This window comes from Caretta caretta, chromosome 14, assembly GCF_965140235.1.
Source record: "Caretta caretta isolate rCarCar2 chromosome 14, rCarCar1.hap1, whole genome shotgun sequence".
Taxonomy (NCBI): domain Eukaryota; kingdom Metazoa; phylum Chordata; order Testudines; family Cheloniidae; genus Caretta; species Caretta caretta.
The window spans coordinates 35351434-35420094 of record NC_134219.1 but is presented as its reverse complement, the minus strand read 5'-3'; the positions used below and the strand labels follow the sequence as shown (position 1 = coordinate 35420094).

The 68661-nt window shown below is 54.7% G+C and overlaps 2 protein-coding genes, 3 long non-coding RNA genes and 2 other non-coding genes across 13 annotated transcripts in view; 3 read left to right on the top strand and 4 right to left on the bottom strand.

The window, feature by feature from the left end:
* LOC142068927 (uncharacterized) overlaps window positions 1–7885 on the top strand; it is a 13519-nt gene extending 5634 nt beyond the window's left edge. Inside the window, exons 2-3 of the long non-coding RNA XR_012664802.1 lie at window positions 7508–7576; window positions 7774–7885. This is a non-coding gene — a long non-coding RNA (uncharacterized LOC142068927). The remainder of the gene's footprint in view (window positions 1–7507; window positions 7577–7773) is intronic.
* On the top strand, window positions 1421–1494 carry TRNAN-GUU (transfer RNA asparagine (anticodon GUU)). The gene has a single exon. It is a non-coding gene; the product is annotated as a tRNA-Asn (tRNA).
* Window positions 7886–17838: 9953 nt separating the features above from the next.
* On the top strand, window positions 17839–19617 carry LOC142068926 (maestro heat-like repeat-containing protein family member 7). The gene is made up of 3 exons (XM_075119042.1): window positions 17839–17919; window positions 18675–18779; window positions 19169–19617. The coding sequence occupies exons 1-3, from the start codon at window positions 17860–17862 to the stop codon at window positions 19364–19366; spliced, it is 363 nt and encodes a 120-aa protein (XP_074975143.1). The 5' UTR covers window positions 17839–17859; the 3' UTR covers window positions 19367–19617.
* A 13574-nt stretch (window positions 19618–33191) lies between these two features.
* Window positions 33192–45115, bottom strand: LOC142069089 (uncharacterized). 3 transcript variants are annotated; one of them, XR_012664954.1, is made up of 7 exons: window positions 43644–43702; window positions 42371–42627; window positions 41179–41280; window positions 39871–40060; window positions 39026–39129; window positions 37124–37396; window positions 33192–33365 (listed from the first exon to the last, which is right to left on the bottom strand). It is a non-coding gene; the product is annotated as an uncharacterized LOC142069089 (long non-coding RNA). The 3 variants fall into 3 exon arrangements; XR_012664953.1 differs by lacking the exons at window positions 33192–33365; window positions 43644–43702 and adding an exon at window positions 45037–45115 and having other exon boundaries at window positions 36895–37396; XR_012664952.1 differs by lacking the exon at window positions 33192–33365 and having other exon boundaries at window positions 36895–37396.
* Window positions 45116–46191: 1076 nt separating this feature from the next.
* LOC125629183 (uncharacterized) lies at window positions 46192–56828 on the bottom strand. 2 transcript variants are annotated; one of them, XR_012664951.1, is made up of 5 exons: window positions 56212–56828; window positions 52064–52298; window positions 50935–51003; window positions 50624–50744; window positions 46192–47693 (listed from the first exon to the last, which is right to left on the bottom strand). It is a non-coding gene; the product is annotated as an uncharacterized LOC125629183 (long non-coding RNA). The 2 variants fall into 2 exon arrangements; XR_007354358.2 differs by lacking the exon at window positions 56212–56828 and having other exon boundaries at window positions 52064–52698.
* A 298-nt stretch (window positions 56829–57126) lies between these two features.
* On the bottom strand, window positions 57127–57200 carry TRNAN-GUU (transfer RNA asparagine (anticodon GUU)). Its single transcript has one exon. It is a non-coding gene; the product is annotated as a tRNA-Asn (tRNA).
* A 3865-nt stretch (window positions 57201–61065) lies between these two features.
* LOC142069088 (C-type lectin domain family 2 member D-like) overlaps window positions 61066–68661 on the bottom strand; it is a 13366-nt gene continuing 5770 nt past the window's right edge. For 3 of the 4 annotated variants that reach the window (XM_075119430.1, XM_075119431.1, XM_075119432.1), the window contains exons 2-6: window positions 67862–68112; window positions 67186–67284; window positions 65318–65505; window positions 64487–64590; window positions 61066–62880 (exon numbers count right to left, since the gene is read on the bottom strand). In XM_075119430.1, the coding sequence (XP_074975531.1) occupies window positions 62727–62880; window positions 64487–64590; window positions 65318–65505; window positions 67186–67284; window positions 67862–67958 (642 nt within the window). In that variant the 5' untranslated portion in view covers window positions 67959–68112 and the 3' untranslated portion in view covers window positions 61066–62726. Of the gene's footprint in view, window positions 63228–64486; window positions 64591–65317; window positions 65506–67185; window positions 67285–67861; window positions 68113–68661 lie in introns of all 4 variants that reach the window. The other variant, XM_075119433.1, reaches the window with a different exon arrangement.

Below are 68661 nucleotides of genomic sequence, written 5' to 3'. Positions count from 1 at the left end.
CAAGGAGGGGGGTGCACCAGACGTCTCTCTTTTCCTTGCTCGCCTGGACCCAACCCCAGTGATGATAGGGGGGATTTCTGGTTGGCTGTACCGGGCCTGCTACCCAGCAGTGTCTTGAGCCCACTCCCGGTGAAAATTCTCACCCTTCGTCTCACAAATAGGGTGCAGGCCGTATCAGGCCATACTGCGGTTGGCATTAGCACTGCTCACCCCAGGGCCCTGGGCAGCAGACGGTTCAGATTCTCAGTTGGTTTTAAGAGCCATGGCAGGAGAGGGGAGGTAGGAGCCCCTTAAAACTATATTGGGCACAGACAGGCTCTTGAGAAGTTTGATTTGTCCCATGGCCCCGTCCCCACTCTGCCCCTTCCCCCAAGGCCTCACCCTCGTGCCCCCTCTTCCTGCGCCCAGGGAGTCAGCGCCCACAGCAGGTGTGTAAGACTAAGTGACGCGCGTGTGTGTGACAGAGAGAGAGAGAGAGAGGGGTTAGATAATTTCTGTATTGATAAACGCAAGAGTTCAAAATGAGTCAGGCCTCAAAACCATGAGACCCACTTAAAAATCATGAAACTTAAAATACTAAATGCAGAGTTTTTTATCTGCTGGTTTGTGAGCCTTTGGCGGTCATGGTGTGGAACCAGGAAGAGGAGTGTCGTCCCCAGGGGGAGCCAGCGGGGCCGGGGCAGAGAAGGGTGTACAGTTCTGGGGGGGGGGGGGGGGAGGGCGGGGCATGGCAGGGGGGCCCAGGCCCAGGTCCAGGCCCAGGCCCAGGCGAGTTCAGTTTCAACAGCTGGAGGTGGTGGTGCAGGGTTCGGGGAGACTGAGGCACATGTGCCGGGCTGGGCTACCTACACTCAGAGCCCTGGGTATAAACAGAGAGACTCAGCCTAAGCAATTGCTTGGGGCCCCCAGCAGTTCAAGGGGGGGGGCCCTAGTCCCTTTTTTTATTATAAGAACTTGTCTGTTTTAGTATTGGGGGAGGGGCCAAAAGGCAACTTGCGGGGAGGGAGAGGACGGGATGGGGCGGGTCAGAGCCTGTCTGCAAGCTGGGGAGAGAGAGAGAGACACACACACACCCCCAGCGCCTGTCTTCCCACTTCCACATTGTAAGGTGGGGGGGAAGGACCGAGGGGGCGGGGCCTCAGGGGAAAGGGTGGTGCAGGGGGCAGTGCCCCAGTTCGGGCGCCAGTGGTCCCGTCCCCCCCAGCACACACACTGCCCCGGAAAGCCGAGTGTGGGGGGACTGGGCTGTCGCCCCTCCGCAGCCAGCTGCTGCACACAGGGCCTGCCAGGGAGGGGCTGCGGCTCGCCGGGAAGCTGAGCCCGGGCAGGGATCGGGCTGCTGCTGCCGCCCCTCCCCAGCCAGGCTCTGCCCAGCAGCTGGCTATGGCCACTTGCTCCCTGCCTGGGGCCTGGCTGCCCAGTCTCTGTGGCGCAATCAGTTAGCGCATTTGGCTGTTAACCGAAAGGTTGGTGGTTCGAGCCCACCCAGGGATGCGGACCTGCTTTGGGGGGGTAGGGATAGCTCAGTGATTTGAGCATTGGCCTGCTAAACCCAAGGTTGTGAGTTCAATCCTGGAGGGGGCCATTTGGGATTTGGGGCAAAAAGTGGGGATTGGTCTTGCTTTGAGTAGGGGGTTGGACAAGATGACCGGCTGAGGTCCCTTCCAACCCTGATAGTCTATGAACAGGGGGAGGGGCGGAGCAGCAGGAGGACACAGCCCCGCCCCTCCCACCCACATGTCTGGAAGACGTGCCTAATAAGGTATCACACGTCACTTTGGGCCGGTTTCCCCGACAGTCTATAGCGGGGGTGGTCAAACTACGGCCCGCTGGCCAGGGGACCCTCCTGCCCGGCCCCTAAGCTGCTGGTCCGGGCGACTCGCCCACTTCCCCGCAGCCTCAGGCCAGGTGCTCTCCCCAGCAGCTGGCTACGCTGCACTGAGCCGCATCGGGGGGGTGGGGGTGGCTCTATCCCGCTCCCCGATGCGCCTCATATGGATAATTCCGTGTCGGTGTCCCCGGATCTCGCGGCGCGGCGTATTTAAGGAGGACGCCCCGCCCAGCCCGAGCCATAAGCCCGGGAGGCAGCCACACAAGAGCGGGGAGCGCTGCGGGATCCTGACCGGCTGGAGCCTCTGCTCTTCGCCCGCTCCCCGGGGACAGACAGCTGGGTGCGTTTCCCTTCGGTGTTGCTGACCTGCCCAGCTGAGCGGGGCTGCAGCCACGGGACCCTCTCCCCGAGCCTGGCGGCTCCCGGCGGGGCAGCTGTCCCCTCGCTGCTCCCTCTGCCTGCCAGCCGGGTTCACTCTGAGCCCGCTCCAGGGGACACGAGCCTGGGCGAGCTGCGAGCCAGGATCCAGGCGCCGGCTGCCCAGGGAGCGATCAGGGGGTGGGGGTCTCCACCAGCAGGTGAGGAGGGGCTGGTGTTGTGCACGGATCGGGGAGGGGGCGAGCAGGGAGGTGCCGGGTGGGGGGGGGAGGAGAAGACCTGGGTGGGTGCATCGATCACACTGGGGAACCCTGGGTCTATTGGGGAGGGGGTTGTGTGCTGACCAGATGGGGGCAGGGGCAGGCGGGGTCTATTGGGGAGGGGGCTGTGCGCTGACCAGATGGAAGGAGGGTTAAGGGGGCAAAATAGGCGGGTAACCTGCAGGAGCTGAAGTTGCCTCCCGAGACAAGAACTCCGCTGCTGGGCAGCAAATCACGAGCGCGGATCGTTTTGGGGTGGAAGGGGAAATGATTTTTCTCTGCAGTGAGAGACGATGTCTCCGTTGGTCCCCAGGGCAGACTTTGTTTCTTTGTCTTTTAACTGATGGGCCAAAGTGTCCTAACACCCCCTCTGAACTGCCGTCCCGGCAGCGTCGCGTGTCTCAGCCCGCCATGTGGGGGGGTCCGGGGCTGACCCTCACTTGGGGTCCCAAGCGAGCCCTGGGGACGAGGCGCTGAAGGACGGGATCTTAGTGGAGGGCAGCTAAAGAGATTTTATTCTAGCAAAGTGCCAGCTCTCTGCCTAAAGCACCGATCTCCTGCCTGCTCTGAAATCCACCCGCTGACTTGGAGCCTTGACAGTTTGTGTGCCTCGGGGGGGGGGCCCACAGGGCCATTTGGACAAGGGATTTCTGAGATCCCCTCCTCCCCCAAACAAAGCCCCCAACCAGCTAAAGTTGACCTGCTTTCCTTACAGCCAGGGCTGAGATCACTGCACCAGGGTTTTAAATGCATCCGATGCAGTGAGCTGTAGCTCCTGAAAGCTTATGCTCAGATAAATGTGTTCGTCTCTAAGGTGCCACAAGTCCTCCTGTTCTGTTTTTAGGCGGCTGAGAGTTCTCCCAGCAGAGTGCAGGGCGTCCCCCGCCCTTTCGGGGAGATCAATGACCACGTTATGAGCCACTTTGATTATAGGTTGGCCGGCTGCTGAGCCGGTGTGAGACTCACACGCCAAGCAGATCACGCTGTGCCCGTGCAGGGAGAGAGGGGAAGGAGCTTGAAAGCTAGTTATGACCCCAGGGGGAATGGTCCAGCCATTGAACCGCAGCGGACACCATGAATTCATGCAGAACAGGTCCATCCATGGCTATGAGCCAAGATGGGCAGGGATGGTGTCCCTAGCCTCTGCCAGACACTGGGAATGGGCAAGAGGGGATGGATCACTTCATGATTCCCTGTTCTATTCATTCCCTCTGGGGCACCTGGCCCTGGCCACTGTCGGAAGACAGGACACTGGGCTGGATGGACCTTTGGGCTGACCCAGTGTGGGAGGTCTTATGCTCTTAGGAGTTCAAATCCAAGCCTTGGTAGGAAATCTGTATCTTAAAAAAAGGAGGCATCTTGCTGTAATCTGCCTCTCTCCAACGGTTTTTGTTATTATTATTATTTATTTTGTGGCTGGGAATAGCGGCAGAGAGGGGTTGAGGTTGGGGGCTAGGTGGGGTGGGGCACTGAGAAGGGAGAAGTGGGGGAGAGGGATGGGGACTGGGGGAGAATAGGAGCGGGGGTGTGTGGGCCATGATCTGGCACCTCCCAGCCCATATATGGCTGACACCCCCATGGGATCTGGGAGCTGGAAGGCCTTGGCCTGTCCTTGAGGCGTCTGAGCCTGTTTCCCTAAAACTTCCCATGTGTGCCTGTCCCTTGTGCGAGTGGCAGGATCTGGGGGAGGGGGGAGGGCCCTGGCCAACTCTGTAGTTCTGACCCCACCCTCTGTGCCCTCCATCCTCATGTGAGCATGGTTCTGGGGGGCCATTGCTTTTGAGGGAGGGTCCTGTGCCCCCTCCCTCCCAATGATCCTTGACCCCCTCATGTGAGCTGGGCTCTGTGGGTCCCTGCCCCTCTGGGGGTGTCTGAGCACCTCTTCCTGCACCCCCTGTGAGCCAGTAAGTGGGGAAGCCCTACCACTGTGGGTGTGGAGCGGAGAACAGGCATACTGGGAGCATGCACCAAGAACACACCGCTGACACCAGGGTGAGGAGCTGAGTCCGGGCACGCTTGGTGCATATCCCAGGCTCTCCAGCAGTGGGGATGAGAATATCCACGGCCATGAATGGAGCAGTTCCAGAATATCGAGTTCAGCAAATCTCAGCCACCTAAAAGCCAGGAAATACAGGTACGTGCCCAGGTAGCCGTAACTCCGCCCTCTGAGTGATGTCCCAACAGGTCCATCATATGCTCACACTCGGCCTTTTCACTGTCATGGGCAGGAGCTGCCTCCGCTTGCCCAGTGCTCAAACACTAAGCACAATCCCTGCACAATACTGCACATGTGAAATGTACCAACCACTTCCCACTCACTCACTGGATACCATCTAACCGTAGACTTTCCCTTACCCACCATTCAACCCACAGCCTGCTCTGGCATCCCACCTCACTGCTGCCAATCCCCGTGGCAAGACCCCCCAGTGCCTTGCTACTGAGACAACATACACAAGTTTGCAACAAAATGAGGCAGACTGGATCCTCAAGGTACAAGGCTTCCTGCGCTTTGATGGGGTGGGGGCAACCCCTGGTTTCCTCGTAGCCCAGTCACAGCTCGGACACTCCTCAAACTAGCGCCTATCACCTCTCTCGACCTGCCCCACCCTTCAGTACAGCTACAGGTCCCACAGAGAGTGCAGCCGCTGTACATGCCGATAATCCCAGTGCCTATTGCCTGCTCCAGGGAGCAGAGTTGAGGTTGCCTGGGCATGGACCGTAACTCTGTAATTCCCAGGTTTCTGATGCTTGAGTTTTGCTGATGCCCACGTCCTGGAAGGGAAGGAGCTGTCCCTGCCTGGCAAGCCGGACCTCTGCCTGCATGAAGTCTCTGCTGTTTCACTGATTTCAGATTCCTGCCCCTGGTTGGAGCTGAATTCACACTGCTGCTGGGTGGCGGGGCGGAGGGGGGGGGACAGTCTCTCGGAGCCCCACAAGTCTTGTCCATCCCAGCGGCCTTTCAACCCTCTGACTCTCTGTCTGTGCATGCGCAGTGTAGCCCAGGGGTTCTCAAACTGGGGGTCGTGAGGTTATTATGTGGGGGTCATGAGCTGTCAGCCTCCACCCCCAAACCCTGTTTCATCCCCAGCCATTATAACGGTGTTAAATATATTAAAGTGGTTTTTAATGTATAACGGGGGGGGGGGGTCGCACTCAGAGGCTTGCTGCGGGGAAGGGGTCACCAGGACAAAAGTTGGAGAACCACTGGATAATCCATTTGGTTCTTGGGCTGGAGGCACAACCCTAAAAGGAGACGCACGCGCTTTTGCCTCTCGTGTTCTCCGTTTTGCTCCGGCTGGTGGGGCTGCAGGGGTAGCTGCTGCCCCTGTCCCAGGCTGGGTAGGGGGAAGGGAGGGACAGGGACCCTGGGCTGGAAGCACTGGGAATGAATTCTCAGCCAATCAGATTGTGGGGCGTGACACCAGGAGCATGGGCGAGGACATGAAGCCAGAGAACTGGGTGGGGAATGGAGGGGCAACAGCTCCGGAGCCCATTGGGGTGGCATTGGGACAGGGGTGCTTGGGAGAGACACCACTGGTCAGAATCCTATAAGTGGGGAGTGGATGAACACGAGTGAATGTCACCACGTGCCTGAGGGATCCCAGCAGGCCAGGGCCAAGGACTGAAGTGAGATCCCTCCATCTGGTCCCTCCAGGGCGTGGTGAGGGGATATAAGGGGGGAATCCTGATACGGGGACCCCACAACCGGTTCTAAACAATGGAGGCAATGTTGTGACTGACAGTTCTGGGAGGAACTGTCCGAGCTCCCCTTAGAGAGAAGCTTGCCACGTTCAGACAATCTGCATGGGGCCAGGAGGTGACCAGCCCTGCAAACCAGCTGCCCAGCCACCCCAGAGGGGCCTGATCCCAACCCAGAGCTCGCCTGGAGCCCAGATGGATCCAGCAGCTTCTCCCTCTGCCAGGGCACCGCAGCCCACCGGGCATCTTCATGGCAGGATGGGCCTGGCATAGCCCCAGGTACCGCGCTTCTCTGCCCAGGACGGGGACGGGGAGAGGCTAAACACGGACCCTGCAGGGCTGAGCGGCAGCAGGTGCAGCTGGCTGGTCCCTGTGTGGATCCCCCCATTGAGATCTGCTGCAGCTGCTCTTTGGGGGGCAGGGAAGGGGCCCTATGGCCAGGCAGGGGGCGCAGCTGTGTGTGCAATGGGTGCAGGGGCTGGAGTTGGGGGGAGGTTGTGGGAACTGGGGTGGGTGGAATGAGGGATTTCACAACAGCTGTAACGAGTGGACTGAAATGGTTCCATTGACTTTTTTTTTAGGAAAAATTGGGTGTTTGATTCAAGGCAAGTTTTTGTGGAAAGTGTCGGCTTTAATAGAAAACATTCACTGTCTTCCTGGAAAATTCAAAAACCAAAAATTATTCTGTTTTCAATCATTCTGGACTAATTTTTTCTGATTCTGGTAGAAGATTTTGGCGGGGTTGGCCATTTTTGTCGGAAGTTTTTCTTGTTCTAGCCCTCCTGGCTGGGGAGAAAAGCTTAAAAAGGTGACCCCTAAAGGCTGCACTACCAGGAGATCAAGAACAGAACCCAAAGTTGTTTTCAAAATCTCATCTTGTTTCAGCCAATCTGATGGTTTTGGGGGGCTCTGACTTGTGATTTTTGGTCACTGGGGGTTGGCCACATGGGCTAGAACCAGTTTGGCCAGGATCCAGATGTTAACACCAGTGTAGAGGGCCCTGGCAGTGGCCCATACCCAGCAAATGTGGGGGCAGGAGAGAGATTTGATGTGTTCCCTGAAGTTCAAATTAGCAAGAGAACCGGCCGGGGAGACGCATTATAAACTGGGGGATCAGTGACATTCAGGATGAGGCAACATTGAAAATACTCAGCGGTTTTACAGTCGCTTTGCTCTGACGCTCTCAGCCTTGGTGGAGCAGAGCCCCTGGCCCTTCCCTGAACACACCCACAGATACCCCTGCAATGGGGGTCCAGAGCTAGGAGCGGGAGCAGGGGGACCCCTGGGCACCAACTCCTCACCGCACTCTCCTCTCCCTGTTCTCTCTCTCTCTTTCCAGATCCAGCCAGCCGGAGCGGGGTGGAAGCTCCTCCCGCCCCACAGGGACCCCTTGCTGCAGCTGTCATGAGTAAGTGTTGGGGAGCGAACCCCTGTGCCAGGCCGGGATCTCGGTGTCTGGGGTGGGGGGTGGGGGGATTTCCTGGGGGGTGTCTCTCTTCTGCGCGCTCACAGCCCCGCTTTCCTCTCTCTGTTAAATCTCCTGAGGTGGGATCCACCTTCCACCCCTCCGCTGACCTGCCTGTGCCCCTCTCCTCTCTCTGCCAGGCCCCTGCCTTCGCTTGGAGCTCTCGCCGGGGAGGGGCTGCTGCTGCTGACTCTGCTCTGAGCTCTGCCTGAGGCTGGGGGAGATGCACTCGGCTCCTGGAGGGGTCAGGAACCGAAGGTAGAGAGCATCTTGCAGGGGTTCCTGTTTCAAACGGATCGCTGCACCCAGGGCCTGCTGCACTGGGAGAGCCATCGAGGGCCTGATTCTGGGAGCTGCCTCCTCTGAGAATCGGCCCAGAGACGCCTGGGAACTAGTTCATGGTCTGAGATTGTCTAGCTCGGCATTAGTCCAACTGGGAGTCCTGACCCAAAAGGGGGTTGCAAGGCTTTGGGGGGGGGTGGGGGGGTCAAGAGATCACAAAAATATTCTCAGGGGAGGGGGGCAGGAGGGGAAGAGGGCTACAACAGCTGCCCCTCTCCAGCTACCCAGCTCTGAGGGCAGTGCCCCGCTCGTAGCAGCCCAGAAGTGAGGGTGGCAATACCATGCGTATGTTTCTATGAGTCCGTACAGTAACTTGCTATGACTGTTTGGGGGTCGGGGGTTGTCATAGCCTGAAATACTTTCAAAGTGGGGCCAGCAAAACCAAAAGTTCGAGAAGCCCGGGTCTAGCTTATTCTGATACCTGTTGCTCCCAGCCTTCCCCCAGCTGGTTTTATAGAGCTGGTGAGGCTCTTCCTCCCCATCTAGTGTCCGATGCTAGTAAAGCAAGAGGGAAAAAAGTGATCCAGGCAACTACAGACCCATTCATCTAAGCAAAAAGAAAAGGAGGACTTGTGGCACCTTAGAGACTAACCAATTTAGTTGAGCATAAGCTTTCGTGAGCTACAGCTCACTTCATCGGATGCATTCAGTGGAAAATACAGTGAGGAGATTTATATACATACAGAACGTGAAAAAATGGGTGTTATCATACACACTCACTTCAGATGAGCTATTACCAGCAGGAGAGTGGAGGAGGGGAAAGAAAACCTTTTGTAGTGATAATCAAGGTGGGCCATTTCACTCTCACAAATCTTGGGAGACAGGCCAGTCCTTGACTACAGACAGCCCCCCAACCTGAAGGAAATACTCACCAGCAACCACACACCACACAACAGAACCACTAACCCAGGAACCTATCCTTGCAACAAAGCCCGTTGCCAACTGTGTCCACATATCTATTCAGGGGACACCATCATAGGGCCTAATCACATCAGCCACACTATCAGAGGCTCGTTCACCTGCACATCTACCAATGTGATATATGCCATCATGTGCCAGCAATGCCCCCTGCCATGTACATTGGCCAAACCGGACAGTCTCTACGTAAAAGAATAAATGGACACAAATCAGATGTCAAGAATTATAACATTCAAAAACCAGTCGGAGAACACTTCAATCTCTCTGGTCACTCAATCTCTGACCTAAAAGTTGCTATATTACAACAAAATGACTTCAAAAACAGACTCCAACGAGAGACTGATGAATTGGAGCTAATTTGCAAACTGCATACAATTATTTTAGGCTTGAATAAAGACTGGGAATGGATGAGTCATTACACAAAGTAAAACTATTTCCCCATGTTTATTCCCCCATCCCCACCCCCCACTGTTCCTCAAACGTTCTTGTTAACGGCTGGAAATAGCCCACCTTGATTATCACTACAAAAGGTTTTCTTCCCCCCCCCCCCCCCCCCGCCCTCCTGCTGGTAATAGCTCATCTGAAGTGAGTGTGTATGAGAACACCTATTGTTTCACGTTCTGTGCTTATATAAATCTCCTCACTGTATTTTCCACTGAATGCATCCAATGAAGTGAAGTGAAGTGCATCCAACTATACTCTTAGCCCAGCAGAAGAATCTGTCCTATCTCGGGGCCTCTCCTTCTGCCCCTGCACTTATTCCCTTCACCTGGGGATAGGTTCAGTTAAGCTACTACCCCTTTCATGGCCATCTCACCCTGGGACAGCCTGAAACTGGAAACCTGTGCTCGAACAGGAACTGTTTGCTAGGACAGGTGCTGAAGACACAATGGAAGAGGAAATCCTTTGGACTGGATTGAAATTATTCCAAAGGAAAGTGAATGAGAGAAAATGTCCAGCGTTACCCTCCTAGCGAAAGAAAAGAATTAAGGTCAGAAAGGACCATTCTGTCCATCTTCTGTGCAACACAGGCCCTAGAACATCACCGAGTGCTTCCTCCAGAAAACCTACGACATGGGACTGAGCCAGAGCACGTCTTCTGGAAAGACATCTCCATGCATTCGAGCCAGCTGGTCAGAAACAATCTTTCTTCTGCAGTGACGTGAAGTTAAAGGACATGGAGAAGAAGAAAACCTTGACTCGGGTTGTTGCTGGAGCTGAAGCAGAGAGGCCAGGACAAACACGGCTAGGGCCCAGGCCTGACTATCAGCAGATCTGCCGTTTTCTATTCCTGGCTTTTTGACCATGAGCGAATTTCTTTGCTTCTCTGTGCCTCAGTTTCCATCACTATAAAATAAAGCTAATCAAGGTTCTGTTTTTTTCTCTCCTCTTTTTCAAGGTGGGACACTTAGAAACATTTGGGGCCTGTCTACGCTACCGGTCCAGAGTGTATTTGTAAGCTGATGACCCCCACATGTTGTTCAGAAGCTATGGATGACACAAGCTCCTAAGGTTATTCTGTACTTAGCCCCTATGGCACAGCTGGGCCGGGCGGCCTTTTCTTACTGTGCTGTGTGGAGCAGGTTCTGGGCACTAGGGATATGAAGAGGCTCTCGGGGACTAATTCTTGAAAATAAATATCAATGAACTGCAACCCAAATAAAAAATCACTGCTGCTAACATTGGTGCGTGATGAAATAGTAGCAGCGTGGTAATTAATGATGAGGACAGGGCAGTGTCACAGAGCAATTGGATCCCTTGAGAAGCTGGACCCATTCAAAGAAAACAAGTTTGAAAATAACCAAAGGAAGGGTCCTATAGCGAGCAACAAAGCATGCAGGCCACACCTACAGAGTGGGGAAGTGTATCCAGGAAAGCACTGACTGTGAAGAGGTTTTCGGGGCCATGTTGGGCAAGCCATTCAACATGAGCACCCAGGGTGATGCTGTGGTGAACAGGGCTAAAGCCATCATTAGATGTATGAAAAGAGCAGTGAGGCGCAGAGCTAGGTGACACACCGTGAGGAAGACTGATCATGGAATACTGCATCCAGTTTTGGCTTCCACCTTTGAAAAAAGATTTTGAAATCTTGGAGATGGGGCAGCAAAAAGCAATGAAACATTTCGAGGGCTGGAGAAAAATGCCTGCTCGTGAGCCATTGAAAGAGCTCAGCCTGTTTAGATGATAAAAAAGATCGGGAGGTGACGTCATTGAAGTCTTGAAGTGACTTCATGGAGAGAAAATATCAGGTATTAAAGGACTCATTAATCTAGCAGAGTAAAGCATAACAAGACCCAGTGGCTGGAAACTCAAAAGAGACCAATTCGTATTCGAAAGAGGGTACACATATTCAACCGTGAGGATGAATCACCAAAGAAACAAACTAGAAAGGGAAGTGGTGGGAATTCCCCACCTCTTGATGTCTTCCAATGAAGACTAGATGCCTTTCTGGAACGTGTGTAGTCAAAAACCAGCTCTTTGCGCTACAGAAAGCATGTGATATGCAGGGGGTCAGATGACATGCTCTAATTGTCTCTTCTGTCCACAAAGTCTGCTAATTTATGAAAAACTGAGCGTAGCATGGGGAGAAGCCTCTGATGTTTTACTGTGTGGTTGGTGTCATCCCCACAAGGAAGAGTCATTGAGTGGGGTAATCCAGGGGAAGCAGCTGAAACATCCGGTGTGGCTGGACAGGGGCAGGACATCAGCACTGCAGGGGAGGGATGGGTGTGGCAGTGACATCACAAGGGCCTTTGGCAGGACCTCAGCCTATTGGACAAAGGTGGTGGGGAGGCGATGACCTCACAGAGAGATCTTGACATCAGCCAGGCAGGACAGGGGTGCAGGACAGGGGCAACCTCGGAGATCCCTGTGGCTTTGCTTCAGCACGTCTCCTTCTCGAGGTCTCTCCTGGAGGACTGAGAGAGCATTCACTTGCACGTACGTGAGCGCAAGGAGGACCCTCTTCGGAGTTTTCTCCTATTCTTTTAGTGGTTTTGCTCGAAAACAGACGTCCCTGTATAGAAGGTAAGAGCCTCGGAGAAGTTTGGAACCTGCTCAGTCTGATCCATCAGGTGCCGGCTGATTTTTAGGAAAGGAAAACACTAGTTTGTGGGGGCAGCATTTTATTTCCAACCTAGGACTTTGTCCCTTAGAATTACTGGGGACATTGGGGTTTCTCCTTTTTGTTTTCCCTTTTCCTCTGTCCCACCTTTCTCTTCTTGCTTCCTTTGTCCTTTTCCTCTGCTCTCCTGCCACCACCAGGAGCTCTGTGGGTGGGTCGGGGGCCGGGGGGGGGGTGGGGGGGGTTGTGGGAGGCCCTCACAGAGAGGTGAGACTGGACTAGTGCTCCGAGAGTGATCCCCTCGGTGGTGACCAGGGCCATTCTTTGGGCTATTTGATGTGAACTCTTAGCCTCCCACCCCTCAAAGTCCCAACCTTGATTGGCTGAGGAGGGGGGTATTAACAGGGAGGAAACTGTGGTCTTTGTTGTTCTCTTTTATGACCAAGCAAATAAGTCACAACCAGTTAGATGTTTGACCAATGTGGACGCTGCTCTCCATTCATTGTCTCGGAGCAGTTCGTGATCCTCTCCAACATTCCAATTCTTCTGAAATAATTGCTGAATAATTACTATGAACAATTGTTGGTCTGTAGCTTATTTGAGAGCAACTCTGCTACTGACTGGCTGCATCAGCTAAGACAAGTCACTGTTCCTTTCTCAGCCTTCGTTTCTCCTTCTGTCAAGGACGAATAACAATCCTCTCCCACCTACCTCGCCATGGGTGGATGCTGGGGATCCACTGAAGAGTGTCACTCGGAGCAGTGCAGACTAGGGGGTGTCCTATCACACTGAGTCATAGCAGATTATGACCTAATATTCGATTGGATTTGTATTTTATTGTTTTGAAATTGTGAAGAGCAGCAACTACTTAGCTCAGACTGAAGCATCTCATCTAATTTTCTAGAGCACAGTGTCTCCCCTTTGTGTACGACAAGACAGTTTAATGCACCATGATAAACAGGAGATGCTCTTGTTTTGCAAACAAATATTTTTGCAAAGAATTTTCCTCCTACTTGTTATGATTTCAGGAAACAAAGTGGTTTCGTCTTAATGGATTTTCTGACAGAAAACGGTTTCCATGAAAATGTTCACACCTTATTTCCTGGGCTTTATCCCTGCCTCCGGGGGGTTGTTGTCCGTTAGTTAGAACAGGAGTTAGGACTGTTGTCTTCTCTTTCTGGCTCCGTCCCCGTTTGCTGTGTGACACCTTGGGTAGGTCCAACAGGAACAGGGTCAATTCTCTAACTCCAGGCAGCAGGGAGCCTGGGTGAGATAAGGGATGTTAAGGCCGTCTGCAAAGGAGAAAGGGATGTTTCCAGGTGTTGAATGTCAAGAATTCTAAACTTTGCTAAAATGGCTAGTCAAGAGAAACAAGAACAAGTTGGGGCCAAACTTTAACCATTGTCTTTTTTAAAGCCCATTCAGGGATGTGAGTCCCAGAGAGCCATAGAGAGGGGGAGCAACTTGCCCAAAGTCCCACAGATCAAGAGGCATCAGTGGAAGCAGGAGTGACCCTCCCTCTCAAAGGCAGGGGGACCAGCCATTAGGGCCTGGTTGCAATTGCCAGCTGTGGGAGGGAGTGTGCGGCAGTGGTTAGTGAAGGGGTCCATCCATGGCTCTGACACTTGATTTGACCCTGAGCCGGTAGCTGAGGCCTGTTTGCTATCAGTAGGGTTGGGTTCCCATTGCTCCAGCCCAGCGGGGTTGGGAGGCTCCAGGAAGGTGTGTAAAGTGCTGGGATGTCAGGATCCCGGAGGCACTGTCACCTCCGCCCTAGGGCAGTGTTCTGCACCCCCCTGCTGCTGGCTGAGTTTCTCCGTCCCTTGGCAATCAGACAGACTCTTCTTTTCACAGCCAGTCGATCGCCCTCGTGTCATCACCCTGCCTGCTGGCTGGGCAGGGTAACTCCTGAGGTCACCACCCTCTCCAGCCTGCCTTGGGCTTGGAGAGTGAGGAGGAGGGTGAGGGACGTCTGCTGACCCTGAACATCCGCCATCCATCATCCCATCACTGAGAGCAAGTGAGTGGCATTCGGGTTCCTCGGTGGCTTCCCCTGTCTGTCTTGGGAGAGGCAGAAACAGGGGAAGAGAATATCTCCAAAGGGGGATTTCATTTGCAAACAGCCCCCAAGAGCCCGTCACTCTTAGACCGGGCAGGGGCTTCTCCAGAGCCGTCTCCAGTGTGTTTGGAAAGGTTCCAGCAATGGGGCTCCCAGCCCTTCCCTTGTGGGACACTGTTCCCCAGGCTGACAGTCTCTGAGCTGGGCCAGACCCTGTGAGCTGCTGAGCCTGGAAATCAATGGGGAACGAGGAGGGCCCTGGTCTTCCTGTGCCAAGGGTCTCTGTGACTTTGACATGGGGAATGGTTTCGCAGGAGAAGTCCGGGCTCCTGGGTTCTGTTCCTTCTCTAGCCTGGGCGGGAGAGTGGCCTGGGACGACAGGAGGGGGCTGCTTGTCCAGAGTAACCGATGGTCTTTGGGATTGACCCCCTTGCTGGAAAAGGATGAGACTTCCTGGATATTGCAGCAGCAGGGATTACGAGGGGGAACGTTGGGAGCAGATCATGCAATGAACTCCTGCCCGTGTGTGTAGATGGCACTCCCTGCACTCCTGTGGGGGCAGAGGGGGAGGCTGTGGTTGGAGCAGGCGGGAGGAGGGACAGAAAAGGCCCATGAGTGAAAGGCTGCCTTGAGCCCAGACTCACCCCTGCTCCCCGCTCGGTTCCAGGATGGCCAGGCTCCTGCGGATGTTGTGGAGGAAGGCTCTGCAGGTGGCCCCAGAGCCTGAGGGAAGCAGCTGCCGTCTTCCCAAGGGGCAGAGCAAGCCCTGCGTCCCCGCTGGCGGGGAAGCAGCTCCCGTCCAGGCCAGACGGCGGAAGTGCCCGGCCTTCTGGAAAAGGACCCCGGCTCCCGGCGCAGGCGCCGAGCTGGGAGAGGCCCCGACCAGGCCCCAGTGGAGCTGGCCCAGGCTGCGGTTTGGCAGACAGGACCCAGCCCAGGAGGGGCGCCGGGCAGGGTGGCTCTGGGGCTTGTTGTGTGGGCAGCAGCGGCCCCAGGAGCCCAGTCCTCGTTCCCAACAGGAGGCCTCGCCCTGCCCGCTCTCTGAGGACCTTCCAGCCCCCGCCGGCCAGGAGGGGGAAGGTCCCTGTCCCAGCACCGGCAGCTCAGCCTGGGACAGCGGCAGCACCTGGGCCTCTGGCAGCAGCCAGGCCGATGGAGGCCACTGCTTTGTTCCAGGTGAGGAGCCAGGCTGGGCTCCAGGAGGGCTGAGGACGGGATGTGAACACCCTGGGCCCAGACGCTCTCCCAGGGATACGGGGGGGGGGTCCCCAGCCCAGGTGTCTGGCCTGAGCCCCACGAACCCACGGACAGCAGCAGCCGTCACACAGCTGCCCCTTCCGCACGGGGACCTGGGGGTGGGGGTGTGAAGAGCTGCTGCCACGTTGGTCCTTGCTGCTCCGGGCGGGGGGAACAGGCACCTCCCCTGGAGTCCTGGGCAGTGGAGGGGGGCTCTGCTCTGGGCTTCTGAAGCTGTTGGGGGCTGAAGGCATCCCTGAGAGGGAGGTTTGGGGCCCGATCTGCCCTGGGGGCCTGAGGTGGGAAGGGGGGTCTTGAATCCTGCTCTGCCCACCACGCCCCTGTCCTTCCCTCCCTGGTGCAGGGACCCCCCTGGATTCGGAGCAGGAGGAAGGGGTGGACGTGGCCAAAGATGAAGCTGCTCTCAAGCTCATCCGAGAGCAGCTCCAGTGCAGAGATAAGGTACAAATGTTCCCCACCTGGGCTGGAACCAAGATTGCCCTGTCCCTTCCCAGCATCTCCACCCCCTGCCAAGGGTCTTGTCCTTCCTGATCCACCACCCCTAATGGGGCCCTTTTACATCCATGATGTGGGACCCCCAGATGGGGGTCTTTGTCCCACAACAGCCGAGGTCGTCTCCCCCCACAGGCACTGTCCCAGTTCCTGATCCTGCTTGCGTAGGAGTGGTGGGAGATTTGGACAATCGGCGGGTCCCCACAATCTCCCATTGAGGCCTGAGCCCTGGAGCTGGTTTGGGTGGGGCAGGAAGGTCCCTCGCTAACAGGTTCTCTCTCGCTATACCCCACGTCTGGTGGGTCCAGGATGAGGGGCAGCAGCTCCTGTTCCTTCAGGCCATCTACCCCGCATGTCTGGCTGCACGGGAGAGAGGGGAGGACACGCTGGAGCCGCGCTGCTGCAAGGCGGCTGTGGTGAAGAGGATCGTGGTGAGTGAGACACGCCATTCGGCAGCTGGCGAGAGGAGAGAGACATGGGATTGGCAGGGGTATGGCCCTGCTAATGGGTGGGGGCTGGGTACTATTGGAGGAGGCAGCAGAGGACAGGGATTGCTGTCTCTGAAGACTTGGGAGAAGAGAAGGGAGAAATTCTGAGATTGGTCAGTAGTGGGCAGGGAGGGAATTGTGGGGCTGGAGGGCAGCTGAGAGTGGGGGACAAGGAATTACATGGTCCCAGATTGGTCATCGGGATGGGGCTGAATGGGGGCAGTTTTGACAGGGAGGAGGAGAGAAGGGGATTGGGGGTGAGCTGGGCAGGAATCCGGGAAGTGGGACAAGTCGGATGGGCAGGAAGGAATCGGGGGAGCGGGTGGTGGTGGGGGATCCTGCTGGCCATGTGGGGCACTGGCTGTGTCATCTCCTCACTGGGAGGTGTCAGTCGGGCCTGAATCTTACACGCTCCTTTGTCTCCTTTGCGTTTCACAGGAGCTCATCGAGGAGCTTCCCGATGACTCGTCACCTAGCGCCGTCCTCGCCCACTCCCTGGCTGCAGTGGGCAACCTCTGGTACCAAGACAGCCCCACCCCCCCACCCCGCCGGCTCCCCTCACCCCAGTGCTGCTCAGGCCCAAGGCTGGGAGTCACCGTTACTCTCCCTCCCAGGTCACCTCCCAAGAGTGGTGCCTCTGGCAGAGATGGTGGGGTAGGAAGGGTCACTCTCTCCTGGCAGGGCTCTTCTTTTCACTCCCATAACATGACAGGGGCCTTGGGGAGGGGCTCACTCCCGTCCTCAGATACAGGAGGGGCAGCAGGCTCCAGGGAACAGGAGCTATTCCTGTCCTGCCACTGTCTGTCTGGGACGCCTTGGCCTTGTCATTCCCTAGCTAAGTGCCTCAGTTTCCATTCTCACCAGCCTGTGCCTCTATCCCTGTGGCTTGTTGTCCGTGTTGGCGACAGTCCCACTCCCGTACTGCACAGTCTAATACCAGCTCCTCTCTCTTGCCAGCACCATGAAACCTGCCCTGGAGCCAGCCCTAGAGACCCACCTCTTGCGAGCTGCCCTTCACTCCGTCTTCACCCTGGGCACGGAGAAGGACACCACTGACATCCAGGTACCTCCTCCTCCTGCATCTTCTTACTTTTCCACAGTGGTCTTTGGTCCCTGCTCCCTTGATTCGCTGGAGCTCCATATTTAGGGGTGGGGTAGCGGAGTTGGAACAAGCTGCAGGGTTGGATCCTTCCCTCCACCAGGGAAGAGATTACCCCTCCCTGGGGGATATCTTTCTTTCTTTCTTTCTTTCTTTCTTTCTTTCTTTCTTTCTTTCTTTCTTTCTTTCTTTCTTTCTTAAGCTGTGTTTTACGCAGAAGCCCAGCTTCCATCCATAGCAACTTGGCTGTTTCATACTCTTCTGCCTACAAGGCCCTCTGCAGAGACCTGCTAAGCTCATGGATCAAAGGTCCAGGGGTCATCAATTCTTGCGAATTGCCTGCCGTGGGATATGAAAGAGAGAGGCCAGGAGATGTGTTTGGGAGTCTCCCCAGTGCTTACCAGAGACCCCTCTTCCCATCCTGTGGCAGGTGTAGGCCCAGGTTCCCTAACTCTGACCCATGCTTTGCAGGCTCTGCGCAAAGTCATCCCAGAGGTCCTGGATGCCATGCTGGGGAATCTGCTGGCAGAGTCCCCAGACACAGACAGGCTCCACTTCATCTTGGAGGTGAGCCCCATTTCACCTGAACTCTTTGGGGGACTGGTAAGGAGAGACTGGAAGATCCATTTTCTACTGTGTCCTCCTAGCTGGGTCCCCAGTGGGCCGTCCTTGGTTGGGGAGGTCAGTGCAATGCAGTGTCAGGTCCTTCCTTCTTGAGGGACAGAGGAAAGAGCTGGGATTTCAAGCCAGAGCTCTGCCTGGTTCTGCTGAGCACTAACCACAGGGCTCCTGGCTGTCTTGGGGAGTGAGAGTCTGAAAACCCACCCTTCCCCCACCCCTCCAACACACACACCCCATGAGATTCAGGAGATGGTTCTCAGAGAAGAGGCACACGCTCCTTCCTAGAGAAACAGGAGGATCCCAGGGAATCAGCCCTTCCCTCTGATCTGCTCTGAAATTCCTGGGGGAATTGTGTTCTCAGTCACTCCCTACATCCCCCCAAGGATTTTCATAGCAGGGAAGGGCCGAGGGTTCAGTCTCCTTTCTTGTGAACTGTTCAGGAATCAGGAGTTCTGGGAGGATGGGACCAGCCCCGACCCCGAACATTGTCCCAATCTAGAGAGACGCTGACAAGTTGTGACCTGCAGGGTACAAGCTGCGTCCTGGGGGAAAGAATCCCCTTCTAAAGCTCTGCCATCAAGGCCTCAGCTATTCCCCCCTGCGCAGAATGTCTCAGGCCCCTGGGGCTGGGGGCGTGGGGGGCTCATTTGCAAAGCAGGTGCACCTGGCCACTGAGTCTGACCTGCCTCCTTTCCCCACAGAATATCAACTTGTGGGTCGTGTCCAGGGTGTCGCAGGAGCGAGCCAGGGCCATCAGGAGCAGCACAGCCCTGCTGAGATACACAGTCTCCCTCCCTGAGTTTGAAGTAAGTGACCTCCGACCCCAGCTTGCTGGCTCCAGGCGGAGGCGGGCTGGCTCCAGCGGGCTGCAGGATCTGCTGCTGCCGGGGCTGTGGCTTAGGAGGGTTCTTCATAGGGAGGCAGAGTCAGAGCAGGGACTGAGCTCGGCTTGAGTCAAGTTCTTCTTGTCCTGGTTCAGTGTTGTCCCTGGGCCTTTAAGGAGCCCATGCTCCACCCCTGCTTGGCATCCCAAAGCAGCTCCGTGCTCCCTTGGCAGCAGAGCAAATGAAGGGTCGATCTCAAGCTCCTCTCCCCCAGCATCTCCTGCAGAGGAGCTAAGGGGAAGGAGCCCTCTGGCCCAGGGGAGCTGACAGGAAAATGCTGATGGAGTCCCCTCTCCTCTCCCTTCCATTAGATCTCAGCCGAGTTCCCTAGGATGGGTCACCATGTGGCCCAGCTGGCTCTATTTGTCAGCGATCCAGACAAGGACATCAGCCGGCAGGCCAGGGAGGGGACTTACCGGCTCTACCAACTGCTGCTCCAACAGAGGGGTAAGGAACCCAGCTGGGACACGGAACCCAATAGGGGACTAAGAGTGACCACAGGTGGATAATGGGACCCCAGACCATTGCTCTCCGACTGACCCCAGCTGGAGGACAAGTCTCTCTCTGCCTCTGTTCTTCTCCACTCCACTGTGCAGCCACCAATGGGATTGGAAGGACACAGAAACTGCAACGAGAAGGAGAAAAGTCTCTCTCTCTCTCTCTCTCTCTTCCAGGCCTGACCATACATGACGCGGAAGATCTCTGGTGCTATGACTGGCACCAGGACAGAAGGCTCTTGGGCTACAAGAACACAGCCAGAGTGGGGGAGGTAAGGGCACTGTGCCAGGGCATGACACAGCTCAGGGAGTGTGGCTGGCTGGGTTCCCTGCAGTGGATGCCTCCTGGAGACAGGAAAAGAGCCCACTCCTTATTTCCAGCTCAGAGTTCCTCATCAGCAACCAGTGGGACAGGCTGGTGCTAAAGGTCTCCCATTGGAACCTCGCTAGTTGCCGTGATTTGAGTGTCTTACATGGCTGCATTGCTCCGTGGCATAAGGAGGATCCCCGGGTGGGTGAGTTAATATAGGATTATGGCTCTGGGTGTCTCTCTGCTCCTCGTCCCCCTGGCTGATCCCCAAGTGTCTGAGAGGAGAGCCCTGAGTCAGTCAGTCACGATTGCTTGATCAGACCCTTGTTTAATTCCCTGCACCCTGTAGAAGCAGAGAAAGGAGGTGGGTTTTGCCCAATTCCATTGCCGGTCAGGAAGCAGAATGCCCCAACCTGGGAACTGGGTAGGGGAAATAGTGAGCTCCAGAGCCAATATGGACCACATGCGCCCCCCTCATGTCTCCAGACCCGGCCAGGGAATGGCAGAGTATCTGGACCTCAGCCACTATTCCAAAGAAGCACATTGTCACTGCCCCAAGTTGCGGCTACTTGCTGCACAAGTAGAAAGTCAAAGACACCCCCCCGCCCCCGTCTCACAACTGTGGTGAGAATATCCAAACCTTCGAACACACCGTAACACAGTGCCCCCAGCCTGGAGTCAAAGGTGAAATGGGTGATTGCCACAACATCACAGAGGAGGCCCTGGAGCGGCTCCTGGATCGACAAGGGCATCGACAGAACGCTGCTCCACAGACGCCCCGTGAGAGAGACTGTGTGAGCTTGTCCTGCCTCACACAAGCTGAATTGCTGCAGTGGAAGAAAAGTCTCCGAGGACCGTCTGGGATGGGGACTGGGCCATGAGTCTCCTTGTCCTTGTGAGGCTGCAGGTTGGATTCCCCTTGAAGAAACCAAGGAGATGCAGAGGCCATTCCCAGCAATGAGAGAAATCACTAAGCTGGGGTGAAGAGACCTTTGGTCTGTCAGCTCCAACCCCCTCGCCCCACACAACACACACACACTCCTCTAGCCGCTGAGGTGCAGGAGATCTCTCTGCTGGAAGCAACACAGGGTCCCCTGTCATCTCGGTGCCCTGCACAGCAGAGTGGGCCTGCTCACACACATTAGAGATCCATTTCCAGCCCATCCTGGCCCCTGCCAGAAATTGCCTTCCCGAAAGAGCCACTGGAGGCTTTGGTCCCTCAGCATGTGTGACCTTTTAATAAAGGGGCTTCCCTGAGCCCTGGGACCCTGAAAAGCCCCTGAAAGCCTCCTGAGGAATGAAGTGCCTTGGCCACAGCAGCTCTCTTCCCCGCCCTTTGGGGCACTAGAGGCCATTGTACCGCCAGGACTTGGAGGCTGGCTGTGGGCAATCTGCTCGAGCCTCGTGTCCTCTTGGTTTTAGGTCTTTGGAAAATTCTTCTCCATCGGTCAGAAAAGATCCTTCCTTCAGACAGCAGTGCTGGCCATCCACGACCCCGTGCTGCGTGTCAGCCAGGCTGGGCTGCTGCTCGTCTACTCCCTCCTGGGGGAAGCCCAGCAACTGATGGGGGTCACGGTAAGCAGCTGCAATCGACTCAGGAGCTTGGGGTGGGGGCCAGGGCCTCATTCCCATCCTCTCGCCATTCGCTGGCCTGGTGGCAAGGAGCCTAGTGGGGACTTCATGGACTTCTCTTCTTAGGATGTTGTGCTCTGCTATCACTCCTGGGAAAAGCAGGAGAGTCCCCTAAGAGCCCTCTGGGAACCTTTCCTGCCCCACAGAGCTGCCCCCATTTCCCCATATCCTAGTGTCCATGTCACCTGAGCCACCATCGAGAGTTGCTCCCTTCACCAGCAGCCTGGGAGGCCAAGGACTGACTGGTGATGGCGACTGACCAGGAAGGGCTGAGGCACGTGGGCGTGGGAAGCTGGGTCTTGCTGCTGGTAGGGCTGGACCCGCTCTAGAGCGATTGGGAGGATTCAGTCAGCAGGGGCTGCTGACCTGCCTCATTCACCAGGGCTGCCATCCTGTGGCTTCAGCTTTTGTCACTGGGGTGACTTGGGGAAAGGTCTCAACCTCTCCCCATCCCACTTCACTGCTGCCAGAATCCCTCCAGTACCCTGTCACCCTTCTAGAGCCCCCTCCCTGCCCTACCTGGGTGGGGATGGAGGTAGGGGTGGAGGAGAGGGTTCTACGAACTTGAGCGGTGTCCCCAGGTGGGTTGGAGGTGGAACAGCTGTCAGGGGCACTGATGGGGAGGTGGCAGGAGCTCACAGTACAAGGAGGGGGGTTGGCACTGGAGGTCACTAGAGAGGACAGCAAGCCTCCATCCTGGGGGTCGGGAGGGTGAATCCACCACTCAGACATGAGCAGCTGCTGGGTGGAAATGATGATGCTGGTTCCAGGTGCCGTTAATCCTCCCTGATTCCTGGGGAGTGTCTCTGTCTCTGACATGTTCTCGTTCCCCTGCAGCACGAGGATGTCACAGCCAAGGTCATGTGCCAGCTTCACATCATCAGGCACTTGCACCAGATGCCCGAGGCGCTGCAAGGGCTGTGGCTCGTCTGATGCCCTTAAAGGTTCCCCTCCCTGTTCAGCAAGTCCCGCTCCCTGCTGCAGGTACTGCTGTGTCTCACTGTAAATGCGGGGCTAGTGGAAGCGGAAATGGAGGCCCCTGGCACTCACAGAAATTCTCTGCCCTCTCTGTGGAGCCGGGTCCTTCCCTTGGCCCCCCAAATTCCTTCATCTGCGGCAGGAGCTCTTTCCCTCCCACCCATACCCCTCCCCTCTTTCCTTGATCTCACCCCCATCCCATTCCCCGTGCTCCCAGGCAGAGATCTTCCTGCCCCATATGGCGCAGAAGGACCTTTGTGTCAGGGCGACAGACTGTCTGCCCAACTGAAGCTCAGGAAGCTCCACATTTGAGGAGGTGAGGATGGGACAGAGGCTCAGGGCTAGCTTCATCTCCTGCCCTTAATTCTTCTTTGGGCTCTCAGAGTCTGACATGAAGAGGAGCCTCCTCCCCCCGTGTCTTCTAGGCCCTGGGGTGTGTGACAGCCTCCCAGATGGGTGCAGTCAGAAGCTGAACCACCTCAGGGAGCAGTGGGGACAGGTCCCTTGTCCGAGGAAACCAAGCAGTGGTATTTCTCAAAGATGCTGAGAAGGAAGACCCCGTTCCCTCATGGAGGTAAGAGCCATTGACTTCTTTGGGCCTTTGGGTTTCTTGGGGGAGAAATGGGATCCCTGCTGCATAGCCTGGCTAGGAGCTTCCCCCATCCCTGGGACAGAGACATCTCCATCAATGTGCCACCCTTGTTTTTTTCCTAGCAAGAGACTCCCCAGAGAACTCCTCGAATCTGTTCTACTGGGAGAGTTTCTGGGAGGAGGCTCCCATCCCTCAGTCTCCAACTCCATCATGCAGTCTCTTTCACCTTACTTCTCCGCTCTCCAGCTCCACTTCCCGCAGCAGAACAAACGGACCTTCAGCTCCTAGAGAACAGACTCTGACCTCCTTCTGATCAGCAATGGGGTTTCACCATCCCCTCAGCAAACCTGTCAGCCGGGCTGGACCGGATTTGAAGGAGGAGGGTATCTAACAGGGTGGCTTGGCCTATGGCTGCCTAGCCTGGGGCGAGGCCAAATTGATGACCAAGTGAGCCCCACCTGAGAGGAAACAAGGGAAAACAGCATCAAAGGTACAGAAACAGAGCGAGCTGTTCAGTCGACGGCCTTGGGTCAAAACCTGGAGTCCTGGGTAGGACTGGGTTCTCTCACAGTCCCTAAGGAAGGGGACACAGAAGACCATAGAAACCCAAGAAGGGCAGGCCGAGCCGAAATCAGGAGGAGGAAGAACTCCCCACGAGGGTGGAAGGCCTTGTTTCTGTTCAAGACATTTTTGGACTTTGTTTGGAAGGAGCACAACCCAGGAAGGAGTGGAGTAAAGGCCAGTCACCTGGTTGGAGGGCTGAGTTCTCAGCCAACAAACTGCAAGAGTGAGTATCAGCGGGGTTGCTAGCCCAGCTAGAAAGCGGTGACACGAGGCCTGGCCAGCATCTAGCGGTGAGTGAACTCTGGTACGCACCTGCTTCCATTCTGGAAACAGCCTGGTATTGGAGAATAGGTGGGGAGAGCAGGGAGGTGGGAGGGGTTCCTGAGGCTGGGGTAGGGAGGAAGCTGTGGGGCTGGGAGGGGAAGGACATGGCCCAGCTTGTGGGAGGGATCCTGCTGGCTGTGTCTGGAGCCCTGTGTAGCCTCTTCTGTGGGAAGTTCTCATGCATCAGTGGGGCTTGAATCTCTCCTGCTCCTTTGGTCTCTTTGGGCTTCACAGGAGATGTCTGGTGAACTGCCCTTGGACTCTGGGCCCAGTACCGCTCAGAAATTATTCGCTACCTTCACAGAGACAGGGCACAGCTCAGCCTGTTGGGTAGGCTGGAGACTCACACTTCACTCGAACACACAACACTGAGGTGGTTTGGGAAGCATAGTGACAAAGAAGAGATTTAAGTGAAACTAAGCAAGAGAAAAAGACAAATTTCAAAGAGAGAAACAAAACACAACACACTTTGTAGTGACTTAAACTGAACCTTAACAAGTCACAATCTTTGCCTTAGCTGTTTCCAGACTAACATCTCAGCTTTCCTAACAGACCTTCTTTGATGTCCCTGTAGGGTAGAAAACTTCTCTGTCGAATCCGCTGATTTGATTGCTTCGTCTTCTGGTTTCAGACCCTCTGTTCTCCTTCTGGGCTGCCTGGACCCTGACTGTAACATCTCTCTGGCCCAGCCTCTTACACAGATGCGTGCTGCAGCCAGCCCAGCGCAGGGAGCAGTGGGGACAGATCTCATCCTGTCAGACCAAGAAACAGGGGTCCCAGTGAGGCTTAGATGGAAGATCCCAGGCATGTCCTGGAGGTAAGAACCGTCCATTCTTCTGGGCACTTGGGGCTGTTGCAACAAAGAGGGGGCTCCTGTTCCATAGCCTATTTGTCCTCATGACTGTGTTTTTTTATTCTCAGAGGATGCGTCCGGGACCCTGGAGACTGTTTCATGCAGGAGGTTTGAGCGGGGAGAGATCACTCACTGTCATGACCCATGGGTCATTAACCCGGGTGTGCAGGGTTCCTGGGAGCAGCCACCCTCCAGCACGCCACCTGGAAGCCTACGAAAAACTGCTTAGCTAGGACTGATGAAGTCCAGACCCAGTTTGAGGCTCTGTTGGCGGAGTCCCAGAGCAGCTAATCGGCCCCCAGGACTTCCTTAAACCAGCAGCAGGAACAAGAAGCTGCCTGAACACCCGAGCTCCTCCCCGCCCCCTCTGGACCGTGTGTTAGCTGTTCCTGCTTCCGCTCCCCAGGCTTGATTTCCTGGCATCCGGACTCGGGGTGACTCATCTGACTTGAGGTGCTGAACACAATTTGGTCTTTTGCTTCTGCTCTTCCAGTGTCCTGACCCAGCTGACTCTCGACTCCTGTCTCGTGAGTGTGGACACTGCCTCTGACCACTTGATCTAGCTGCCCATGACTCGGCCATGACACTGACTTTTCTACAATTCCTCCAGTGCCCTTTTCTGCTCTCCAGCTCTGCTGTCCCAGCAAGACACACTGATCCCTTGGCTCCCAGAGTCCTGCTTGCCTGCTAGTCAAGGGCTCAGGGGGAGAGCTTGTCTTGCCCCCTCCCCCACCACAGCTGCTTTTCCTCGGGGACTCTCCCTAGGACAGAGGAGAATCAGTCCTGGCAGCAATTCAGGAAGTCACAGAAGGGACGGTCTGCTCAGCTCCCTCTGCAATGCCACTGCCCGAGACCATTACGAGTGGGTGCCCAGTGACTGCGCCGGCAGCTCCTTGAGAGACTCCTGGGGGCAGGGTAGTCGTGTTTCCCGGTGACCGCAGGAAGCCATGCAAAGAGTGCGGCATTGAGGAGACTCTCCTGCTGTCCCAAAGTGTTTCTGTTCTCCTGCACGATCAGACCGTGGGGCCGGGTGGCAGAATGGGGAAGAGCTGGTTGGTGATGAGTTGGAGGAATCACCATAGAGGTGGCAGCAGCTGCAGATCCTGGAGTCGCCTGTGGTCGGGTTTCCATGCGTCCGGATTTTCCCGGACATGTCCGGCTTTTGGGGTTTTCAATCGCCCTCCGGGAGGAATTTGTAAAACTCTCCAAAGGGCCGGGATTTCCCTCTCAATGCAGCACTCTGGGGGCAGGGGGTGGGGAGCTGTGCGCTCTGCGGGGGAGCGCGGCACTGTGTCTGGCTCCGCACCCCAGACACACTGCTCTGAGCAGCAGGGTAAGGGTGCCGGGGGGCTGGAGAAGGGGCATGGGGTCCCAAGGGACAGTCAGGGGACAGGGAGCTGGAGGGGTTGGATGGGTCAGGGGTTCTGGGGGGAGCCTGTCAGGGGGTGGGCATATGGAGAGGGGTTGGGGGAGACAAGGGACAGGGAGCAGGGGGGGTTGGATGGGGCGGAGGTTCGGGGGCAAAGTCAGGGGCAGGGAGCAGGGGGGGTTAGATGGGTCGGGGGTTCTGCGGGGGCAGTCAGGGGACAGGGAGTGGTTGGATAGGTGTGGGAAACCTGGGGGTCTGTCAGGGGGTGGGGCTGCGGATAGGGATCCGGGCAGTCAGGGGACAGGTACGGGGGGAAGTTCTAGGGGGGCAGTTAGGGTGGGGGGGTCTAAGGAGGAGGTAGTTGGAGACAGGGAGAAGGAAGGCTTAGACAGAGGGCGGGGTCCTGGGGGCGGCGATCAGGGGACAAGGAGCAACAGTGGTTGGATGGGTTTGCAGTTCTGTGGGGGGCAGTCAGGGGGCAGGAAGTGAGAGAGAGTAGATAGGGGGCAGGGCTACAACTCCCCCCCCCCCCCCCCCCCCGAGTGTCCACTTTTTTGAAAGTTCAAATATGGTAACCCTACCATATAGGCCCAGCCTCCACTCCTGAGAGTTCAGGCGAACCTGCCCCTGTTCTCAGGGAGTCTTTGGCTTTCGTGGCTGGACCTGCCTGCCGAGACAGAGGACTCAGTGTTTCCATCAGGCTGCTCAGCTGCAAATGCAGCCACCCAAAGATGTGAAGAATGGAAGCGAAAGAGCAAAGCTGGACCCTCCGCTGAGCTCCTGCCATCAAGTGAGCCCAGCCTGGGAGAGACGAGGGAAAGCTGCAAGGTGGCTGGTGGCTGCAGGAATCCAGGGGAGGAGAAATAAATAGTTCATGATGAATCCTACGGGCTTTGTGTTGTGTGGTGAAGAGTTTAAAATGGGTCTAGTTACTATCACATTAAACTTTACAATGGCTGTGCCTGATTGAAGGGCAGGTCTGGAAAGGTCAGAGGTCACTCGAGGAGCTTCAATCTCAGATTCTGTCCCTATTGCCTGCTTTGACCAGCTGATCTCAGCCCACCACATCCCTCAGGTGGTCGCAGTGGTGAGCTCTTTCCCTCTTTTTCTGGATTAGCCGCCAGCATGGGGACAGGATACATGTGGCCAAGGAAATGGAGAGGCGTGGTGGTCACTGGCAGAGGCATGCAGAGAACTTGCAGAGTTGCCTGTTTATGCAGCTCCTCTTGGGGGAGCACGGTCGGATACCGTGCACTCAGGGCACCATTTCAAATTTTGGTGGTGGTGGGGAGGATAATTTCACCATGATTCCAGGGGCTATTTAGGCACCTGAAAACTCTAGTGTTTTGGCAGATAACATAGCAATGAGCTGACAGGAACGCTTGCTAGACTGCTTTCCGGGGAAGACAGCTATAAGAATGGATCCAGGGAATGGTTCTGTATCTCTGAGCTGTTTGGACACTTTCAGAGAACATTCCCGATGCAAGACAGAGATCCCCAAAGTTATCCTGTGTAACCCTGAGAGACTTATGGAAAACTAGCAGATCCCACATCTCTGCTGTCACTTTGCCCTGACAAACTTGGACTGTCCGAACCTGTTCATGTATTTTACCTGCTTTAAGCTCTCAAGAACTTTCACATATAAAAGAACGAAAATTAAATAAATGACGTAGTTACACCGATATAGGGCCGTAGCATAAACCCAACCTCAGAGTTGTCCCATTGAAATGGAATTATTCACAGCAGTCATTAAAGTGAAACATGCACGTAAGTGTTTCCAGGGCCAAGATTAAGGCCACAGCTTATGAGAGGGGCAGACACAAGAAGAGAAGAGCGGTGCAAAAACTGAAATACCACTTGGAACTTGGCCCAAACAATGCATCATGACAAATAAACTCATCTTGTTATACAGTAATAGAGCTGGTTCAAAATGGTTTTACACTGACAATGCAACCTTTGAACTAGAAATGCCACTTTGGATTACATTGATCATTTGAAAAGAGTTCCCTTTTAAAAAAGAATACATTTTGGATTTCTCTGCCCGCTTGAGAGAGAACGTGGAGTTTTTCCCACCAAAACTAAACAAAAATTTGATCATTAAAAACATTTGCAAATAAGTTTGAAGAATATCGGGGGGGGGGGGGGAGTGGTTTCTTCTTCAATTTTCATGACTCTCCCCACCCCCACTATTTTTGACCAGTTCTAATTATGAATAAATGTCTGTCTGTCCATGAATGATAAATATGTCTGCTACTGAAACATTTACAAACAATGGCTCTCAGCAGGAGCACTGATGTCACATTACGCAGAGAAACACCCAGGCCTGCAGGGTTCACATTCTCAAAGACATAAACCGCCCCAGAACGGGAATGTCACACGCCCGGTTTGGTTAGGTGTGTGTTTTGCTGTTGCTGGCAAATTGTGCTTTTTTGAGGTGGGGGGGAGTTATATTTGAAAGTAGTTCTTCATCCTCTCCCATTCTCATCCAGGGGAGACCAGGGCCCACCAGTTTTTACTGGCCATAAGTGTGAGCGACTGGATGAGGGGGGAGAGAAAGGAGCGGAGGGGGGGTGTTTTGGGGGCAAGAGACAGCGTGAAGTGGGAGCTCAGGGAGAAAGACGGCATGAGGGGGGCGCGTCAGGGAAAGGGGCAGTTTGAGGGGGCAGGACCTTGAGGAGAAGGGGTGGCACAGGGGCTGGGCCACAGTTTGGCTGCCAGCACCCCCCCACTTTTAGGAAGCTTTTGCCCATCCTGCCCTCATCCCAAATACATTTGTTACAGTTAGAAATCTTTGAGCAACAAGGAGACTCAGAGACCCACAATATAACCACTAAAATTCTCAACCGCCAGGGTGAACAAAACTAAAATTTTTCCAAGTTTTTGATGAACGGAAAAGCTTTAAAAAAAAAAAAAAAAAGACCCAGGAACATTTCAAGGGTTGTAACTTTTTGAATTTTTAAAATAAAAGTGAAGGACATTTTTAAACAAAAAATTGTTTCAAGCTGAAAAATCAAAATGGTTTGTTTGGAAAGTGTCTAAACGAAATGCTTCGACTTTTTAAGAACTGGGGGGAAGGGCTGGACGTGAACAATTCAGCAGACCAGACATGAATTCGCAAACTGCTGAATTGGCATTTTTCACCTAAAAAAGGTTGAGATGAAACGTTTTGCCAAGTCTAGTCCCCACCATTGAGGGGCATCGTAAGAGGGATCAGCTCTTCTAGCTGGTTTCCCAGCCCAAGTCTGTCTCCATTTAATGGGTCCCTCCCCACCACTCCGGTTTAGGGTTGCCAATTTTAATTGAACGTATTCCTGAAGATTTTATCATATGACATAATCGTTAATTAAAAATTAATCTTTAATTCCTGTAGACTCCCGGTCATCCTGGAGGATTGGCAATGCTACTCCAGTTTCCTGGGCCACACCCATGTCCCCACCTAATGGATCCCTTCCTCTGGGTTCCTGGGTGAAGCGTCTGTCCTCCATTAGCAGGTCTCCTTCCCCATTCTCCAGGGCTGGGTCTCAATTCCTGTTTCTGGTTCCCTGGGCCTGGTCCCCGTCCCTGTCACACACTGCGGGGAGCTCAGATTCCTGTGAATCCTGCGGACTTCCAGGCTGCTGGGAGGGATGAGTCAGCAGCTTCCTGAAGACGAGTCGTGAGTAGGCAAACACTTTCCCTCTACCTTTCCAAAACCCACATTCGTATAGTGAGACCAGCACCCCCACCACTGCCACCGCTCCACGCACCATGAGACGATTCCAGGACGCTGGCTCTAAAACAAAAAAAGAGAGAGAAAGGCCCCATGACTAAGGGACTCCGTTAAATCATCCCGCTGCTGCCATGAGGCTCCCAGAAGATGAAGACGTTCCTGGGACACAGTAAGAGCTGAGTTGGGTTGTGTGCACATGGTCACCACTCAGAGCAGCGGGAATGAGATCTCCAGGCTCATTATCCCCATCGGCCAACGTGACGGAGGGAGAAAGGTGAGCCCGGCAAAGCAGCCCCTGTTCCAGAGTCTGGGAACTGTGATTTTTAAGACGCTCCGGGATGGGATCCCTCAAGTCTTAAGGTTAGAGGGGACGGTTAGGATCATCTACTCCAGCGTCTCCTGAAGCGTGGGGAAGGGCTAGCCATGGTGGGAAGGGTGGGGTTTGAAGATGTATACAGGAAAATGGGGGGTGAGGTCGCTAACACATTGCTGACAGGTGAGGGGCACGATTGGTTTCTTTGCCTTGAGGAGCGGGCTCAGCTTTTAAAAGTTTTGGGAAGAATAATTTAGTCTGAGCCCTGGCATAACCCAGGCCAGAGAACGTCACCTACTGATTCCTGCACCCAGTCCAGTGATTTATGGCACTGACTTGACATTGAGAGGGATTTTATCATACGCTGAAATCCAGCTGCAGAAGGGAAAGGGCATTAGAAGCTGAAAGACCCCAGAAGTGGCTCTGGTTTTCTACTCAAAATAACCACCCAGGGCTGATTTTCCCCAGCCAGCACCTTGCAGTCATGCAGCAGCACCTAGTGAGTGCGGTGTGCAGGCAGGCTCCCAAATCCAGACAGTGGCTCTTCACATCCTCTTTCCCCTGGCGTCAGGGACTGCCCTGAGCGCCCATCCTGCAAACGCGTACGCACCTGAGCCCTCCCACTGCGATCCAAGGCTACTCCTGCGGATGGAGTTAAACACGTGGCTAAAGTGTTTGCAGAGGTTCCAAAGAGCTGAGGCTCTGTGCAAAAGGAACATTAGTCCAGTTCTTCCAATCTTGGGTTGATGAGATGCTCCTGCCTGCCCCCTCCCTTCACAGCTGAGTCTCCCACCCAGTGGAATTCTCCAAGGAACTTCCCACTCCAAGAGACAGAGGTGCCTGAAGTGGCCATTAGCCTTTTAAGTCCCTTTGTGAATCCAGCCCTAACCCTTCATCGGGACAAGTCCTCAGCTCCCTGCAGCTGTCCTGTTACCCAGGTCGCACGGTGCAGGTTTCCTCTCACCCATCAGACTTTGTTTTTATAGGAAAGCTGAGATGCAGGAGATCAAGGTGGTGCTTCCAGTGAACAAGTACCAGGTCACCCACCCCATGAGATTCAGCCTCGTATGGTCCTTGCTCCAGACCCCCTAACTCTGTGGTTCTCAAGCAGGGGTACACGTATCCCTGGGGTACACAGAGCTCTTCCCAGGAGTATGTCAACTCATCTACATATTGGCCTAGTTTTACAACGGACTACATAAAAAGCACGAGCGAAGTCAGTGCAAACTAAAATTTCAGACAGACACTGACTTGTTTACACTCTTCTATATGCTACACCTGGACATGTAAGTACAATACATGTGGAGAAAGAGGTGGTTAGGGACTATTTAGAAAAGCTGGACGTGCACAAGTCCATGGGGACGGACGAGTTGCATCCAAGAGTGCTAAAGGAACTGGCGGCTGTGATTGCAGAGCCATTGGCCATTATCTTTGAAAACTCGTGGCGAATGGGGGAAGTCCCAGATGACTGGAAAAAGGCTAATGTAGGCCAATCTTTAAAAAGGGGAAGGAGGAGGATCCTGGGAACTACAGGCCAGTCAGCCTCACTTCAGTCCCTGAAAAAATCATGGAGCAGGTCCTCAAAGAATCAATCCTGAAGCACTTAGAGGAGAGTAAAGTGATCAGGAACAGTCAGCATGGATTCACCAAGGGAAGGTCATGCCTGACTAATCTAATCGCCTTCTATGATGAGATTACTGGTTCTGTGGATGAAGGGAAAGCAGTGGATGTATTGTTTCTTGACTTTAGCAAAGCTTTTGACACGGTCTCCCACAGTATTCTTGTCAGCAAGTTAAAGAAGTATGGGCTGGATGAATGCACTACAAGGTGGGTAGAAAGTTGGCTAGATTGTCGGGCTCAACAGGTAGTGATCAATGGCTCCATGTCTAGTTGGCAGCCGGTGTCAAGTGGAGTGCCCCAGGGGTCGGTCCTGGGGCCGGTTTTGTTCAATATCTTCATAAATGATCTGGAGGATGGTCTGGATTGCACTCTCAGCAAATTTGCGGATAATACTAAACTGGGAGGAGTGGTAGATACGCTGGAGGGCAGGGATAGGATACAGAGGGCCCTAGACAAATTGGAGGATTGGGCCAAAAGAAATCTGATGAGGTTCAATAAGGACAAGTGCAGGGTCCTGCACTTAGGACAGAAGAACCCAATGCACAGCTACAGACTCGGGGCCGAATGGCTAGGCAGCAGTTCTGCGGAAAAGGACTTAGGGGTGACAGTGGACGAGAAGCTGGATATGAGTCAGCAGTGTGCCCTTGTTGCCAAGAAGGCCAATGGCATTTTGGGATGTATAAGTAGGGGCATAGAGAGCAGATCGAGGGACGTGATCGTCCCCCTCTATTCGACATTGGTGAGGCCTCATCTGGAGTACTGTGTCGAGTTTTGGGCCCCACACTACAAGAAGGATGTGGATAAATTGGAAAGAGTCCAGCGAAGGGCATCAAAAATGATTAGGGGGTCTGGAACACATGACTTATGAGGAGAGGCTGAGGGAACTGGGATTGTTTAGTGTGCAGAAGAGAAGAATGAGGGGGGATTTGATAGCTGCTTTCAACTACCTGAGAGGTGGTTCCAGAGAGGATGGTTCGAGACTATTCTCAGTGGTAGAAGAGGACAGGACAAGGAGTAATGGTCTCAAGTTGCAGTGGGGGAGGTTTAGGTTGGATATTAGGAAAAACTTTTTCACTAGGAGGGTGGTGAAACACTGGAATGCGTTGCCTAGGGAGGTGGTGGAATCTCCTTCCTTAGAAGTTTTAAGGTCAGGCTTGACAAAGCCCTGGCTGGGATGATTTAATTGGGGATGGGTCCTGCTTTTGAGCAGGGGGTTGGACTAGATGACCTCCTGAGGTCCCTTCCAATCCTGATATTCTATGATTCTATGAATACTTATTTCCAATGGGTTTATTTTATAATTGTATGGTACAAATGAGAGTCAGCAATTTTTCAGCAATAGTGGCTGTGGCAAAATTTGTATTTTTACGTCTGATTTTCGAAGCAAGTCGTTTTTAAGTCAGGAGAAACTTGGGGTACGCAAGACAAATCAGACTCCTGAAAGGGGTGCAGTGGTCTGGAAAGGTTGAGAGCCACTGCCCTAACTCATCTCACAGCCTGGGATGTCTTCTCGACTGACGCTCCGCAGGGAAGTTAGAGATGAAGGACAACACCAGAGCCCAGCTTCCCATTAGCGGGAGGGGGAGGAAAGACTCACCCATGGGCCTTTCCTTGTTACAGGGACCCACAGTGACACGGACTCTCTCTCACTCTGCAGCTTCTCAGGCTCTGCTGATGGGAACAGCTGCGGGTGGATAAAAGGCAGCCAGGTTCTGTCTGAGACGTGTGCCGCGGAGCTCAAATGGATCTGCCAGAAAGAAGCGGCCGTGATAGAAACAGTGCAACTGAGGATCCACATTTGTGTATCTGTAATGTGAAGTACCCCCTGTTTAGTCTCCTGGGTAGGGCCCTACCAAATTCACCCATCCAGTTTGGTAAATGTCATGGTCATGAGATTTTTAAGTCTTTTAAATTTTACAGTTTTAGCTATTTCAATCTGAAATGTCACCCTGTTGTAACTGTGTGGATCCCATCCCAGAAGAGAGTCATGGGGGGGTCTCAAGGCTATTGGGGGAGGGGTGTCACGGTATTGCAACCCTGACTTCGGCACTGCTCCTGGCAGTGGTGCGACCTTCAGAGCTGGGCTCCCGGCCGGCAGCCACGGAGCTTTCTGCTGCTGGGGGAGGTTCCTGGCGGCGGCTCTGATCTGGCCCTGGGAGCAGCCCATGCAGGGGACGAGGTCCTGTTCCTCCCCAGCCCAGCCCGAACTTGCAGCTAGAGCCTGGCACATGGTAGGAGCCCCTGCCCGGGACGCTCCCAGCCCTGCCCCTCCCCCATTCCAGGGTCCAGCACTCAGAGGTTAAAAGGGCCTGGAGCTGGCGGGTGGCGGGGTTTCCTCCTGACCACTGCACTCGGGGCAGTTGCCCACGTCACCGACCCATAAGATCGGCCCTTCCCCTCCCCCACCATGCCACCCTCACTCCTGCACTGTTGCTGGCAGCAGCGCTGCCTTCAGAGCTGGGCACCAGACCAGCAGCTGCTGCTCTCTGGCCGCCCAGCTCTGAAGGCAGCGTAGACGTAAGGGGGGCAGTACTGGAACATATTCCCCCCCCCCCCCCCCCCCAGCCAGATTTCACAGGGGAGACCAGATTTCACAGGCTGTGATGCATTTTTCATGGTCATGAATTTGGTAAAGCCCTACTCACGGGGTGGGACTGGGGCTTTAGGCAGAGCAGAACTCTGGGCGGGGCTGGGACTCAGGTGCCCCACGCAGTCACAGTTCCTCTCCTCGGTCCTCCTCACTGGGCTGGGGCCTTGGGGTGTCATTTTTAACTGCCCCAAACCTGCAGTAAGTTAATACCCTGCAATGCTTCCCAGGGTACCCAGGGCTGGGAGGCACCTCGCCACCACCTGCCCTTTGCCTGAGGGAGCCTTGTCTGTGCCTGCCAGGGGTCAGCTCCCCCACTCCACTGGCCACACGCACTCGCTGCTGGGCCTGCCGTCACTGCAGGGTAGCAATAGGCTCACTCTGCCCTCAAGCCCTCTGAGCATCTGTCTGGAGCGAACAGTCCCTGGTCCCCTGGGCACTGGCAGGATTCACAGATTCACTATTTCCAAAGGAACAGTAACATCCTTGGCCGCAGCTTACCAGATCCAGCTCAGATCACTGCTCCACTTGACACAGCGCTGCCATAGGCTCACAGCGAAATCACCCCTCAGTTCAACAAAGCCAAGAGTCAAGTAGAAGTGTTGGAAACAAATGGTTACATATAACAAAGTCATAACATGTGTTCTAGAGCCTAGACCGAACTAACAAGGTATTCTCCTGTCTAACCAAGTACAGCTCACCCGAAATCCTTGCAGCACTTCACAGCCAGGCAGGCTCGGACTCTTCTTTCATGAGACACGTGTATGGTCAGTTTGTCTCCGAGGGGAAGGATCCAGTATGTCTCTGCACACCGAGAGAGATCAGACCGATCTTTTGTCTTAATGCTTCAACACCACGGATGGACACACACACAGCCCCCTGCTCTTAGTTTCTTCCTGTAGATTTCCCTTTTTTGTGGATTTTGCAATCTAATTTTGCACCTGGCTCAGTGCGCAAAGAGACATCCTACGGCAGGCACAGAATACACAGAGGGCCAGACAGGGAGGTAACCTCAGTTGCCTCCTGTCTGAAAGGAGCATCTGAGGTACATCACCTCCCGTGACCTGCCTTAACTCTAAGACCTTAAAAGCATCGTCAGTCTAGAGACACTGCTCCTTATATAGTATCCGTACAGAGGTCTCGCTCCGATTATGGTGACCATTGGACTACTGGCCCTTGACACAGACCTTACATGCCCCCTTTGGTGAACTATTCTGTAGACCACTGGTTCTCCACCAGGGGAACATGTACTCCTGGCCGTATGCAGAGGTCTTCCCGGGGAGACATCAACTCATCCAGATATTTACCTAGGTTTACAACAGGCTACATAAAAAGCACTAGCGAAGTCAGTACAAACTAAAATTTCAGATAGTGACTTGTTTACACTGCTCTATCCCTACACACTGAAATGGAAGTACAATATTTATTTTTCCATTGATTTATTTTATTATATGGTAACAATGAGAACGTGAGCCATTTTTCAGTAATAGTGGCTGTGACGCTTCTGTATTTTTTATGTCTGATTTTGTAAGCGAGTAGTTTTTAAGTGAGGTGAAACTGGAGTTTCAATTTTTAAGTGAGGTGACAAATCAGACTCCTGAAAGAGGTACAGTCATCTGGAAAGGTTTAAAATGACTGATGTAAAGATCAGACCCAGGGGATTCCTGGAAAACCTTCTGTGCTGCCTGCCACTTGGCACCAAGGGGTCCCTGGGTCACATGCATCTTTCCCCCAAACTCCATCTCTGGGCAGGCTCAGCTCCTCTCTCCTGCAAGGAGGGAACTGGAGCCAAGGCCGTGCAATAGCGCTGTCCGCAGTGTCCTGAGAGAGTGGCGCCAACCTCAGGGCAGACTGCTGGGAACCAGGGCACAAATCCAAACTGGCTGAGAATTCTAGACCTAGATTTCACCAACCAAACATGCAGGGTAACCTCCCCCGGCATCCTAACAGCCTAGCCATGCAGTCCCCTTGGGTTCTCCGATCTGTCTCGCAACCCAGGTGAGCCTGCCTTTGAGAGACAGATGGTCTCTTACACTCAGAATCACAACAGTATTCAGGTTACTCCCAGTCCCACAGGCCCAGGCACCCCAGGTGAACTGCACCTTAGACGTTACACCAAAGACAGCGCACGTAGCCAGTCTTATTATATGACAATTTATTAAAAAGGAAATAAGATTTATTTACAAGGCTAAAGAGGGTAAACATACATACACAACTAAGCTACAAAGTTTCAAAAGGTAACAGAAGCATCTATAGCAGACATGGGGACTTTGGCATGACCTGGCACCTGGTCTGTCTGTGTCACACCTACCCCCTCCCTGCCCTTTTCAAACCCACTGGGCTCCAGGAAGGGAGAGAACAGACATTTCTCCTCTTACTCCTACGTTCCAGGCCCAAGGTGTCCCACGAGGAGTGTAACAGGGGTCCTACTCCCTTGGTAGGTGCAGCGCTCTTAAAAAATGGAAAATTAAAACTAGTTTAAACCGTTCATTCTTTCATCCAAAGCAAAATCTGGCAACAAAAACCAGGAACTGGTGTGTAAACCTGCAAACTTCAAAATCAATTGTGTTTTCAAAACACCCCAAAAACTGACCCAAAAAAAATCTTGTTAAAAAGTTTCTTGGGGCGGGAAGGGAATGGAGAACATCCCCCCTCAGCTCTATTCCAGACCATAAAATGGGAATGATGAATATTTTTAAAAGATTCCATAGATAATTTTCTAGAATAAAAAGCTTCTGTGGGGGAATGTCAGGGCAGTGAAAGCTGAGGCTGGTGCCTTGGCTCAGTTAGGCAGATTCCTGGTGCAGCTGAGGAGGGGTAGGAAAGGCTGGATTTGAGCCGTTCCACTGGCAGAAAAAGAGACGGCGCGGGGGGGGGGGGGGGGGACAAGATGTGCAAATAGCATCTCTGGTTTTCACCTGAGTCCACAGTGCTTTGCCCAGTGATGCGCAGAGCATTGCCCGATATTCCGGAATTGCTCAGATGTGATCTTGTCAAGAGATCAGTCCAGCTTTTCCGGGACTAATTCCACAGTGCTCTCCTTACGAGCCCCCTTCCACGGCAGCCTCCTGTGCCTGTGTAAATGCATTGGGTTTGGTGCAGATCCAGGGTCTCTCACTGGTGTATCGCAAGCTGCTGACCGCACTCAGATCGTTCAGATACGCGCAGTCTCCTCCTCCTCCTATTGGAAACTTGCAAGAGAGAAGCCAGGGAGCTGGTGTCAGGTAGGAGTTGGACATTTCCCATCAGTCACAGGCAGGGAGAGACGCTCTCGCACAGTGCAGGGAGCTGCTGCACTCACAGCCCCTCACGATTCCCCTTCCTGCACCTGCCACAGGCCCCAGCTAGAAAGGGGGCAGTGGGGCAGCAAGGCCAGGAAAGGCTCTAAGATCAACAGACCTCCATGGAGCATTTATGCCGGGTGGGTATTAACCCAGATCCTACTCTCCTCCCCCGCACACCCAGCTGGGTCTGGATGGGCCCCTGCAGGCCCAACCCACCCAAACTGCCCCGGGCGCAGGTTCCAGGTGACTCTCAGCGTGGCGAGGAGCAGCAGTAACTCCGCACAGAAGAGCTGGGTCCAGGGCTCCCTGGACAGTTTACATCAGCTCTCAGGCCAGAGGCCTGTCAGGACAGGCTGTATTGCAGGGGGCGGCTGGAGTGAAATGCCAGCAGCACAAACCCAGCGGCCATGGGGTGACCCCAGCCACTCACACAGAGCTTCCCGTCAGAGCTGGAGGCCAGCGCTTCCCACCTGGGAACAGGGTGGGATCCAGGTCCACAGGCAAATCCTTCCCCATGGTCCCATCCTGGCTACTCACAGCTGTCATGTGCTGGGCTGGGAGGAGGCCCAGCACTACTCTTTGGGCAGGCCGGGATCTCCCTGCCCTCAGGCCACCAGCCTCTGGCTCGGGGTGAGATCTGTCCCAGAGAAGGGAGAACCCAGCTCACAGCCACCTGAGCAGATGGCTGTGGGTGGCTCCCCCACCGGCATCACCCCAGACGAGCTCTGAGGAGATGGCAATGATGCACCCAGAGCCTTCTGCTGGGGCGGGCGCCCGCAGGGTGGCAGATTTCAGGGTTAACACCCCACTGAGATGCCTGTTTACCCAGTTTGGGTAAATTGGCGTCACATTAGCCATCACTGATGGTGTCTAAAAATCGCATCTCTGCATCCCATCCAGAGGGGACATGTTCCCAGACAATATGGGGATAATTAAACCCCCCATTATTATTCGGTTTTCTGCTTTTGTAGCCTCTCTAATCTCTGAATTTCACAGTCCCCATCCTGGTCAGTCGTATATTCCTGCTGCTAGATTCCTATTCTTCAAGTGTGGAATTTCTATTCTGAGAGATGCTAGGATACAGTTGCATTTGTTTAAGATTTTTACTCTACTTTACTCTATGCTTTCCTGGACATGTAGTGCCACTCCCCCGCCAGCGTGACCTACTCTGCCGTTCTTTCAGTGCTGATGCTCCAGGGTCAAACCCTGCTATCGGCTCAGCTGGGGTTTGGTTATTTGATCCCACCCACATCCCACTGAAATCCCTCTTGGGATGTCGTCTGGGCCATCTCTACTGTACCCCACTTCTCATGGCAGCCCCAGGCACTCAGCATTTGTGACTATCAGGCATCTTTAAAGCAGATGGCCCCACTAAAGCCAGACAGATCTGAAAGCTTTGGCCAGTCTCCCAGCAGACAACACTTGCTTCCACCCATCACTAATATGCAGAGTACATAGCACTGACTGGTGAGTCGGCTGAACTCGGTATCTCAGACACCAGGGACCCAAAGCCCAGGCATTTCACAGAGGACTTACAGGTTGTTGAATTTGGTGCCATTGGCCCATTTCCAGAGCTGCCCAGGGTCCCTCCGGAGGCCAATGCAGTGGTCAAATCTGCCTTTATAGCGCAGCAGGAAAGCCTAAAAACAGCAGAGGGAGAAGTGGGGTCAGAGCACAGGCTCTGTGCACCAGAGACTCACAGGGATACACTGACGGGCTCTGTTTTCAGGGAACGGCTGAGGATTTTCGCCTCCCTTTTGCCCAGCTCTGGGTAATTCAGTATTAACTTTCCCATCCCAAACCCAGCTCCCCTCACACCAATCCGCCCAGGGCTGGAGCAGCTCTTGGGTGCTGCTGGGTCTAAGCTGCCCCCACACCTCTCTATAGAAGGCCACATTCTGTGTCAAAGCCTCGCCTTACAGAACAGCTGAGCTCCCCTCCCCATCACAGGGGAAGGGGAAGGAAAGAGCCCAGCTGAGCTCAATAAGGGATGCTGGGAAGGGCCAGGGATGAGAGAAGAGCCACCAAATCCTCAGCCAGAAGGGGCCAGGGCTAAGAGGAGCCCCCCCATCCTCATCTGGCTACCCAAGAGCACTGGCTCTTCAAGTCAATCTGGGATCTCAGTACCCCTTTGGCCCCATGCCACCCAGAAGACACTCAAGCCAGCCTAGCCCGAGAGAGGGGCGGTCTCCTTTTGAGAGGGCTGACAGTGAGTGATCCCTGCAGTCAGACACGGACACTAGAGGTGCCCTGGGACAGCCAGCCAGGCCTGGCATTCAGCAACTGGAAGCTCATTTACTCAGAGCTGCTCCTCGAGCCCAGGTTCTCCTGCAGCAGCTGCTGAGCCAAGACCAGAACGTTGCAATTCGAGCATCTCGCACCATTTCCTGCTCACTGTTGATCTCAGCCAGGGAGGCGCTGAGCGCAGAGCAGTGGGTCAGGCTGCAGGTCCAGTTCCTTTCGGCCTCAGAGAAATAGTAGCATTTCCCTCGGTATCCGATCCAGCCGTCTGGGCATGTGGGGCCAGCAAGGGGAGGCCCAGATCAGCTGACAGAAGCTGAGGTCTCCACACTGAGAATGAGACAGCGACACGTGGTGTGAGCGAGACCCGCCACCCGCCAACGAGGAGAACAGGGGGAGATCAGCCCCTGCGCCCCAGGCTTCTGAGACACCTCGAACCAGGGTGGGTACTGAAAGGCCGTGAGGGAGCCAGGAGGACGCTGGGAATCCAGCCCCGGAGGGGGGTTATCTGACTCTGCTCTCACTCTCTTGGGTTCACATTCAACAGGGATGCAGCTGACAAACTGCTCATGCCATGAAGCCCAGGACAGAGAGCTGGGCCCAAGTTCAGCGTTACAACATGGGGTGGGCAGAGAGCTGCAGAGGGAGGGGACAGTTACCAGGGGGCCAGCAGGGGGGCAATAATTAATGGGTAGGAGATTAACTTCAACATGATTTGCCAGGTCTAATACCCCAAGGAGTTCTGCTAGCCTGGAATGCTGCCCCCTCCCCCTGCTCTGCGCTTTGCTTCCCTGGAGAGGCAGGTTGAGATGAAGACGGGAACAAACTCCCTTCCCTTCAGGAGACCGAACGCCCGCTGCCCGGCCTGTCCAGCGCAACCAGCCAGGTTCACGGTCACCATAAGCAGCTGCCATCTGCGCTCGCACATGCTGTCTGTGCAGGCGGGGACGTCAATAGCGTGACGAGACCCTGCCCTGCCGAGGTCACCAAGGGGTGGGTTTCACGCTGCGTTAAGGAAGGTGTCCGTACTGCGTTCCACGGCTCCTTTCAGTGACACGCCAGCACCTGCCCAGCACTGGGACGACCCGGGGATGCAGGAAGGCCAGGCTGGCACCTCAGGGCGACACGCTGCAGGCAGAGGGCCCAGCTCATTGCTGCCCTGCACCGTCAATCACCCCCACTCTGCACGGGTATCAGTGACCGTGCCTGGGGCCCGGCAACAGTGACTTGGACCCAGAGTGCTCAGAGATGGGCTGCGGGGAGCTAATGTCAGTCCCGACACAGAGAGTGCCCAGGTGCAGGGGTCTGGGAGGGAGCAGGAGGAGGGTCTTGGAGGAACACCCCCCAGGAATCCTCTGTCCCAGACAGGCCAGGAGGAGAGACTGAGTGTGGTGGCTCCAGGGGGAATGGGATGTGCAGAAAGGGGGAAGGGAAGGGCGAGAACTCACCTGCCAGGAGAATGATAAGAACTAAGAACATAATTGCGAGGGCGACTGCGAGCACAATTGTACATGTCTTGTAGTTACATTTCCTGCAGTTAGGACGAGGATCTGAAACAGAAAGACTTGTCAGGCAGGGCTGCGAGGACACGTCTCCCCGACAGCCCCAGGGCTGGAGCTGCCTTAGAACAGTGGTTCTCACCCACCGGTTCGTGTACCCCTGGGGGTAAGCAGAGGTCTTCCACGGGGCACATCAACTCATTGAGAGATTTGCCTCGTGTTACGACAGGCTACATAAAAAGCACTAAGTCAGTACAAGCTAAAATTTCCGACAATGACTCGTTTATACTGCTCGATAGACTATACACAGAAAGGTACAGCGTTTATAGTCCAATTGATCTATTTCATAATTAAATACACAACAATGAGAGAGTCAGCAATTTTTCAGGAATAGTGGCTGTGACATGTTTGTATTTTTATGTCCGATTTTGGAAGCAAGTTGTTTTTAAGTGAGATGAAACTTAGGAGAGTGCAAGACAAATCAGCCTCCTGACAGGGGGACAGTCATCTGGAAAGGCTGAGAGCCACTGGACTCGAGCATGCACCGTTCTGTTGATTGCTCCTTCCCTCAGACGCTCTGGGAGAGGAGCCCGGAGGGCCAGGCAGGCTGGGGCTGGCCCCTCCTTCCCCTCAGCCCAGTGCCCTCCCCTGGGCACTCCCAGCCAGGCTGCCAGGAGGCCTGGTGAGCTCAGGGGCACAGAGATAAGGACCCGCATGTCCTGGTGGCAGTTGCTCCAACTGCCCCCGCACCATCCCCACCCCCATTCTGCCCCCTGCCGAGCGCTGGCTGGGCCCACACTGCCGAGTGCCCCTGTCCCCGCACACTGGGGTCTCACACTGGCCAGACACAGCAGAAGGAGGGAGAACGAACCAGGCAGAGATGGGCCAGGGCTGTCACAGGGGGTCTGACACACCCAGCCGAGGAGGGCCCTGCACAGCCCCACGACCTCCGCTGTGTGCGCCAGACAGCAGCTGTGAGCCAGGGATCGGTGCCCTGAGAGCCCCTGGGGGTGATCCAGTCCCTGCTGCCCACAGACGGGGCGTTGCTGGGCACTGGCTGCTGCCACTGAGAGCCTGGCCCCATGTGGGGAAGCCTCAGTGTCTCTCTCCAGCCTGTTCCCAGGCAGCGACACCCCATTACCTGGCTCTCCTCCAGTCTCCAGGTCTCCATTGCCCTCAACAGGCCACTCCTGCAGCGGCTCTTCGCTCCCAGCAGGTCCAGCTGCTGGCCCCATCGTCTCTCTCAGTGACACTCGGACTGCACACGCTGCTGGAGGCGCTGGGCTGGGGTTGGCTCCTCTCTATGACTGTGTCCGATTCAGCAGCAACGAAGCGGAGCTGGGGCGGGGGTCCTGGCCCTGCTTCCCCCCACACCCTGCTCTGGACTCTCCAGCCGATCTGAAAGTCGAGACAGACCCAGCAGGACAGGTCAGTGGGGCGGGGGAGGAGGGGCGCGATTTGTGGTTTCTCGTTCCCTGCCCAGCAGCCCAACCCCCAGCCAGAGGCTGTGCCATGATGATTGAACCCCCTTAAACGCCATGGCCCCTCCATCCCCCAGGGCTTCAGAGACCTGATCTGCTGAGGACCCCACCCACCAGGCACCACCCACGCGTGACAGGCACCCAGCTGGGGTTGACAGGAGGGAAAAACCCTCCCTCCCCACACATACCTCCCGCAATCGAGAGCAAGTCGAGAATCCTAACAGGAGTGGGGAGTTGGCGGGCGGGGGGAGAGAACCAGGATGTAATGAGTAAAATCAAGGCAATTAAATCACCAAGTCCAACGCCTCAATTTAAATAATCAATTTTAATCAACTTATCAATTCACACTTCAGTAATTTTCTAAGGCCAAGTGCCCACTCAGTGGGTGACAGAACCATTAAAACTTCATGTCCAAAACTTCCCCCACGGGGAGGAGGAGGGGCGGGGAAATTGTGTGAGTGGCCCTTTCCTTCCCCCTTTTTCATTGGGAACACAGGGAAGGGGAGGATGCCCGTGGGAAGCCCGGCCTGGGGCCCCCAAGGTTGGGGGTACCGGGAGCAACAGTGCGCTGCTGCCCCCCCCACCCCACAGGTGCCCCATCCCCAGCGAGCAGACCGAGGTGTGGGGAGAGCCACCAGACACCTAAGAGAGGCCCTGCCCCCAGAGGAGAAGGAAGGGGGGAAAAAGAGAGCCCCCCCCCACCAGCCCAGAGAGGAGAAGAAGGGAAGGGAGAGGAGGCACCCCCTCCCCCGGAGCCCTGACTGGGGAAAACTTCCCCAGAGTCCTGCCTGGCTTCATGGGAGCAGTTCCAGAGCATCGCCCAGGGACTCCGGGACACCCACCCAGCCCGGAGAGACGGGGGGGTTCCAGCCCCTGCCCCCCCATGTACCAGCGCTCCCCCCACGAGCCCGGCGTGGGTGGCATGTTTCTCACCGGCTCAGGAGCGACCGTCACCGTCCGGAGCCTCCCCAGCCTCTGCGACCCCCCGGCTGCGCTTTAAACCTCGCGCTGACTCCGCCCCCGCCCCGCCCAGTCCTGCCATAAAACATTTGAACATTTTGACCCCTGACTTCCCTTGCTGACCCGCTTCCGCCCTCAGCAAAGGCTCGAGGGGGAGGGTCCTCCGGCCTGTCCGGAACCCAGCGCCCCGCCCGCCGGCTGGCTCGGACAGTCCAAAATGACGTGCCTGGTTCTCAGACTTGTCCCTGCTGCTGGGGATCAGCTCTCACAGCGGGGCGCCCCCCCGGCTTTCTCCGGGAGAAGCCCCCCCGGCCCCCCCCAGCTGCCTGCTGCCGGGTTCCCGGTCCCTTCCCTCCAAGCAGCTGGGAGTGGCCGCTCCCGGAGGCAGAAGACCCCGGGCTGGCCGGACCGAGTCAGACGCGGGACGGTTGTGCCCGAGGGGAGAGCGATAGTAATCCTGAACTTCAGCGAGGAGGAGCCAAGATGGCAATAAACAGGGTCCCACGTCATCGGGGTTGTAGTTGGGTTTGTAACCCCCCCCCCCCCCCGCGCCTGCTCCTCCACCCCCAGACAGATTTATTCCCTCTCCCTGGGGGCAGAACTTTATCTCCATGTGCCCAGCTCTTCTCTCCTGCCCACAGACCCCCCATCTCCACTGGTCTCACTGCAGAGCAGGTCGGTTCCTTGCTGGTTTGCCTCCCCCTCCGACTGTGGGCTGCTAAAGTGATCTCGGTTGGGCTGACAGCAAAGGGGGGGGGCTCAGGCAGTGGGGGGGGGGGGGGTTGGATCTTAGTCCCAAGAGCTCCAATTTCCAGCTAGGGAAAGTTCCGCCGGGCAGGTGGGTGCTGACCCCCCTCTGCCCGCGCCCCGCTCCACCCCCGCTCCCTTTCCAACCCCTTCCCCAAAGTCCCCGCCTCAACTCCGCCCCCTCCCTGCCCCTATTCCGACTCCTTCCCCAAATCCCTGCCCTGGCACCTGAGCGCCCCATAATCCCGCTCCTCCCCCTCCCTCCCAGCGCTTGCTACAGCGGTTTGGGGAGGGCAGAAAAGGGGCCGCTGGGAGGGGGAGGAGTGGAGGCGGTTGGGTGGGGGGGCGGGGAGCTTGCCTGCGGGTGGGTGCAGAGCACCCACTAATTTTTCCCCAACGGTGCTCCAGCCCCGGAGCACCCATGGGTGGGCCCAAACCTGCCCCCCCAAATCAAGAGATTAGCTTAAAAATCAGCAAGGTATTAAACAAGGATGCAGCCTGTTTCTCCCCTGCCTGGTTTTACAGCCTGTGGGCACGTTTTCAGGCCTTTCTCCATGACGCTGAGGGCTACAAACTTCCTTTAATTTTTAAACCAAAGCTGAGATTCTCCCCAACTCACTTGTCTCTAGGAGCTGGGACTCCACATAAAACATCAAATATCCTCCGAGTTAGTGCTCTGGTCTGCAGGTCACCTGAGGATCAGCCCCCCCCAGCACCTCCCCTCTGCCTGTGATCAGCTGTTCAGCGGTGTGCAGGAGGTGCTGAGGGGGGAGGACGGGGCAAGCCTGGGGAGGGCGGGGTTGGGAAGAGGCGGGGCCTGGGGCAGAGCAGGGGTCAAGCCCCCCCCCCCCCGGAAATCAGTGCCTCGGTTAAAGAGACATTCACGTCCAGCTCTGGCAGAAGCAGGGTGGCTTTGGGGGCATGACCATATGACTCAAAGGGTTGCCAGCTATTATCTCTGGCACCAATAGCCCAAAGTTACTAGCCCAATCTATTGATGGAAACAGGGTGTTTTTTAAGCAACACTTTGGTCTATTTAACTGCACCCAGGCTGTTCTGGTTGCCAGTGCTTGTCCCTCGCTCGTTTCCAGTAGGGAGCAAGGGGACTGGACTAGGAACTGTGCTACAGAGAAAGGAGAGGGGAGTGTAATTGTTTGAATTAAGCGTCAAAGCCCAAGCAGATGGTGGAGAGACAGGTGGGCAAAGGACAGAGCCGAATAAATAAGGTGACAGAACAAATAAAAGTGTATTTTTACACCTCAAAATAAAGAAATACATTCGTCTTAAAAGCATCTGGTTCAAAACCCTGGGTTTTCTACAACACAATCCCTTGCTTTCCAGTGTCATAAATCATCAGAAGAATAGAAACATCTGGTATGTAGCAATACTGCACAGACGTACAAATCACAGTGCATTCAGATCCCTATGCCAGGTTTTAATGCCCCTGCTAGGATATATCTTTTAAAACAACGAAGACTGTTAACAGTGTGGCCTCTAGTAGAGCTGGTCAAAATACAAAAAGCCATTTTCATGCACAGTGGCAAAGTTGTTTTCATTTCAATGTGTTTGAAACAAACCCATTTTTCTTCATTTTTGTTCGAATGTTTAATCCAAAACAGTTATTTATTTTGTTTGCCAAAATCCACTTTTTCAGCAAACCAGTATTTTTGCTCTGCGTTTTGGAAATTATCAAAAAGTATTAAAATATTTATTTTTGGCAAACAAACTAAAAGGTCGACAACTGTGCATGAAAAATCTCACTGCTGGAAAAAAAAGCTTTTTATTGAAAAAACCATTGAAACATTTCGACCAGCTCTCATCTCCAGTGTTTCAAGAACAAGAATCCACCATTCAAACAGCTTTGCACAGTCAGGAGTGTTTACAGAGATATGCCCACTGTTGCACCCCCATTCCAGCTATTGTAACACCCTCCCTCTAGGGTTCAGCTGGGTAAGCAGATGGCACGGGCAGTGCTGGTTGGAAAAAGTGGGTCCCCCCACCATGGCAAACTGATAAAAATGTGTGGGGGGGAATAATTTTCACTGAAATTTTCTACAGAAAGTTACACTTTTAGGCAAAAAGTTGAAAACCAAAATATTTCAGTTCAATGTAATGCTGCCATGAGGCCACATGGTACCCTGGTAGGATTACATTGAACTGAAATATTTCATGACATGAAACAACATATAACATGGTGCATTTTTCTCAGGAGGCTTGGTGGTTTCTTGATCTGACTGCATCTCCTACAGTGCACCACAGTCTCTCCTCAAGGTGAGGGGAGCCAGCTGTATCGTGGGTGTCTCTGACTATGGTGCATCATGGGAGATGTAGTCCAGCCAACCAGAATGAGGAGAGTCCCCCCCCAGAGCAGAATGGGGACATGAGACACCTGGACCACAGCTCCCTTGCAGCATCCCAGCAGGCTCTACAGATTGAAATGTTTTTGGTTTAGTGCAAATATTTTGTTTTTCAGACATTGGGGGTGGTGGTAAAAAAAACAACAAAAAGAACTTTCCGCAGAAAACAGCCAATTTGTGAAAAATCTGAAGTCAGTCACATTCTGCCCCATTAAGTAACTCTGGGAGGCAAAGGGGATTTAAAATGGGTGTAAACAGCCCTTGAAAATTCCCCTGCACAAGGCATCTCCCTGGCTGTTGTGAAGGCTCGGCATGTGCTCTGCTCCTGGGCCTATGGGGAGCAGAATGTTACAGCAGCCTCAAGGCTGCTCTGACTCACACCAGGTCAGCACAAAGCCTGCCGGTCGTTCGTCTGCTCTCGGATCACGCTGTCTGGATTGAAGAGATTTGATGCACCTTACCCTACTGTACCCGTATCGTGTCCGAATCCCAGAGTTGTCGACACAGTGACATCACTGGAAACGGAACATTCATTAATCCCCAAATCTGCTCAAAGCTTGTAAGTGCAAAGGAGAACATAATAATAAAATATATTTTAAAAAATCCCTGAGAGGTTTAGGTCTGTAAACAGTGCCCCTCCTATAGGGGCACATCCTATGGTCCATATACACATCCAGCACTATACAGATCAGATTCAGAGCGATGTTCTAATCCACGTCCATCTCCTCGTCCTCTTGTTCTCCCATCTCTTCCACTTCCATCTCCCCCACATCGCTGCTCTTGGGGTCATCCTGGGGCTCTGTTGGGAGCAGGGGACTGGCTCTTTGGCCATCCACTGCTCTGTAGTGACCCCTAACAGCATCTCCCAATGGCAGCTGCAATGTGATGTTCACAGCAAGGCACGAAGCATGGTTGAAATCTACAATCCAAGCAGAGAGCCCCATGGCTGGGTTAAAGGGCCGAGTGCAGGGAAGTTTGTGCTGCCCATGCAGGCAGACGGATGAAGGCAAAAAGATTGAACAAGGAACCAAATTGGACAACCATGTCAGGCTATGAGCTGTCTCAGTGTAGACAAACACCTCATTGCCCCTCAAGCCCAACCTGCAGCTCCCGGCTATCCCAGGCCTTGGCTCCCTCCACCATAGATTTGTCAATACTCCTCAATCCCACCTCACCCCCCTGCGGTTATGGCCCTAGGTTATCCCGGACAACTCTTGATTCTTGTCACTCCTTCTGTGGCAGATACAGGATACACAGTGGGGCGGTAAGCGGGTTCCTTTGACACTCACTTGGAGTGATCTCTATGGAGATGGAGTTCATCTGTGAGGCTCCATCACAGCCATTATGCCAATTTTATAGAAATTGCACCCGTCCTAAAGTCTCATAAATGCTTATCAAATTTCTTGCACGGCACAGGCCACAGGGGAAGTATTTTACTCAATATTTTAAGCCATCAAAAAAGTGGGGGAGGTGTGGGGTTTGGGGTTTTTTTTTTTTTTTTTCTGCCCCACTAGCCAGGTATCTCCATTCCCCAGGCAGCGATTTTCAGAGCTACCTAAGGGATCTGCATGCCCAGTTCATCATGAGCCATGAAATCCTCTTGAAAATGAACTTCCCAGTGCCCCCTGGCTGGGGGTCATCTGCTGGGGCTGATCAGTGACCTCTGGAACTGGAAAGCAGGTGCCTCTAACAGAACTGATTAAGGGAGAGATACCCAGTTGGTCCCAGCAAAGGATTTGCCCCCCGCACTGCAGAGGAAGGCTAAACACCCCCTAGCTCCCTGCCAATCTGATTTGGAGGAAAATTCCTTCCCAACCCCACATATGGCAATAACTGAGACCCTGAGCATGTGACCCAGCATTAGACCCAGCCACCCAAGCTCCTGAGAGAACGAAAGCTTGGTTCCACTCCAGAGAACTGGCCCATCCCATCCAGTGTCCCACCTCCAGCCAGGGCTAACTCTGATGCTTCAGAGGATGGAAACAAACAACAAACACCGCCCCCAACCCAGAATACATGGGGCGGGGGGGGAGAGAAGTCCCTTCCTGACCCCTGCAGGTGACCAGCTGAAGCCCTGAAGCATGAGACTTGGGACTATAAGACATATGCCAGAAAAGACCCCAGAGTTGGCCAGTCCAACCCCCACCATCACAAGCAACCCTGTCATGCAAATCACACTCAAATGTGTCCAAAGCTATCTTAAAACTAATAAAGTTGTTTGCTCCACAACTCCTTTTGGAAGCTGATCCAGAACCTCCCTCCTTGGATGGTTAGAAACCTTCTAATCTCCAGCCTAAACTTCTTCTTGGCCACTTGATCCTCATTTGTTCTTGTGCCTACATTGTCTTTTATGTAGAACAGCTCTTCACCCTCCCTGGTGTCTACCCCCCAATGTATTTATGGAGAGACATCAGATCCCCTCTCAGCCTTCCTTTTGCTAGACTAAACCAGCCCAGCTCTCCCTTTCTCCTCTCATAGGACAGACCCTCCATTCCAGATGAGGGCCCCCCAGTGCCATATACAATGTCATTAATGCTTCTCTATCTCTACTGGAAAGGCCTCAGCTGATATATCCTAGAGTCACATTTGCCTTCTTCATGGGTCACATCACATTGGTGGCTCCATCATCCTGTAATCGACCAACTCATGAAGGTCTCGCCATTCCTCTGTCTCCTCCAACTGATGAGCCCCCAGCATACAACAGAAATTCTTATGATTAGACCCTAAGTGCAGGATCTTGCACCCGGTACTATTAAATTTCATCTTTTTTCTGTTACTCCAGTCTACAAGGTCATCCAGATCTTCCTATGTAAGATTCCGACCCTCCTCTGTACTGACCACGTTTCCCAGCTTTTTATTAAGTTTTAAGTAAGTTTAAGTAAGTTTTGTTATCACTCTCCTACTTTTCGTGTTAACACCATTAGTAAAGAGATTAATGAAGATGGATCCCAAAACCGATCCTTGAAGAACTCCATTAGGAACCTCCCTCTGGTCCCATAGTTCATCTTTCAGCCTTCTCCCCTTCAGTCGGTTCCTCACCCACCTTACAATTCTTGTGCTGATCCCCACCTTCCTTAATTTAGCTAATTATTTCCCATGTGGTACCATATCAAATGCTTTACTGAAGTCCAAGTATATTAGATCTGCTGCATTTCCCTTGTCTAAACAATCAGTTCTCGTCTCAAAGACGGAACTCGGGTTAGTCTGGCCCCATCTACCTTTGGTTACATCCCCCTTGCCATTTACCTCCATGAATTTCATCATCCTTCCCTCACAGCGTGTTCTACAGCCCCTTGCCTACTACTCAGCTAGGCTTCGATGAATGGGTCTGGAGTTGCTTGGATCACTTTTTCCCTCTTGCTTTACTAGCATCGGACACTAGATGGGGAGGAAGAGCCTCACCAGCTCTATAAAACCAGCTGGGGGAAGGCTGGGAGCAACAGGTATCAGAATAAGCTAGACCCGGGCTTCTCAAACTTTTGGTTTTGCTGGCCCCACTTTGAAAGTATTTCAGGCTATGACAACCCCCGACCCCCAAACAGTCATAGCAAGTTACTGTACGGACTCATAGAAACATACGCACGGTATTGCCACCCTCACTTCTGGGCTGCTACGGGCGGGGCACTGCTCTCAGAGCTGGGCAGCTGGAGAGGGGCAGCTGTTGTAGCCCTCTTCCCCTCCTGCCCCCCTCCCCTGAGAATATTTTTGTGATCTCTTGACCCCCCCCGCCCCCACCATAGCCTTGCAACCCCCTTTTGGGTCAGGACTCCCAGTTGGACAAATGCCGAGCTAGACAATCTCAAACCATGAACTAGTTCCCAGGCAACCCCTGCGAGATGCTCACTCTACCTTCGGTTCCTGACCCCTCCAGGGGCCGAGTGCATCTCCCCCATCCTCAGGCAGAGCTCAGAGCAGAGTCAGCAGCAGCAGCCCCTCCCCGGCGGCGAGAGCTCCAAGCGAAGGCAGGGGCCTGGCAGAGAGAGGAGAGGGGCACAGGCAGGTCAGCGGAGGGGTGGAAGGTAAATCCCACCCCAGGAGATTTAACAGAGAGAGGAAAGCGGGGCTGTGAAAGCGCAGAATAGAGACACCCCCCAGCAAATCCCCCCACCCCAGACACTGAGATCCCGACCTGGGAGAGGGGTTCGCTCCCCAACACTTACTCACGACAGCTGCAGCAAGGGGTCCCTGTGGGGCGGGAGGAGCTTCCACCCCGCTCCGGCTGGCTGGATCTGGAGAGAGAGAGAGAACAGGAAGAGGAGAGTGCGGTGAGGAGTTGGTGCCCAGGGGTCCCCCTGCCCTGCTCCTAGCTCTGGACCCCCATTGCAGGGGTATCTGTGGGTGTGTTCAGGGAAGGGCCGGGGGCTCTGCTCCACCAGGGCTGAGAGCGTCAGAGCAAAGCGACTGTAAAACTGCTGAGTATTTTCAATGTTGCCTCATCCTGAATGTCACTGATCCCCCAGTTTATAATGTGTCTCCCCGGCCACTTCTCTTGCTAATTTGAACTTCAGGGAACACATCAAATCTCTCTCCTGTCCCCCACAGCTGATGGGTATGGGCCACTGCCAGGGCCCTCTACACTGGGGTTAACATCTGGATCCTGGCCAAGCTGGTTCTAGTCCATGTGGCCAACCCCCAGTGACCAAAAATCACAAGTCAGAGCCCCCAAAACCATCAGATTGGTTTAAACAAGAGGAGATTTTGAAAACAATTTTTGGTTCTGTTCTTGATCTCCTGGTGGTGCAGCCTTTAGGGGTTACCTTTTCAAGCTTTTCTCCCCATCCAGGAGGGCTAGAACAAGAAAAACTTCTGACAAAAATGGCCAACCCTGCCAAAATCTTCAGAAAAAATTAGTTCAGAATGATTGAAAACAGAACAATTTTTGGTTTTTGAATTTTCCAAGAAGACCATGAATGTTTTCTATTAAAGTCGACACTTTCCACAAAAACTTGCCTTTAATCAAACACCCAATTTTTCCTAAAAAAAAAAATTAAAAAAAAGTAAATGGAACCATTTCAGTCAACTTGTTACAGCTGCTCTGAAATCCCCCATCCCTCCCACCCCAGTTCCCACAACCTCCCCCCCAACTCCAGCCCCTGCACCCATTGCACACACAGCTGCGCCCCCTGCCTGGCCATAAGGCCCCTTCCCTGTCCCCCAAAGAGCAGCTGCAGAAGATCCCAATGGGGGGATCCACACAGGGACCAGCCAGCTGCACCTGCTGCCGCTCAGCCCTGCAGGGTCCGTGTTTAGCCTCTCCCCGTCCCCGTCCCGGGCAGAGAAGTGCGGTACCTGGGGCTGTGCCAGGCCCATCCTGCCATGAAGATGCCCTGTGGGCTGCGGTGCCCCGGCAGAGGGAGAAGCTGCTGGATCCATCTGGGCTCCGGGCGAGCGCTGGGTTGGGACCAGGCCCCTCTGGGGTGGCTCAGCAGCTGGTTTGCAGGGCTGGTCACCTCCTGGCCCCATGCAGATTGTCTGAACGTGGCAAGCTTCTCTCTAAGGGGAGCTCAGACAGTTCCTCCCAGACCTGTCAGTCAAGACATTGCCTCTATTGTTTAGAACCGGTTGTGGGGTCCCCGTATCAGGATTCCCCCCTTATATCCCCTCACCACGCCCTGGAGGGACCAGATGGAGGGATCTCACTTCAGTCCTTGGCCCTGGCCTGCTGGGATCCCTCAGGCACGTGGTGACATTCACTCGTGTTCATCCACTCCCCACTTACAGGATTGTGACCAGTGGTGTCTCTCCCAAGCACCCCTGTCCCAATGCCACCCCAATGGGCTCCGGAGCTGTTGCCCCTCCATTCCCCACCCAGTTCTCTGGCTTCATGTCCTCGCCCATGCTCCTGGTGTCACGCCCCACAATCTGATTGGCTGAGAATTCATTCCCAGTGCTTCCAGCCCAGGGTCCCTGTCCCTCCCTTCCCCCTACCCAGCCTGGGACAGGGGCAGCAGCTACCCCTGCAGCCCCACCAGCCGGAGCAAAACGGAGAACACGAGAGGCAAAAGCGCGTGCGTCTCCTTTTAGGGTTGTGCCTCCAGCCCAAGAACCAAATGGATTATCCAGTGGTTCTCCAACTTTTGTCCTGGTGACCCCTTCCCCACAGCAAGCCTCTGAGTGCGACCCCCCCCCCCCGTTATACATTAAAAACCACTTTAATATATTTAACACCGTTATAATGGCTGGGGATGAAGCAGGGTTTGGGGGTGGAGGCTGACAGCTCATGACCCCCACATAATAACCTCATGACCCCCAGTTTGAGGACCCCTGGACTACACTGAGCATGCACAGAAAGAGAGCCAGAGGGTTGAAAGGCCGCTGGGATGGACAAGACTTGTCGGGCTCCGAGAGACTGCCCCCCCCGCCACCCCGCAGCAGTGTGAATTCAGCTCCAACCAGGGGCAGGAATCTGAAATCAGTGAAACAGCAGAGACTTCATGCAGGCAGAGGTCCGGCTTGCCAGGCAGGGACAGCTCCTTCCCTTCCAGGACGTGGGCATCAGCAAAACTCAAGCATCAGAAACCTGGGAATTACAGAGTTACGGTCCATGCCCAGGCAACCTCAACTCTGCTCCCTGGAGCAGGCAATAGGCACTGGGATTATCGGCATGTACAGCAGCTGCACTCTCTGTGGGACCTGTAGCTGTACTGAAGGGTGGGGCAGGTCGAGAGAGGTGATAGGCGCTAGTTTGAGGAGTGTCCGAGCTGTGACTGGGCTACGAGGAAACCAGGGGTTGCCCCCACCCCATCAAAGCGCAGGAAGCCTTGTACCTTGAGGATCCAGTCTGCCTCATTTTGTTGCAAACTTGTGTATGTTGTCTCAGTAGCAAGGCACTGGGGGGTCTTGCCACGGGGATTGGCAGCAGTGAGGTGGGATGCCAGAGCAGGCTGTGGGTTGAATGGTGGGTAAGGGAAAGTCTACGGTTAGATGGTATCCAGTGAGTGAGTGGGAAGTGGTTGGTACATTTCACATGTGCAGTATTGTGCAGGGATTGTGCTTAGTGTTTGAGCACTGGGCAAGCGGAGGCAGCTCCTGCCCATGACAGTGAAAAGGCCGAGTGTGAGCGTATGATGGACCTGTTGGGACATCACTCAGAGGGCGGAGTTACGGCTACCTGGGCACGTACCTGTATTTCCTGGCTTTTAGGTGGCTGAGATTTGCTGAACTCGATATTCTGGAACTGCTCCATTCATGGCCGTGGATATTCTCATCCCCACTGCTGGAGAGCCTGGGATATGCACCAAGCGTGCCCGGACTCAGCTCCTCACCCTGGTGTCAGCGGTGTGTTCTTGGAGCATGCTCCTAGTATGCCTGTTCTCCGCTCCACACCCACAGTGGTAGGGCTTCCCCACATACTGGCTCACAGGGGGTGCAGGAAGAGGTGCTCAGACACCCCCAGAGGGGCAGGGACCCACAGAGCCCAGCTCACATGAGGGGGTCGAGGATCATTGGGAGGGAGGGGGCACACGACCCTCCCTCAAAAGCAATGGCCCCCCAGAACCATGCTCACATGAGGATGGAGTGCACAGTGGGTGGGGTCAGAACTACAGAGTCGGCCAGGGCCCTCCCCCCTCCCCCAGATCCTGCCACTCGCACAAGGGACAGGCATACATGGGAAGTTTTAGGGAAACAGGCTCAGACTCCTCAAGGACAGGCCAAGGCCTTCTAGCTCCCAGATCCCATGGGGGTGTCAGCCATATATGGGCTGGGAGGTGCCAGATCATGGCCCACACACCCCTGCTCCTATTCTCCCCCAGTCCCCATCCCTCTCCCCCACTCCTCCCTTCTCAGTGCCCCACCCCACCTAGCCCCCAACCTCAACCCCTCTCTGCCCCTATTCTCAGCCACTCTTCCGTCCTTCTCACCCTCCGCTCCCAGCAAGCATTTGCATGTGGAATTCATTGTCATTTCAAAGACAGGGTTAGCACCTTCTGAGTATTCTGCTGTATTTGGATTAAGTTTCCCCAAAATAAATAATAATAATAACAATAAAAACCCTTGGAGAGAGGCAGATTAGAGCAAGATGCCTCCTTTTTTTAAGATACAGATTTCCTACCAAGGCTTGGATTTGAACTCCTAAGAGCATAAGACCTCCCACACTGGGTCAGCCCAAAGGTCCATCCAGCCCAGTGTCCTGTCTTCCGACAGTGGCCAGGGCCAGGTGCCCCAGAGGGAATGAATAGAACAGGGAATCATCAAGTGATCCATCCCCTCTTGCCCATTCCCAGCGTCTGGCAGAGGCTAGGGACACCATCCCTGCCCATCTTGGCTCATAGCCATGGATGGACCTGTTCTGCATGAATTCATGGTGCCCGCTGCGGTTCAATGGCTGGACCATTCCCCCTGGGGTCATAACTAGTTTTCAAGCTCCTTCCCCTCTCTCCCTGCACGGGCACAGCGTGATCTGCTTGGCGTGTGAGTCTCACACCGGCTCAGCAGCCGGCCAACCTAGAATCAAAGTGGTTCATAACGTGGTCATTTGATCTCCCCGAAAGGGCTGGGGGATGCCCTGCACTCTGCTGGGAGAACTCTCAGCCGCCTAAAAACAGAACAGGAGGACTTGTGGCACCTTAGAGACGAACACATTTATCTGAGCATAAGCTTTCAGGAGCTACAGCTCACTGCATCGGATGCATTTAAAACCCTGGTGCAGTGATCTCAGCCCTGGCTGTAAGGAAAGCAGGTCAACTTTAGCTGGTTGGGGGCTTTGTTTGGGGGAGGAGGGGATCTCAGAAATCCCTTGTCCAAATGGCCCTGTGGGCCCCCCCCGAGGCACACAAACTGTCAAGGCTCCAAGTCAGCGGGTGGATTTCAGAGCAGGCAGGAGATCGGTGCTTTAGGCAGAGACCTGGCGCTTTGCTAGAATAAAATCTCTTTAGCTGCCCTCCACTAAGATCCCGTCCTTCAGCGCCTCGTCCCCAGGGCTCTCTTGGGACCCCAAGTGAGGGTCAGCCCTGGACCCCCCCACAGCGGGCTGAGACACGCGACGCTGCCGGGACGGCAGTTCCGAGGGGGTGTTAGGACACTTTGGCCCATCAGTTAAAAGACAAAGAAACAAAGTCTGCCCTGGGGACCAACGGTGACATCTTCTCTCACTGCAGAGAAAAATCATTTCCCCTTCTACCCCAATACGATCCGCGCTCGTGATTTGCTGCCCAGCAGCAGAGTTCTTGTCTCGGGAGGCAACTTCAGCTCCTGCAGGTTACCCGCCTATTTTGCCCCCCTTAACCCTCCTTCCATCTGGTCAGCGCACAGCCCCCTCCCCAATAGACCCCACCCGCCCCTGCCCCCATCTGGTCAGCACACAACCCCCTCCCTAATAGACCCGGGGTTCCCCAGTGTGATCGATGCACCCACCCAGGTCTTCTCCTCCCCCCCCCACCCGGCACCTCCCTGCTCGCCCCCTCCCCGATCCGTGCACAACACCAGCCCCTCCTCACCTGCTGGTGGAGACCCCGAGCCCCTGTTCGCTCCCTGGGCAGCCGGCGCCTGGATCCTGGCTTGCAGCTCGCCCAGGCTCGTGTCCCCTGGAGCGGGCTCAGAGTGAACCCGGCTGGCAGGCAGAGGGAGCAGCGAGGGGACGGGCTGCCCCGCCGGGAGCCGCCAGGCTCGGGGAGAGGGTCCCGCGGCTGCAGCCGCGCTCAGTTGGGCAGGTCAGCAACACCGAAGGGAAACGCACCCAGCTGTCTGTCCCCGGGGAGCGGGCGAAGAGCAGAGGCTCCAGCCGGTCAGGATCCCGCAGCGCTCCCCGCTCTTGTGTCACCGCCTCCCGGGCTTATGGCTCGGGCTGGGCGTGGGTGTCCTCCTTAAATACGCCACGCCGCGAGATCCGGGGACACCGACACGGAATGATCCATATGAGGCGCATCGGGGAGCGGGATGGAGCCGCCCCCCCCCCCCGATGCGGCTCAATGCAGCGTAGCCAGCTGCTGGGGAGAGCGCCTGGCCTGAGGCTGCGGGGAAGTGGGCGAGTCGCCCGGGCCAGCAGCTCAGGGGCCGGGCAGGAGGGTCCCCTGGCCCGCGGGCCGTAGTTTGACCACCCCCGCTATAGACTGTCGGGGAAACCGGCCCAAAGTGACGTATGATACCTTATTAGGCGCGTCTTCCAGACATGTGGGTGGGAGGGGCGGGGCTGTGTCCTCCTGCTGCTCCGCCCCTCCCCCGTTCATAGATTATCAGGGTTGGAAGGGACCTCAGCCGGTCATCTTGTCCAACCCCCTGCTCAAAGCAAGACCAATCCCCACTTTTTGCCCCAAATCCCAAATGGCCCCCTCCAGGATTGAACTCACAACCTTGGGTTTAGCAGGCCAATGCTCAAACCACTGAGCTATCCCTACCCCCCCAAAGCAGGTCCGCATCCCTGGGTGGGCTCGAACCACCAACCTTTCAGTTAACAGCCGAACGCGCTAACCGATTGTGCCACAGAGACTGGGAAGCCAGGCCCCAGGCAGGGAGCAAGTGGCCATAGCCAGCTGCTGGGCAGAGCCTGGCTGGGGAGGGGCAGCAGCAGCAGCCTGATCCCTGCCCGGGCTCAGCTTCCCGGCGAGCCGCAGCCCCTCCCTGGCAGGCCCTGTGTGCAGCAGCTGGCTGCGGAGGGGCGACAGCCCAGTCCCCCCACACTCGGCTTTCCGGGGCAGTGGAAGTACCTAAAAGTGTGTGTGCTGGGAGGGGGATGGGACCACTGGCGCCCGAACCGGGGCACTGCCCCCTGCACCACCCTTTCCCCTGAGGCCCCGCACCCTCGGTCCTCCCCCCCACCTTACAATGTGGAAGTGGGAAGACAGGCGCTGGGGGTGTGTGTGTGTCTCTCTCTCTCTCCCCAGCTTGCAGACAGGCTCTGACCCGCCCCATCCCGTCCTCTCCCTCCCCGCAAGTTGCCTTTTGGCCCCTCCCCCAATACTAAAACAGACAAGTTCTTATAATAAAAAAAGGGACTAGGGCCCCCCCTTGAACTGCTGGGGGCCCCAAGCAATTGCTTAGGCTGAGTCTCTCTGTTTATACCCAGGGCTCTGAGTGTAGGTAGCCCAGCCCGGCACATGTGCCTCAGTCTCCCCGTACCCTGCACCACCACCTCCAGCTGTTGAAACTGAACTCACCTGGGCCTGGGCCTGGGCCTGGGCCCCCCTGCCGTGCCCCCCCTCCCCCCCAGAACTGTACAGCCTTCTCTGCCCCGGCCCTGCTGGCTCCCCCTGGGGACGACACTACTCTTCCTGGTTCCACACCATGATCGCCAAAGGCTCACAAACCAGCAGATAAAAAACTCTGCATTTAGTATTTTAAGTCTCATGATTTTTAAGTGGGTCTCACGGTTTTGAGGCCTGACTCATTTTGAACTCTTGTGTTTATCAATACAGAAATTATCTAACCCCTCTCTCTCTCTCTCTCTGTCACACACACGCGCGTCACTTAGTCTTACACACCTGCTGTGGGCGCTGACTCCCTGGGCGCAGGAAGAGGGGGCGCGAGGGTGAGGCCTTGGGGGAAGGGGCAGAGTGGGGACGGGGCCATGGGACAAATCAAACTTCCCAAGAGCCTGTCTGTGCCCAATATAGTTTTAAGGGGCTCCTACCTCCCCTCTCCTGCCATGGCTCTTAAAACCAACTGAGAATCTGAACCGTCTGCTGCCCAGGGCCCTGGGGTGAGCAGAGCTAATGCCAACCCCAGTATGGCCTGATACGGCCTGCACCCTATTTGTGAGACTAAGGGTAAGAATTTTCACCGGGAGTGGGCTCAAGACACTGCTGGGTAGCAGGCCCGGTACAGCCAACCAGAAATCCCCCCTATCATCACTGGGGTTGGGTCCAGGCGAGCAAGGAAAAGAGAGACGTCTGGTGCACCCCCCTCCTTGCATTGCAGGCTGACATACGCGGTGGAGTGTGAACTACCGCCCTGCACCGCCTCACATACTTGATTTGCCACGGCTTTCATGGGACGGTGGAGGTTGATGCTTCCCTAAACCCTCGGGATACAACTTTCCGACTCTCTTTTCCCCTCCCACAGCCACTCGCACGCTAAACCCACTGAAAGTAGCAAACACTGAAAACCCATCGCAGGCAGCCTAGCTCCGGGCAAGCAGCAGGAATGGGACGGAAGGGCAGAAGCTCACGTGTTCTCCTCGCCCCTGGCAGAATGCCTTGTGCGGGCTGTACCTGGGGGGTGCAGGGGTGGAATGAGCCGGGGACGTGTGCCCGTTGGAGCGATTCATAGCAGGCAAACGAGGCACCTTTGGGGGAGCCTTGTCCAGGCCTGCCATGGGTCAGCTCTCTCAAACCACCACCCCTGGCAGCGCAGGCCTGACCTTCCAGCCCCCTGCAGGCCTCGCTCTCTGTGTACAGGTTAGCGATCGACACCCCCAAAGCCTCTGAGCGTCCCTCAGGAGTGCTCAGCCCGTTCCACTGAGCACACGCAGAACTGTGACTCTCTTCCCTCAGGCGCGGTCCACAGCAGCTTGTAAGATTCAATTCAGGCCAACCACTCTATTGAGAACCCAGCACTTAGATATACAGAAAACAGGAATGAGTTTATCATCAAAGAACAGAGATGCAAGCGAGAGTGAATAAATAAATACTGGAAAGTAATGGTTACATAGAAAACCAAATCCTCACACTTTCTAGAGCCGGGGTTCTCACAAATTTTTGGCAGCCTCAGCATGCGGCTCTGACAATACTTAACTAACCTTAGGAAAAACAAACAAATAAATTACATGTGCATATTTACATAGGGATTTTTTGCAGACTGAATAATAAATATAAGGTACAGTTGTGTCCTATCTTTACTGGACCTAAACACAGAACAAACCAGTGCTTTGCACAGTCTTGTCTTTTTTGTTGTTCTTTTGCTTTTTTGGTCAAAGGTGGAGGGCTGTACAACAATTCTGAACTAAATTTAAAAATGCTTTACATAATAGAAAGAATAATGACTAATAATGAAAGAATGTATCTACCAATATGTCCAAAATTTCTTTCACAGACAAAAAAACCCAATCAACCTAGCCCAGTAATAATAATGATAATAGCAACAACAAAATCAACATTCCACACAAAGATGGACTACAAGCCATCAAGAACACTATCCCCGATAATGTCACGGCTAACCTGGTGGCTGAACTTTGTGACTTTGTCCTTATCCATAACTATTTCACATTTGGGGACAATGTATACCTTCAGATCAGCGGCACTGCTATGGGTACCCGCATGGCCCCACAGTATGCCAACATTTTTATGGCTGATTTAGAACAACGCTTCCTCAGCTCTCGTCCCCTAAAGCCCCTATTCTACTTGCGCTGTATTGATGACATCTTCATCATCTGGACCCATGGAAAAGAAGCCCTTGAGGAATTCCACCATGATTTCAACAATTTCCATCCCACCACCAACCTCAGCCTGGTCCAGTCCACACAAGAGATCCACTTCCTGGACACTACAGTGCTAATAAACAATGGCCACATAAACACCACCCTATACCGGAAACCTACTGACCGCTATTCCTACCTGCATGCCTCCAGCTTTCACCCTGACCACACCACACGATCCATCGTCTACAGCCAAGCTCTGCGATACAACCGCATTTGCTCCAACCCCTCAGACAGAGACAAACACCTACAAGATCTCTGTCAAGCTTTCTTACAACTACAATACCCACCTGCAGAAGTAAAGAAACAGATTGATAGAGCCAGAAGAGTTCCCAGAAGTTACCTACTACAGGACAGGCCTAACAAAGAAAATAACAGAACGCCACTAGCGGTCACCTTCAGCCCCCAACTAAAACCCCTCCAACGCATTATTAAGGATCTACAACCTATCCTAAAGGATGACCCAACACTCTCACAAGTCTTGGGAGACAGGCCAGTCCTTGCCTACAGACAGCCCCGCAACCTGAAGCAAATACTCACCAACAACCACATACCACACAACAGAACCACTAACCCAGGAACTTATCCTTGCAACAAAGCCCGTTGCCAATTGTGCCCACATATCTATTCAGGGGACACCATCACAGGGCCTAATAACATCAGCCACACTATCAGAGGCTCGTTCACCTGCACATCCACCAATGTGATATATGCCATCATGTGCCAGCAATGCCCCTCTGCCATGTACATTGGTCAAACTGGACAGTCTCTACGTAAAAGAATAAATGGACACAATTCAGATGTCAAGAATTATAACATTCATAAACCAGTCGGAGAACACTTCAATCTCTCTGGTCACGCAATCACAGACATGAAGGTCGCTATCTTAAAACAAAAAAACTTCAAATCCAGACTCCAGCGAGAAACTGCTGAATTGGAATTCATTTGCAAATTGGATACTATTAATTTAGGCTTAAATAGAGACTGGGAGTGGCTAAGTCATTATGCAAGGTAGCCTGTTTCCTCTTGTTTTTTCCTACCTCCCCCCCCCAGATGTTCTGGTTTAACTTGGATTTAAACTTGGAGAGTGGTCAGTTTAGATGAGCTATTACCAGCAGGAGAGTGAGTTTGAGAAAAGTACTCCTTTTCTTTTTGTGAATACAGACTAACATGGCTGTTACTCTGAAACAAAATCTGAGCCATTTGTCTTTTCAGCTTGGTTTTTGCATCATTTAACAGCTTGCGCCTCTGAAGCTCACCATGGTAATTTGGTTCAACTTCCCTTGCACGAGTGCTGTAGGGACGTAGCACGACATACGTTTCAATTTGATGAATTTCTCTCTCACACTGCAACTTGCTCAGAAACGGAATCGGATAGCTTCAGAAACACAGGAAACTGCCTTTCCCCCTGGTGCTGAAGTGTTCCTTTTTCTTTCTCTGTTTTGCTTTTCTTTGCAGAAGGTCCCAGAGGAGCCACCTGCTGTCACATTCAAGGTCATTTTCTGGCACTAGATTATTTGAAATACTTTCTGATACCCAGTCACATTTTTAACTTTCACCTCCCCCTCCATGAACAATCACAACCTACCCAAACATCACACAGTGAGATGGCCCATAGCCACTTACAGAGCTACAGTAACATGAGATGTAAACAGTGATTAGAGGTCTATAAAATCATGAGTGGTGCGGAGAAAGTGACTAAGGAAAAGCTATTTACTTGTTCCCATAACACAAGAACTAGGGGCCACCAAATGAAATTAATGGGCACCAGGTTTAAAACAAATAAAAGGAAGTTCTTCTTTACACAGCGCACAGCCAACCTGTGGTACTCCTTGCCTGAGGAGGTTGTGAAGGCTAGGACTATAACAGGGTTTAAAAGAGAACTGGATAAACTCATGGAAGTTAAGTCCATGAATGGCTATTAGCCAGGATGGGTAAGGAATGGTGTCCCTAGCCTCTGTTTGTCAGAGGGTGAAGATGGATGGCAGGAGAGAGATCACTTGATCATTGCTTGTTAGGTTCACTCCCTCTGGGGCACCTGGCGTTGGCTGCTGTCGGCAGACAGGATACTGCGCTGGATGGACCTTTGCTCTGACCCAGTCTGGCCCTTCTTATGTTCTTAGCCAAAGAATACACTGCGACTTCAAAGAAAACCACACCGATGTAGCTCAGCTCTGCTGGCACGGTACTATTTAAAAGGGAGCGCGCATTAGGATTTATGGCATTTAGAAGGCACCTTTAATACTTAACATCTCAGCGATTGTTGGGGCACTTTGGAGGCTCTTGTGGCTGCAAAACAATCAGCTGGTGGCTGCATTTGAGAAATGCTGTTCTGGAGTCCCTTCTCTCATTTCCCCAGCGTGTGGCTGAGAATCCTTCTCATGAGATCACTCCCTCTCAGCTGCAGAGAAAAGCTTGACAATGTGACCCTGAGTTTAAAGGTTCAAGAGCAGAAGGCACATACGAAGAATCCACAGTTTAAACGAGACACACTTAATGCTTGAGGGCCCCGCTGCCTGATTTTGAGATCCTGGCCAGGCTGACGAATGGGGACTTGGCTCGTTCAAGTAGGTGTGAGTTGGGTCAGTGTCACTTCTAGGAGTCTCATTTCGAGCCCCCTTCCAGTGCAGTCTCTTTTCCCATCACATACACCTCAGGTTTGCTACAGATCCACCGTCTTTCCATGTAGCACCGTGAGCTGCTGACCCCTTTCTTGTTGTTAAGATACGCGCAGTCACCTCCTCCTCTTATCTGAAACCTGCAACACAGAAGCCAGGGAGCTGCAGTCAGGCAGAGGCCGGGCATTTCACACCAGTCCCAGCCAGGGGAGCCGTTCTCCACAGTGCAGGCCTGAGTGCGGAGCAGCTACTCTCCCAGCCCCTCAGGAGCAGAGCTCAGGACAGCGGGGGCTTTGCAGAACCGCTGACTGTTCGTGACCCTCTAGGCCAACAGGACGGAGAGAATTTGTTAGACTGATTGTCAAAAGGGACCGGTCCTCTAACAAGAGGGGCAGACCATCACCAGAACCAGACGACCAAGCAGGAAAAGCGGGGGGCAGGAGGGATCTCACTTCCTTGAAACACACGGAGCAGAACCAAGATGACACTGAAAGAGGAAATTGCATTCAGGGGTTTCCTTTTCCATTGATCTATAACTCTTGAGCTTTCCATTGGGGATGGGGGAAAAGAGAGTGTTGAAGAAGTTCCTTTGTGAAAGCATGTGTGCCTTGTTTGTAATCCTCACGTGACCCTCCCAGAGTTCATCTGGAGTGGAGGGTGGAGCTCTAGGGACAACATGCCTCTCGGGAGGTTTGGGAGGGTTCAGACCTGGTTTTGGGTCCTACAGCAGATGATCTGCAGGATCCCACCTCCTAAGGAGGGAACCAGACAGGGAGTCTGTACCCCAGGAGAGGGCCATAGAGGCCCAAACTCGGGACAGGGTCTGGAGGCTATTCAGACCCAGTGAGGCTGGAAGCAGGTGGGATCCAAAGGTTGGGTCCAATACAGCAGAATGGAGACTGTCCATTGGGGAGCCCTGACCCAGCGCCATAACAGCCTGAGTTTTCAAAGTACTAAAGTAACCCTGACCAGGGAAGTGGGGGGTCTCCATCCCCCTCTAATGGCTGGCCTGCATAAGAGCTTTATCAATCGGGGGGGGGTTCAGTTAAAGAAGTGGATTCTTTCGCTCCTATGGCAGAGGCTCATGCTTCTAGTGCTGAATTCCGGGGTTCAAACCCTGCTCCGGGCTCAAGGTTTTGTGATCACACTTGGAGCCCACTGAAACCCATCGCGGGGTGTTGGCTGGGCAGCCATCACTACTGTACCCCGTTCTAGTGGGAGCCCCAGGCATCCAGCACCTGTGAACCGCAGGCTCCTTTAACATCGGTGCCTTGCTGCGGATTCAGAGGCCTCACCAGCCAAGTCACTCAAACCTGCCGGCTGCAATCCCCAGCGGGACCTACACCTGCCATGCACTGCTCGGCATGCTGCCCTCTCTAGCAGCCACTGTTAACCTGAGCTCCCTGCTGCCTCCTTTCCCCGGGGGGGTCAGACACCCCAGGGACCTTGCTGAAGAGGGCTGGGGGAGAACAGCGAGTGTCCCAGCTGAAATCCCAGCGCGCTGCGAGGGCACCTCTGGCTATGGCGGGCTCTGTCTCCGGCCCAGCTCCGTGCTGCGGGGAGGAGCCGAGAGTTCAGGGACACGCCGGCTCCCATCGGTCTCCGATACACGCAGGACGTGAACGGACCAGGGTCGTGTCTGGTTGTTTCACCAGCACTGAGTGGTGGATCTACCTGAGCTCAAACAGCTCAGACACCAGAACCCCAAGCCCAGGGGATTAGTCCAGAGGGGCGAGAGAGACTCACAGGTGGTTGAATTCGGTGCCGTTGGCCCATGTCCAGGGCTGACCCGGCTCCCTCCGGAGGCCGATCCAGTGGTCATAGACACCCTTATGGCGCAGCAGGAACGCCTTAAAGAAAGCCGAGGGACAGCAGGTATCAGCCCCCCCTCCCGTGCTCCCCCCACCGCCCCTCCAGGGCTCTGTGCTGCAGAGAATCCCAGTCGCATATTGAAGGGCGCTCAGTTTATTTTCGGGGGGGGGGGGATTTTCCCCTCCCTCTTGCAAAGCACAAGACCACCCGGGCAGTCTTAACCCTCCCACCGCACACAGCAGCCCCGCCCCAGTGCTCCCAGTCACCCACACCCCAAGTCCCCCTGGGCTGGGGGCAGCTGCTGGGTCTGAACTCTCTGCAGAGACGTCTCTTCTCACAGAGCAGCCCCCACTCACCACAACAGGGTAGGAGGAGGGAGTGAGTCAAGTTGAAGTGGGAGGGGTCAATGTGACAGGTTCCCACCCCCACCCCACCCCCCACATCCTCACCTGGCTGCTCCTTTCCCTTCCCCCAAACAGGAGCACTGGCTGGGTTCTCAGTCCCACTCCCGCAGCCAGTAGATGCCTGAGCCAGCCCTGCCCTAGAGAGGGGCTGTCTCCCTATTTGGGAGGGGGAAGCTGAGAATGGCCAATCCTCGTGATCACACACAGACAGTAGGGCCCTGGGCCCAGCCAGGGCTGGCGTTCAGCCGCTGGAAGTTCATTCACTCTGGCGTCCCAGCACGGGAGGGGGCAGAGCCCAGGTCCTACTGTAGCAGCCGCCACTGAGCCAAGGCCAGTGTCTGGCAATTCGAGAGTCTCTCACCATTTCCTGCTCACTGTCGATCTCAGCCAGGGAGGCACCCGGTGCAGAGCAGCGGCTCTGGCTGTCGGTCCAGCTCCCTTCCCTCTCTGAGAAATAGTAGCATTTCCCTCGGTATCCCATCCAGCCGTCTGGGCAAGCAGGGCCAGCAGGGGGGCACAGATCAGCTGATGAAAGCTTAGATGCCAGCACTGAGAATGAGACAGTCACATGGAGGGTAAGAGTTGCACTTAGAATTGGGCATTTGACTGGTACCTCAAATGTGTCATAAAAAAAAACAATGGTCAAATATTTTAAAATACCAATTTATCAGAACAGTAACAAAAAAAGAGCAAGACGTCATTGTCTCCAGTAGGTTTAGCTTAAGGTAGATACTTATGCCTAATTTTAAAAAAATTAATGAACTGAGTTATTTTAATTCAGATTAAAAAGTGAAACACTGAAACCAAGTTCTGAAAAACACAAGTGAGGCTCCAAGACGCATTCAAAAATCATGCTGCCTCCTACCCCCAGGGCTCTTGCTGGAGTATTTGACATTATTTGACTGAGGTCAAACAGGCAGTCAATTGACCGGCCTGCCAAGCCTACTGGGACCCCCAGCTGGGGCTGGTCCACGGCAATCAGACGCAGGGTGAGGGAGACGTTTGTCACAGTAAATTTGCCTGGCAAGAAGGATTCCAGGGACACTCCCAGCCTGGGAGGGACTGACACAGCTCAGAGCATTTCACCCCAGGCACAAGATCAACAGCTGGACGTTCAACCTCACAACAAACAGCAGGTGAACAACTGAGAAGAAGGTGGGAACTTTCACTCAGGGACATGAAAGCCACAAGGGGGCGACAGAAACCACAGCCACGGGAAGTGACCTGTTGCACTGTGGGCCAGGAATGATGGAACTTAATTCACCTCTGTATCCGAGCAATCTGCACCCGTATAATCACAGTGACGCAGTGACATCAGGGCAAACACCTCCTGGAGATGCGCTGGAGCAGTGCGGCTCGCTCTGGTAACTTCCTGCAGCGAACTGCACCAAGGCAAGCTCCTTTGTGCACCAGTGTGGTGCGTCTCCTTTAGCGGTTTGCCCCAATTCAACGGCACGGATGTCATGACATCGGCACAGAGGATTCCTAATGCAGACAGACCTGGATTCAATCCCCTCTGCCAGCTGCTAAACCCTCCTGGGGCCCAGTGATCAGATCCCAGGGCAATAGAGAAATCCCACCCCCGACAGTCTCCAGCACCCCCTGCCCCAGACGACGGGGGGATACAGCAGGGTTCATGTTCACGGCAAACAGAAGCCCTCTGCACGAGCACACGCCGTCTGTGCAGCCGGGGGGAGCGAATGGTGCTACGGGAGCCTTCATAGCCACGCTCAGCGATTGGGGGGTTTCCACACTGCGCTGGTGGAGGGGTCTAGACTGAGCTCTACGGCTCCTTTCAATAACACGGCAGCACCTGCCGCCCGGCCACAGGCGTGACCTGAAGATCCAGGAAGGCCAGGCTGGTAACCTCAGAGCAACACAGGGAAGGCAAAGGGCTCAGCATTGCACTGCACCCTGTCCCACTGGATACCCTGGACAGGGACTGCTTCACGGTGCGTGGCAAAGGTGACTTGGACCCAAAGTGCTCAGAGATGGGCTGGGGGGGCTAATGTCAGTCAGATCATCCCGACACAGAGAGTGCCCAGGTGCAGGGGTCTGGGAGGGAGCAGGAGGAGGGTCGGGGAGGAACATTCCCCAGGAATCCTCTGTCCCAGGGGCAGAAGCCAGACAGGCCGGGAGGAGAGAGGGACCGTGGTAGGTCACTGGGAATGGGATGCACGGAGATCGTAGATGGAGGGGAAGGGAGCAGGGCGGAAGCTGGGAACTCACCTGCCAGAGCAATGATGGCAGCGATCAAAGCAGACGATACAACTATCAGTGCAACCACAACTCCACAGGTTGGACTTTTCTGGCAGTTCCAAGGAGGGTCTGAAACAGAAAGACCCGTCAGGCAGGGCTGGGAGGACACGTCTCACTGACAGCACCGGGGCTGGAGCTGCCCTGGAACATGCACCGTTCTGTCGATTGCTCCTTCCCTCAGACGCTCTGGGAGAGGAGCCCGGAGGGTCAGGCAGACCCCCCCTCACCCCCAAGGGCAGACGGAGGGTCCATGGCTCCCCAGAGCTGCCCTGGGGCTGTTACCAAGATCCGGCTCTGGCTGGGTAGCAGGGCCTCAGAGCAGCAGCCGGGCCATGGTTAGAGCCGCAGCTGTGGGGAACTACAGACCCTGCACCTGCTCTGGGCAGGGAGCCTGGGGGAAGGGATACGGACCAGGGGCTGCTCTTGGCCCCCCACCCCAGGCAAGTGGAGGGTCATCCACGGCTCCCTGCAACTGCCTGGACTCCAGCTGCCAGCCAGAGGCGGGGTGGGGGGGGACCTCAGGGGGAAGAGAAGGGGGAGGGGCAGGGCCAGTGACAAAAAGTGGGAGGGCCATGCCCCCTTCCAGCACCCCAGGCAGTCTCAGTGTCTCTCTCCAGCCTGCTCCCAGGCAGAGATGCCCCATTACCTGGGTTCTCTCCAGTCTCCCGGTGTCCATTGCCATTAACACACAACTCCTGCAGCGGGTCTTCGCTCTCAGCAGCCCTAGCTGCTGGCCCCATCATCTCTCTCAGTGACACTCAGGCCACAGACGCTGCAGCAGGTGCTGGGCTGGGGTCGGCTCCTCTCGGTCTGAGTGAGTCCGATTTGGCAGCAGCAAAGCCGAGGCACAGGTCCTGGCCCTGGCTCCCCGTCCCTGCTCCAAGCTCTCCAGCCAATCTGAAACCGAGATGGACCAAGCAGGACAGGTCAGGGGTGGGGGAGGCGATTTGTGGTTCTCGTTCCCTGCCCAGCAGCCCAACCCCCTGCCAGAGGTGGTGCCATGATGATTAAAACCCCTTCACTCCCATCGGCCCCTCCGCCCCCCAGGGCCTCAGAGACCTGATCTGCTACAGGCCCCGCTCACCCGTGACAGGCACTCAACTTGGGGGTGGGGGAGAAGACCCTCCTCACACACACAATCCTCCTGGAAGTAAGTGTGAGTCGGATATCAGAAGGGGTGGGGATGGGACTCAAAACAGCCCTGTCCCTGGCCCAGCCCCCTCCTTGAAGGACAGGACTTGAACCAGTGTCCTGCGCTCCTCTGCCCAGCCCCTCCTTTCCCTTCCTGGGGGGGGCTCTCCCGACCCCCCCGCCCTTCGACCCGGGGCCCGCCCCCCAAATCGTCCCCCTTTGGCACAGAATCCCTGCCCTTCGGCCAAGGACCAGCCGCCGCCCTGCCCTCCCCATGCGGTCCCCAGGCACCCCCCGAGCCCCGCCCCCCATTCG

Coding starts and splice junctions, on each gene's coding strand:
- LOC142068926 (XM_075119042.1), top strand. CDS start 17,860: ATGCTGGGGAATCTGCTGGCAGAGTCCCCAGACACAGACAGGCTCCAC. Junction 17,920..18,674: donor GGCTCCACTTCATCTTGGAG/GTGAGCCCCATT, acceptor CTTTCCCCACAG/AATATCAACTTGTGGGTCGT. Junction 18,780..19,168: donor TCTCCCTCCCTGAGTTTGAA/GTAAGTGACCTC, acceptor CCCTTCCATTAG/ATCTCAGCCGAGTTCCCTAG.